Source organism: Pocillopora verrucosa, chromosome 2 (assembly GCF_036669915.1).
Source record: "Pocillopora verrucosa isolate sample1 chromosome 2, ASM3666991v2, whole genome shotgun sequence".
Taxonomy (NCBI): domain Eukaryota; kingdom Metazoa; phylum Cnidaria; class Anthozoa; order Scleractinia; family Pocilloporidae; genus Pocillopora; species Pocillopora verrucosa.
This window is the reverse complement of record NC_089313.1, coordinates 14992075-15057074: the sequence shown is the minus strand read 5'-3', so window position 1 is coordinate 15057074 and position 65000 is coordinate 14992075. Positions and strand designations below refer to the sequence as shown.

The 65000-nt window shown below is 36.8% G+C and overlaps 6 protein-coding genes and 5 non-coding genes across 18 annotated transcripts in view; 5 read left to right on the top strand and 6 right to left on the bottom strand.

Annotated features, from left to right (window-relative positions):
- LOC131798561 (laminin subunit alpha-5) overlaps window positions 1-14833 on the bottom strand; it is a 33284-nt gene extending 18451 nt beyond the window's left edge. For 2 of the 3 annotated variants that reach the window (XM_066162049.1, XM_066162050.1), the window contains exons 1-16: window positions 14443-14833; window positions 12323-12504; window positions 9497-9712; window positions 8752-8832; window positions 7979-8159; window positions 5572-7740; window positions 5332-5475; window positions 4683-4820; window positions 4367-4510; window positions 3819-3962; window positions 3265-3393; window positions 2434-2645; window positions 1805-2063; window positions 1277-1376; window positions 467-635; window positions 1-70 (exon numbers count right to left, since the gene is read on the bottom strand). The exon at window positions 1-70 is cut by the window's left edge and continues 42 nt beyond it. In XM_066162049.1, the coding sequence (XP_066018146.1) occupies window positions 1-70; window positions 467-635; window positions 1277-1376; window positions 1805-2063; window positions 2434-2645; window positions 3265-3393; window positions 3819-3962; window positions 4367-4510; window positions 4683-4820; window positions 5332-5475; window positions 5572-7740; window positions 7979-8159; window positions 8752-8832; window positions 9497-9712; window positions 12323-12504; window positions 14443-14680 (4576 nt within the window). In that variant the 5' untranslated portion in view covers window positions 14681-14833. The remainder of the gene's footprint in view (window positions 71-466; window positions 636-1276; window positions 1377-1804; window positions 2064-2433; window positions 2646-3264; window positions 3394-3818; window positions 3963-4366; window positions 4511-4682; window positions 4821-5331; window positions 5476-5571; window positions 7741-7978; window positions 8160-8751; window positions 8833-9496; window positions 9713-12322; window positions 12505-14442) is intronic. The other variant, XM_059116218.2, reaches the window with a different exon arrangement.
- On the top strand, window positions 2991-3062 carry Trnam-cau (transfer RNA methionine (anticodon CAU)). Its single transcript has one exon. It is a non-coding gene; the product is annotated as a tRNA-Met (tRNA).
- Window positions 10031-10102, bottom strand: Trnam-cau (transfer RNA methionine (anticodon CAU)). The gene has a single exon. It is a non-coding gene; the product is annotated as a tRNA-Met (tRNA).
- On the top strand, window positions 10330-10411 carry Trnas-uga (transfer RNA serine (anticodon UGA)). The gene has a single exon. It is a non-coding gene; the product is annotated as a tRNA-Ser (tRNA).
- Window positions 11089-11160, bottom strand: Trnam-cau (transfer RNA methionine (anticodon CAU)). Its single transcript has one exon. It is a non-coding gene; the product is annotated as a tRNA-Met (tRNA).
- Trnas-aga (transfer RNA serine (anticodon AGA)) lies at window positions 11923-12004 on the bottom strand. The gene has a single exon. It is a non-coding gene; the product is annotated as a tRNA-Ser (tRNA).
- Window positions 14834-17697: 2864 nt separating the features above from the next.
- Window positions 17698-26382, top strand: LOC131798636 (protein DEK). The gene is made up of 17 exons (XM_066162615.1): window positions 17698-17835; window positions 17945-18047; window positions 19031-19146; window positions 19573-19606; window positions 19916-19992; window positions 20140-20193; window positions 20299-20339; window positions 20734-20797; window positions 20903-20959; window positions 21217-21277; window positions 21414-21442; window positions 21836-21937; window positions 22224-22476; window positions 22927-23003; window positions 23123-23206; window positions 23957-24025; window positions 24567-26382. Exons 1-17 carry the CDS (start codon window positions 17698-17700, stop codon window positions 24576-24578), a joined length of 1371 nt encoding a protein of 456 aa, XP_066018712.1. The 3' UTR covers window positions 24579-26382.
- A 1130-nt stretch (window positions 26383-27512) lies between these two features.
- Window positions 27513-39376, bottom strand: LOC131798588 (probable E3 ubiquitin-protein ligase RNF144A-B). 5 transcript variants are annotated; one of them, XM_066162248.1, is made up of 10 exons: window positions 39246-39376; window positions 38569-38624; window positions 33102-33346; window positions 31460-31564; window positions 30629-30689; window positions 30193-30293; window positions 29622-29722; window positions 29097-29250; window positions 28501-28590; window positions 27513-28115 (listed from the first exon to the last, which is right to left on the bottom strand). In XM_066162248.1, the coding sequence occupies exons 1-10, from the start codon at window positions 39359-39361 to the stop codon at window positions 28005-28007; spliced, it is 1140 nt and encodes a 379-aa protein (XP_066018345.1). In that variant the 5' UTR covers window positions 39362-39376; the 3' UTR covers window positions 27513-28004. The 5 variants fall into 5 exon arrangements, with proteins under 5 accessions (XP_066018345.1, XP_058972239.1, XP_058972240.1 ...); XM_059116256.2 differs by lacking the exons at window positions 38569-38624; window positions 39246-39376 and adding an exon at window positions 35312-35419 and having other exon boundaries at window positions 27515-28115; XM_059116257.2 differs by lacking the exons at window positions 38569-38624; window positions 39246-39376 and adding an exon at window positions 36333-36622 and having other exon boundaries at window positions 27516-28115.
- Window positions 39377-39398: 22 nt separating this feature from the next.
- Window positions 39399-41228, top strand: LOC131798589 (uncharacterized). The gene has a single exon (XM_059116260.2). The coding sequence runs from the start codon at window positions 39583-39585 to the stop codon at window positions 40462-40464; it is 882 nt and encodes a 293-aa protein (XP_058972243.2). The 5' UTR covers window positions 39399-39582; the 3' UTR covers window positions 40465-41228.
- On the bottom strand, window positions 41229-46937 carry LOC131798587 (N-acetylglucosamine-6-phosphate deacetylase). Of its 2 annotated transcripts, none has more exons than XM_059116253.2 (9): window positions 46346-46937; window positions 45661-45699; window positions 45113-45282; window positions 44499-44665; window positions 43718-43846; window positions 43221-43328; window positions 42732-42850; window positions 42313-42469; window positions 41229-41745 (listed from the first exon to the last, which is right to left on the bottom strand). In XM_059116253.2, exons 1-9 carry the CDS (start codon window positions 46539-46541, stop codon window positions 41619-41621), a joined length of 1212 nt encoding a protein of 403 aa, XP_058972236.2. In that variant the 5' UTR covers window positions 46542-46937; the 3' UTR covers window positions 41229-41618. The 2 variants fall into 2 exon arrangements, with proteins under 2 accessions (XP_058972236.2, XP_066018344.1); XM_066162247.1 differs by having other exon boundaries at window positions 41611-41745; window positions 42313-42464.
- Window positions 46938-47046: 109 nt separating this feature from the next.
- On the top strand, window positions 47047-62660 carry LOC131798553 (trifunctional enzyme subunit alpha, mitochondrial; the record flags this gene model as incomplete). The annotated part of the gene is given in 35 exon segments (XM_059116207.2): window positions 47047-47207; window positions 47570-47602; window positions 48405-48475; window positions 48588-48629; window positions 48750-48841; window positions 49708-49738; window positions 50118-50165; window positions 50461-50520; window positions 51220-51339; window positions 51687-51789; window positions 52532-52601; window positions 52981-53039; window positions 54132-54202; window positions 54722-54772; window positions 55265-55321; window positions 55819-55928; window positions 56480-56528; window positions 57072-57157; window positions 57247-57282; window positions 57854-57905; window positions 58329-58412; window positions 58531-58587; window positions 58840-58869; window positions 59210-59297; window positions 59454-59506; window positions 59754-59822; window positions 59947-59992; window positions 59995-60026; window positions 60545-60603; window positions 60683-60738; window positions 60965-61017; window positions 61218-61273; window positions 61542-61632; window positions 61991-62045; window positions 62362-62660. Coding segments are annotated over 35 exon segments (2304 nt in total). The 5' UTR covers window positions 47047-47125.
- Between the last annotated feature and the right edge of the window lie 2340 nt (window positions 62661-65000).

Below are 65000 nucleotides of genomic sequence, written 5' to 3'. Positions count from 1 at the left end.
TTCTGAGCGCGTAGTGAAAGATGACGTGATATTTACTTGTCTTGGGGATGGCCACAACAACTGCGTACTCCTAATGTAAAAAGACAGTGAAAGGAAGAGAAGAATCCAGAATTTACCAAAATACGTCAAATACCTCCGGAACAGGTAAATCTGTCTCAGCATCCAGTTTCAAGTAAGAGTTAACAAACAAAAACAAAGTAACAAAAAAGAAAAAACAAACAAACAAACAAAGTTACAAAAAACACATCAAAGGAAGCAGGAAAAATCAAGGCAAGCTCGTATAGCTACATTCCAACGCATTCATAATCCTGAATCGATCTCAGTTAAAATGCGTAGCAGGTTTGCGAGAAACTCGCAAGGAATAGGAGGGAAAAGAGAAGAGAATCTCTCCTTTTTCTCCCTTCCCATCCTCCCCAGCGCCCAAACTACTACCACAAAAGCGCCCCAGAAGGAGTCACGACAATACCTTATATGGAGGGAAAATTGCGTAGCCAACTCCAGAGAAAGATGGAAAGACATTATCATCAGCCGCTATCGGAACCCGGATTTTAGTATTGGATGTCAACACCGCTCTCTCCAGCTCAACATAGGTGTGATACAAAGTTGGGTAATATGTCGCTCTTGACGCATAGAGACTGCAAGGAAAATGTTCAGGTTTCAGACAAAAGGCCATAACCGAGTTCTTAAAATCCTCAGTTTCAAAATGAGGCCACAAGCAAAACCTTATCTGTAAAAATTAATTCATCTGATAGGTTCACTGTCCTCATCACCCAGTTACGCAATTTAAGGGAGTTAAAAGGTTTACACCACGTGACTCCTTGTTGCTTTTGATGACTCAAGCCCGCTAACAGGGCTATCCACTATATTGGAGAGTTAAATAACTGAAGAGGGTTTTGAAAAGAAGGAACCATGACATCTACTGTACATTTTGGCTTCTCAAGCAAACTGCCAAAGGAAACAAAAGATACATTTTCCATGCAGAGAATCCACTGTTGTGCACAGTGCACATCAGCCTCATGGTGGACGGTTTGTTGAAAACGTTAAAAAAAATTTCAATCTAGAATGGCTTTGATGCTAGATAAATTTTTAAAGCGAATGTTGAAAGACAAAGGGTAAAAGCTTGTTTCGTGGCAGATGGAAATTCACCTACACTCCTTCGCGTTTGGTTTTAAAAACAAATTTTAACAGCATAATCTTCAAAGAAGTACCAAGGGGGAATAGGGTGTAAGGGAGGAAGTCGACAAGAAGCGTGACAATGATGGGGTGAAAGTCTCACCTGTCACATTTCTTTCCTCTAACTCCAGAAATACACTGACAGTTTCCTAGATGTTTGAAACAATTTTTTCTGACCGATCCGCCAGGATCACATTTGCACGCTATGAGAGAGGAATAGATAAACAAAACAGTCACAAAAGTGCTAAAGGATCGATCTTTTCATGAAGGAAAAAACTTTAGTCACCCTAAATCCTCTTTAAATTACCATGTTAAATTCACATCTCTCCTCCCCCCCGTCCTTAAGATAAAAAAGAAGAGGCAAAAAAAAAGGGACGCCAGGAGTCAAACAAATCAGTTCATGGAAGAGGAATGACTTCCCAGAGTAAAAAAAATAATAATTCATTTGTTAGGCATTGAATAACTATTTTGTTTCATTTGTTCCACCCTTAATTTGGTACGAAGAAAGGAAAACATCCGAATGCGATTAATTCGTTACGGGCCACGGTCTGTCTGTCAAAGTCTAAGTCAGGCCTTAAAAGCCCCCACACTTCAAAACATGATCCTGAACTTAAAAGAATCAAAGCCTCACCTTTACAACCAAATATATCATGTGACTTCATTCCATGGTACCCATCTCGACAATTCTGACACTTTTTACCTATCACATGATTCTTGCATTCGCAGCGCCCATTTTGCGCATGACAGTTGCGTGTACCCGACACAGTCCCAACATGTGAGCAGCTACAGGATGTACAACCAAGGGGGTTGCTGCCGCTAAAGTTGTAGAAACCGTGCAGGCAACGATCACATGTGCGGCCCACAACGTTGGACTTACAAAGGCACTGATACTAGAACAAGGATGGTATACATAAAAACCTGTCATTTTATAAAGTGAACTGAGTAAACAAGGGTTGAAAGTTTTTGCATGTAAAAACTGTCCAAAGAAAACGATCTTAATGGAGTGAAGACGTTACAGTTTCGCGTTTTAATTGTCACATCTAAGCAACCGGGGACTTTTTCTATGTCTATAGAACCTTATCTTAACCCTTGAAGTTTCATGATACTATTGAATGGGCGAACAAACCTGGAAAGGTAATACCACACAAAAACAAAAACACGCCTCGTTGGCTCTGCGTGCTAACAATCAGATCAACCACCTCTCCCGACCCAACTAAAAAACAAGTGATTAATTCTAGCTGTATCATTCCTCGTACTGACCTTGGCTGAACCGTAACACATTCCGTTGGCAAAACCAGGCAAGAATCTGGTACCATCTGCATTACAGTCACACTTGATACACGCGGGAAAGCCCACCATATTTTCTGCACAGCGGTCACACTGAATACCTCGGATGTCGGGCTTACAGGAACACTCCCCGGTTGTATAGTTACACTGTCTACTGTACGAGCCAAAGGTGTTACAATTACACGCTGAGTAGGTAAGAAGATTGGTCAAATATCAAAGACTCACTGAGGTAGTTCCTTCGTAAATATTAATGGAGCATGCTTCACTAGTCATAGTCTTTTTTATAACGGTCCCAGTAGAGAGTTACGGGAAAGAAAAGGGATGGCGTTGTTCTCTCCTTGAGCTCTGTATTTAGAGCAAAAGAAAATTACAACAGTCTGGGAGTATTTATTGCATTTTTGTTTCCTCTTTTCGTAACAGAGACGACAAAAGAAAATATTCTTTTCAAGAGGCGTAAGTGCGTGATTCAAAAGTAACAAAACGCATGAAAGGCAATCAAACCTCCTGTTTCCCACGCTTAACCTATCAGCAGCAGAGTGGCGCAGTGGAAGCGTGCTGGGCCCATAACCCAGAGGTCCGAGGATCAAAACCTCGCTCTGCTAAGATTTTTCCTTTCTTAAAAATGATATTGATACTTGATTGTCAGAAACTTTCTAAACTCAGTGGAGAAGAACTATTTGCGAGTGACTTAACGTTTTTCCTTTTGGAAATATTTTAAAGTAATAATGTAGCTGACTGCTAACTTATTCTGATAACGCCCACGAAAAGTCGAAGTCACATCCTTACCACCTCTCCTCCACTTACCTCTACAGTTTGGGAAACCATAGTAGCCATTTGCACAGCGGTCGCACTGTATCCCGGCATACCCATCATTACAGACGCATTTTCCAAGTTCATTACAAGAACCATATCCACGAGGCGAACACGTGCACCCTGGCGGAAAACATAGATCAGTTGGTACTGGGGAACAATTCTGAACGATATAATCATACACCACAAAACTTTTACGAACACGATATTTGCTGAATGAGATCTTATTGGATTTGAAGAACAAGATGAGAGGCAAGACTAATGGTCCTCTATCTGTTGTGTTATTGGCCCACGTGTAATACTAAATCTATTCCACACTAAAGAATATTTTTGCCTGGAGAAGGGATCTACAACCAACATGACATTGTCTCTCACCAAGTTAAGATAAGATTTTCACAGTGAACACAGAGTCAATTAATTGTAGGTTTTAGTGAAAGCCTTGATATTGTGAAAGTTGACACACAGAAAAGCGGTGCTTTGATAAGGGTGGAGTTTTCTTTAGCTCCCATACCGGCCTGGGGGAACATTACTTGTTTAGGAATACTCACTTTTGCAAACAGGGAAGCCGTAATATCCTTTTTTACACTGTCCACAGAAAAGACCTTCATAGTTGGGTTTACATAAACACCTATAGCCGTCGGCGCTGTCCTCACATATGTCAGATATTGTTGTTAACGGATTACATCCACACCCTGAAAAATTAAGCGATGTGATGGTACAATCATGGAATTGCGTGACGTGATACATTTGAGCTTCAGCAGCGATGTCACGCAAATCACCACTCAAGTTCAAGTCGGAAGCTACACGAAACTGGCTTTCGGTAATGCACTTTTAATTATTAGCTTTGAAACTGGTATCTTTCCTCATATCGGTATGGCCAAGAACTCTCGAATATAGTTTGATATCTAAGGAATTGTTGATGCAACCTATCGACTTATGAAGTGAAACATAAGTAAATAATAATAATAATAAAAACATTAACAAGACTAAGATAATGACAACGACAGTAATATTGACAGCGATATTAAACTATGAACAGAACAATTAAAAATAACAGTGATAAAAATGATAATAACGATAATAATGGTCAACTTACATTGGCAGTTAGGAAAGTTATAATAACCAGCAGGACACTTGTCACATTGCCTTCCTCTGAAGCCATATCTACAGGGACACTGCCCGGTGTACGGATCACAGTAGGCACCTCCACCGTATGAACCAGACAAGTTGCAGTCACAAGCTACGAAGAAAGAGAGTACACGTTTTTGTCTAAATATCCTCGCGTCTATCGCCGGTGCTGGAAAGTAGTAACACCATCTTCCATTGAACGATATCTTTACAGCACAGTTTCGCTGAGGGCACAATTCTTCAATTGGCAGTCTGATTCAATAAAGAGGATTCCTGAAACTCACCTAAACATGTGGGAAAGCCATAAGATTTGACAGGACATTCATCACACCTTCTTCCTCTGACACTTAGCTTGCAACTACAGCGTCCTGTATACTGGTTACAGACTAACGATGCGGAGCCCTGTTTGTTACATCTGCAGGCTGAAAGACAAATACTAGCGCATGAAAAAATAAAAGAAAACCTTACAGTTAATCGATCCGTTTGTCCCGGGGTACTCCCTATTACAAAAGACGTTAAAACGGTACTAATTTTAGAAGCTTATTCATGGAAGAGTGGAATCTGAGCACTTCCACGCATATTTACGAGAAAAAAAGGAAAATTCACAGGCTGATATAGCCTTAACCAGGTATTGTTTCTCGTCATTTGTCCCTCTGAGAGGGGAAAACACTGCTTTCCTACCAGGCCAACAAATCCAGCCGTTAAATCCACCTCTACTAATAAGTAAACCTTGTTTTCCTCTCAAATTTTTTTTTTCCCTCGAAAAACTTCGAGGAGGTTCACTCATTTCTTTTCCGGAAACATTCCGACCCTTCTTTAGGGCGAACTGCTCTAAATTTTGCTGAACTGTCACAACCTACCCTTAGTATCCTTCCATGACTGAACAAGACTTCCACGATACCCTGAAATAAATACCAGTGTTGGGCTACTTACGAGCACAAAAAGGATAGTTGAAATAACCAGGAGCACACTTCTCGCATCTTAGGCCAGCGAAGTTCGCACGACATATACACGGTTTGTTCAGTGCCGTAGGAAAGCACTGCCTCGTGACTGTTGCAAACTTGCTACAAAAGCACACTAGCAAAGGAGAAGAAAAGGAGAACCAGAACAAGTCAAGAAAAAATTTAATTTTGTCTAAGAAAAAAATGTCAGAGTAGTAATTGAAATTTTCACCTCCTAAGGGCAAATTAAAAATCTTTCGCAATTCTTCCTCTGAAAGAACTCGGGGAGTGGTCGGTACAGTCGTTTTTTTCACAGTGGTAGGCACAGTGGTGGTTTTCATGGTGGTGGGCTCAGTGGTAGCTTCCATAGTGGTGGGCACAGTCGTTGTTTCCACGGTGGTGGGCACAGTACTTGTTTCCACGGTGTTAGGCAAAGTAGTAGATTCCACGGTGGTTGATTTAATAGTTGTTTCCATAGAGGTGGGCGCAGTGGTGGTTTCCACGGTGGTGGGCACGGTGGTAGTTTCCGCAGTGGTAGGGTCAGTCGTTGTTTCCACAGTAGTGGGCACAGTAGTTTTTCCCACAGTGTTGGGCATTGTAGTAGCTTCCAAAATGGTTGACTCAGTCGTTGTTTCCACGGTTGTGGGCACAGTACTTGTTTCCACGGTGCTAAGTAAGGTAGTAGATTGCATGGTGGTTGATTTAATAGTTGTTTCCAAAGAGGTGGGCACATTAGTGGTTTCCATGGTGGTGGGCACAGCTGTAGTTTCCACAGAGGTCGGGTCAGTCGTTGTAGTAGCTTCCAAAATGGTTGGCTCAGTAGTTGTTTCCACAGTGGTGGGCATAGTAATTGGTACATTCTTTTTTTCCTCAGTGTTAGGCAGTTTGGTGGTTTCTACGGTAGTGGGCACAGTGGTATTTTCCACAGTGGTGGGGTCAGTCATTACTTCTATAGTAGAGGACACAGTAGTTGTTTTAACGGTGTTGGGCATTGTAGTAGCTTCCAAAGTGGTTGGCTCAGTAGTTTTTTCCACAGTGGTGGGCGTAGTAATTGGTACATTCTTTGTTTCCACGGTGTTCGGCAGTTTGGTGGTTTCCATGGTGGTGGGCACAGTGGTAGTTTCCACGGTGGTGGGGTCAGTCATTGTTTCCACACTAGTGGGCACAGTAGTTGTTTCCTCGATGTTGGGCATTGTAGTAGCTTCCAAAGTGGTTGACTCAGTAGTTTCCAAAGTGGTGGCTACAGAAGTGACTTCCGTCGTAGTCAAACCTGTAGTACTTTCTACAATGGTGGGCTCTGTGGTTATTTTCACTGTGGAGGACTCACTTTTGTCTGCCATAGAGGTGATCTCAGTATCAGTTTCCATGGTGGTGGTCTGAGTCGTGACTTCCATTGTAGTGGGGTACACAGTAACAGGTTCTGTTACAGTAATGGTTTTCTCAGCAGCATTTCTAACAACGGTGAACAGGGAAGTGTTTTTCACAATGGTGGCCCTTGTAGCATTTTCAACAATGATCGACATTGTAGTATTTTCCACAGTGGTGGCGACAGTTGTAAATACTCCATGAGAGGCCAGAGTATTGTTCTCTTTGTTAGACACCACTGAAGCCTCGATAGGATAGGCAAGAGAAGTACTTGCGATCGTAGCAGTCATAGAGGAAATTTCATCGGTGGTAGCCAAAGAGTTGGTTTTCACAGTGGTGGACAGTGTAGACATCTTTTTGGCATCCTTTGATGAAGGAGCCATAGTATTTCCTTTAGGCTTAGATATAATGGTGGTATTATAATGAGAGGATGCTGAATCAGGAAAAATAGTATTTTCCTTCGACGTGGATACAGTAGCATTCCTCTTGGACATTGACGCACCAACAATTTCCACCGTGGGAGGTAATAGAGACAAGACTTTTGTGGGATACACAGAGTTACTTTCCGCCACAGTTGGCACAGAACTGCGGATCTTGGAGGAAGGTACGGTATCGTTTTTCACAGCAAACAGTGCGGCAGAGGTTTTTCCAGCAATAGACACAGTTGTCTTGTCTCCAGGGGTAGTTACAGCGGTCGTTTTTGCAAGTGAAGACAATCTCTTTTCTTCGTTAGGAGTGCGTGTCATAGCAACATTCACAGTGGAAGGCGTACTTACTGTAGAACGATCGTGAGCCGTGGAAGGACCATCAGACACTGCACTCATTTCTCCTGACGGAGGAGCAGCGCTACTTTTTACAGTGCTGAAACCGGAAAAAGTTTTTGTAGGAGTGTGTAATGCAGTGCGGGTGAAGAAGTTATCAGTGGTACTGATCACTTTAGATGACCGTTCACTCTCCTCCATATGGCGAGTAACGCTTGTCGTGTGTGCCAAAGATGTTTTGTTAGAGTTCACTTTTGAAGTATTCTTTGGTCTACCTAGAGACAGTAAAAATGCAATGCAAAACAAAAACTTAACCTACCGGAAATGGGTTTGTACAGCGCTAAAGGGGGGAATGTGGTTTTTAAAGTATTTCTTATCTCTTAAACGACGTAAAACTACCATTCCAAGCAACTTTTCATGCACCAGCGCGTGACTATTTTTATCCTCTGAAAATAGCAAAATGGGAGCCCCCGAGACAACGATTGTTAGTTGAAAAGCAAAACCGAAACATACCCTCACAATCACCATTGTCGTCTCGAGAGTAACCCTCGCAACAAAATTGACACCGTTCCCCGCACGTGTTATGGCGACAATGGCAAGCCATGCGTCCATCGTCTGTTGGACTGCACTCATCTGTATGGCCATTACAGACACAGCGTCCTTCTATTGAAATGTCGCTGATTGAGTAGTAATCCTAAATGTGACAGAAAAAAAGTAGAGGACGAGTCATATGCCACAAATAAAATGCCATTTTTAAACGTGCGCGCGCTACTCACGTGTGAAAATTGTAGGTATCAACCTTGCGCTATGAATTTGCGCCACGTACTACAAGAGAATTACCTTACAGCGAAAACTTATTTCTCCAACTACACGATTGAAATATCTATGCCGTGATCCACATCACATGGGTGAAAATTTCCTCTTTTTGAAATGCTTTTCTATTTGTTTCCCACGCATGAGACTGCAAAGAAACCGGAACAGCAATTCCTAAAAATAAAACGCCGCCAATATTTACCAACTTCAGTCCAATCAAAACGTTCCCAAACAAATCAAACGCCAAATCGTATTCTTGGTATACAGACTCATTCATAATATCAAACGGATATAGAATCTTGCGGCTCCACTTTGCATAGCTCGAAAATATTGCCATTTCAAGATATTACCTTTTCTCGTTGTTATGATTTTGCTGCTTCAACAGGAACGCAAAAATTGGTCCCAAGTCGAATTAAAAAAACCGGAAAAAAAAACTCCCACAACATTTTTACGCCTTAGAGTAGGGTACTCACCGAATAGTTGTTTCTTGCTTCAACAACAGGCCACATTTTTAAAAATCTCAGCTGGACACTAGCCGCCAGATGATTTAGAAACTGTAAATAAAGAACTGCTATAAAACTCTATTTTCCACGAGGGCAAGTTTCAAAACGTTTCACATCTTGCAAGGAAAAGTTACACTAAATAAATTGTAAAGCGCAAGGCAGTGTTGTAATACAAAAATAACCCCACGGTAACCCCCCCTCCCCCCCCCCTTCCCCAGAGAAGAGTAAATGTCACAAGTAGCCATTGAGGCAAACGGCTCGATGTAGAGAGACTGGTTGAAAGTTGGCTAAAAATTTTTAAACCAAACACAAACTGAAGTACAGAACAAAGCCGAAGAAATCGTAGATAACGCTTGGAACTAACTTGGTTTACAGATATAAAGGCTTACCCTAATCGATTTAACTACTTTGTTACCTTTTCTGCTGGAACCAGTTTGAGTCTGAAGGACTTTTAATCATGAACGGTTTTCGGAAAACCTTCTCTTGCTTTCAACAAAGAGTTTTAATTTTTGTCAACTTTGACGCGCGTGGCCCATTTTTGGCGGGAAAAGTTCTAACGCGGACGATGTACAGTCGTAAAATAGCGGGAAAGTGTCAAAACTGTTAAAAAATTGATGGCTTCTCGCGATATAAATCGTTGCTTTAATTGGGCGTAGTCGTTACTTTTGTTTTGGTTCACGACCCCGCACATAGAGGAGATTACATGAGTACTTACAGTTTTGCTTTCTGTCCACGAACGTTCCGATTGTAGATGGCAAACAGGACTGTCTAACAGGCTCACTCCGAAGTGTTTCAAGCAATCCTCTTGGTTTTTAACGTAGTAACGCACCCCCTGAAAGTCGCTGTTAACATCTAGGGTCGTTTCCAGGGCCCAGACAGCGGGAAGAGGCGTTTTACCTGCCTTCACCGAAATACTCTGTATCTCGAGTACCTGAAACGAAAGTCGAGTCGAATGTAAGAAGTATAGAAAATAAATTAACAAAACTTTTCTTCCACCAAACTTATATTGAAAGACAGTCAATCAGTGTTCTCCTTTTCAGGCAGTAACTGGTAACATTTACCGTCTGTAGTACCTCTTATTACCGTTCAAAATTGTTTGGAATTCTTGAAAATTCAACAGGTAAAAGGATGTCATTTCCTAACAGTAAGATGCTTTTTTAAGCAAGCTCAGTTGGTATTGACTCATGAGAAATCTACAGTAAAATGTTATTATTTCAGCACCAGATTAAAGCACAGAAAAAAAAATAAATAGCAGAGCGAGGTTTTGATCCTCGGACCTCTGGGTTATGGGCCCAGCACGCTTCCACTGCGCCACTCTGCTGTTGGCATTCAGTGTTCAGATTTTGGTCTTTAACAAGGCGCACCAATTTTTTCCCTGTGCTTTTGGCGTGTTATATCACTAAACGGTCTTAGATTATTTTAGGATAGCTCGATATATAGTGAAACAATTATGATCTTAACAGATTTGAGGTCAAAAATCCTCTTTAATTTTCGTTAAATGAAGGTGGAAACAGTCTCAACGTACGTTGGAACGCTTCCCTGTACGAGGTAGTCGTGGCCGAGTGGTTAAGGCGATGGACTTGAAATCCATTGGGGTCTCCCCGCGCAGGTTCGAATCCTGCCGACTACGAAGTATTTTACACTTTTGCTTGCAGTTTTAAACGCAGGAATTTACCGCTAAAAGATAGGTTTTCACTGTGTTAATTGCGATCCGCAAGAGATAGCTTGACTCCACAAATTATTGGAACTCTAAATTGAAGGCTAAGTTATTTGTGCAGTTCACGTGATTGTTTTAATAATTGTTTCTTTGTTAGCCTTCAATGGACTCGGTAGGTTTTCCGACTACGATCTATCTATTTTCAAGCACATACATTTTTGAAATTCGTCCTTACTCACTACAATCTCATGCGTAAGAACAAAGAAAAAACCATTAAAACGAAAGGCAAATCACAATCATGTCATGCAGGTTACGCCACTAAAGCTTAACTTCTGCAGATAGAGTAATCCATTTTTTCTAAAAGGTAATACCTTTGTATTACATCCCGCATCATTTCTGCTAAGCAATTTCACGCGTGAGTGGCGCGCACATAAAACAAAAAATTTGACGTCTTTCTTATGGCCAAAAGCTTGCCAGTGATTTCAATCGCGATTTTCCCGTAAATGAGCTCGTTGGCACCTCTTATTTTGTGAAATCATCCTTCAATTCCCAGAATGTGAAGTCGATTATCCTCTAAACACCAGCTACTTCCTTAGAGTATAGGCACTGAATTCAGAGTCATCTAATTTTTCAAAAAAAGAAAAAGTTCGTAGCAGAGCGAGGTTTTGATCCTCGGACCTCTGGGTTATGGGCCCAGCACGCTTCCACTGCGCCACTCTGCTGAATTTAAGTAAGGATGGAAAATTTGAGTCTTTTCACAAAGCTGCTTCGAAGTTTATCAACTAATCGGAAATTCCACAAGCATGGAAACATTTCATGCACAAAATACACATTAGCAAACATCACCTTTAATCGGAAAGACCCCGAGAGGAATGACCACTTACGACGCCAAAATTGCTTCTAGTTATAACTTTGTTATAATTATCAGTTGCTAAGTTTCCATGGTAAAATTAAGGAAAATTTGGTAGAAGCAAGGTGCGAGGGATGGCAGTTTAACCCTTTAACTCCCACAAGTGATCAACATGAAACTTTCTCCCTATAATATCCTTACATTATCCAGCAAACAGCTAATGAGAATATTCAAACTTATCAGGTAGAAGTTGTTGTCTTAGTCTTACACCAAATTCTCATAACTAATTTTAAAAATATGTTTGGCAGCTAGAGGGGAGAATTACCAATCAGATCTTAGGAGTTCAAGGGTTAAGGAGTGATGGTGATGGTGAAAAGGAGGACAAATTTAGACACAAAACGCATTGAGGCGGACAATAACTGGTGCCGGTAAACATGTTTTTCTTTGAAGGGTAAGAAGGAAGCAATTATTAAAACTATCACGTGAACTGCACAAATAACTTGGAAAAAATTGGCCCTCAATTTAGCCTTTCAACAATTTGTGGAGTCAAGCTATCTAATGCGGATCGCAATTAACACAATGAACACCCGTCTATTCCTTTGTTTAAAACTATAAGCAAAAGTGTTCTCTACTTCGTAGTCGGCAGGATTCGAACCTGCGCGGGGGGACCCCAATGGATTTCTAGTCCATCGCCTTAACCACTCGGCCACGACTACTTCATTTTGGAGAATGAATGGGGTCGCAAATCTTTAATGAGTTTTATGCGGAAGCGCGTATCACGAAAGGAATCAACATGCACGGTGCGACTCTGAGAAGTGATCATGAGTGTCCTCTCCAAGCGTATTCTCCCGAAAATATTACAAATATATGGAAATAGCCTATCTCCCAAATTGTAATACACACGGTATCTGGAGGTTCGCCCCATTGCGATGTTGCCCCTACCGCCTTTGCGAATTCGCCCCGGCGAACTCCGGCGAAGGTGGAAGGAGACGAACTTGCAATCAGAGTGTGAATTCTTCCTAAACAATGCCCACCTGTGGAAAGTTGATCGTGATGTTGAGCTCCTGTAGAATACTCTCCTTATCCTTTGGGAGAGACCTCCATTCCCTCACTCCATTCCCTGTCAGTACGCTCTTTATGCTATATGAAGCATTTGTCAAGGGATCGCATGCGGAACACGTGTCACTTTGATTTCCATTCGTCTGGTTAGAATCGTCTGGTACCAAAATTAGAAAAAAGAAGACGTTTGATTCTTATTTCTACTTAAAGTCATCCCGAGTTACAGGGACATAATAGGCAGATCACGCCCAACAAAGGTGAAACATTAGAAAGGTAACAAATATATTTTTAATCGCTTTTAAGTAGCACATGATCCACCCGGTAGCGCACCACAAAAGATTTTCCAAAGACGTACGTAGTTGACCCGTCCCTTTGACCTTAAACTCTTTAACTACCAAAACTGATTGACACGTAACTTCTCCCTATAATATCCATACATCATCCGGCAAAAAGGTAATGAGAATACTCAAACTCATCAGATAGAAGTTGTTGTTTGATCTGACGCCAAATTATCGTAACTAATTTCAAGGAAAAGTCTAGCAGCCGGAGGGGCGAATTAACGATCAGATATTGGAAGTTAAGGAGTTAATAGGCGGCAAAGGAAGAGCTGCCAGAAATGTGTTTGGTGTGGAGACTTCAACGTTTCAGACTCAAGATTTAATTGGGTGGGAAGGGGAGGAGGGGAGAGATTCATACTGTAAAACTAGGGAGTCTCCAGGCTTTTTTTCGGTATTTTCTTTGACATTCCTTTTGTGCGTTTCAATGTCTGCACACAAATGTTACAGGCGTAAGTCACTAGGAAATACCATTAGAAGAGGAGCGCTAAACATAGAGAAACGCACCTAAACGGCTCATCGATGCTACAAAAGCTGATCGGCCCACTTGGGACTCACCAAGGATTTTACACGACGCGCTGCGCGTATCGTCCCCCACGCAAAACTCTCTTCCCTCGCGCGCCCTCTTCGTAGAGATTAAGAAGCGCCTAATCGATTCTGACACGAACAGCCGATGAACGTTAATTTAACATCATCAGATTCGCGTCGAGAGGCAATTAAAGTACAGTAATTGCCTCACTTGCCCGTCGAGGCCGTTCCTAAAACTTGAAATCTTCGTCACTTAATAATCGCGTCGTTTCCGAAGCCACATAACGCGTTTTGTTGGTTTTGGACCCCGATATTATTAATTGCTGTGATCCAGGATTCACACGATTCCATGTTGATGATCGCATGACTCGCTAACAACCGTCAAGATGGTATCTCTTGGTGTCCACGGATCGTATTTACTGTCGCTACAACGCAGAAGTCTCCATCGCTTGTTGATGACGTGCTGCTCACGGCGCAATATTCGCTAGGTCGCTAAAAATGACGCAATAAAGTAGCTTAAAGGATATTTCGTAAGGTAAGTCCGTCAATGAGCAATTTTATAATCTTTCCCAGATTTGTGTCACGCCATTTAATATATATAACGTGAAAATCGACATTACGACGCAATTAACTTATTTTTCATCACTGAGCGATACCCCTTCAAAATAAGAGCCCGCGGTAATTGACACTGTCATACAGACGAAGGCGAGTTCTTCCCACTGACTTGCGAAATTTCACCGATTTCGTGGCTAAAAAGCCTATCCTCTCGCGTAGATATTGCAATTGAAGTTCAGTTCAGCGGTTTATTTTAGTGTCAAGAGATGTGAAGTGTTGTCAGCTCTTCTTGATCTCGGGGGACAACAGGAAATATTTCTGACTCAGCGATATAAGATAGAGGCATGTTTAACTGAAAACGCTGCAAACAAACGTCTAAAGGAAACATGACATAGATCGGCCCAGTCATCTTCTTTCCTCTATTATTTGGATGAAACCTCCATTGTCCATTGTGTAAAAGATAAGAATCGCCCAAATAACTGAAGCTCGCTGATTGCGCTTCACGTGCAAGGCAGGAAAAATAAACCCAGTCGCTTTAGTACAAGATAAAGCTCTAAGCAATTTGATTATGAAAGTATGTAAACAATTTTAAGTCAGCTTTTAAAACAATGCTTTGTTTATCGCGAAGCTAGAGATATGCCTAAGAATCTGCCTTTAAAGAAACAGTAACTTCTCACCTTCCTTCATTGAATCACACCAAAACACTGAATCTTGTTTGTTCTGGAACGCGCCAGTACCACACGACAAAATTGTCTCCAAACGAATCTTTTCCCCGATTTTGAAGCTTGGTGGCTCTGAATAAGGGAGTCCACTTGCTATTATTTCGCTGTTCATCAAAATCATCGAAAAACACGTGAGAAAAAGCTGTGTTTTCGAACTAACACGAGGCACCTTGTTGAGCGCGAATCTTGACATCCTTCTTTTACGCGGAATATCGCAAGTTCACGTACTTTTAGCGTAAATCGTGTTCTCCCAGAATTATTTACAAGAGGATGGCCAATGCATTCAAGGTAAGCAATCACGTTCTTGTTTATATTGGAGATCTCAGCCGGTTGAATGTTAACAGCCGCGGCGTGACCTTCTGACTGCGTTGAAAGCATACTGTCTCAAATAATAACTTCCGGTCGATGTCAATTTTTTCCGGTCGTGCGCTGATCCCATCCCACGACACACATTAAGGTGCCATAAATCAAATCAAAGATCCTCATTACTCGCTTCATGAATTGAGATAATTTCAGGTATCAGTGATTTGTAAACATATTTTCATTACAAATCAGCCAGAACTGTAGTTCTGATTCTCAAGCTTCGGCAGCTTCTTTACATTCCGTTCGTTCTAGGCATACTTCCGAATTCGAACAAGAACTAACGCATTTCTTACCCGCAGTGAACTCACATTTTATCTCTGACAAATTTGCGTCTACTAAGTAAAAAATAGTTTTCTCCCATCAATTTAATCATGATGCCGTCATGACCAGTAATCGGAGTTTGTTTGTTTGTTTTTTTTTCTTATCAGAACGCGAAGTATAAAATTCAGAACTTTCTAAATAGCCGCGGGGAATATGTGGTTGAACTGGGTGCACGTTACATTCCAACCGATACTGAAAACCGAAATCAATACTGAAATTATTTGTATTCTTTTCAAAATTTCACAGGTTTAAGACGGAGCGGTGGCCCTTTGTTCACCTAAGGTCACAAGAGCCTCGAGAAGATTTTCAACTATTCTCAAATAACGGAAAGATTTCCGAATATCCTCAAAAAATGTGATCCTGTGGTTTAGGGGCGTGTAAACATGGTCGAAACTAACCCCACTTAATTCGATCGAAAAACCACAGGTAAATTGTTGTAAATGTATATCACGCATTGGCTAGGATCCGATTGAAAACGTGTTGAGTTTCGTACTGAGTCATCCGCAAGACGTCTTGCTATTCTGTTAACACTGTTTAGTTAATGAGCTCGATAACTAACATTTTGTAAACAGTTGTGAATATATGGAAGTCATATATTTGAACTGCGGTTAAAGACGTGAATGAAAGCGATCCTCGCAGTTATGAACACTACTTAAGTAGTAGTGAAAAGAAGGCCCGAAAAAAATTCAGGCCTGTACGGGATTTGAACCCATGACCTCTGCGATAACATTTTGTAAGTTGTGCTCACTAAGGAGAAAGATGCATCGCCGCCAGTTAAAGTTGAATTGCCGTCGGACATTTTAGTTGAATCTAACTTACTAAAGGGTGCGTAGTAGTCAATCTCTCCTCCTTTAACCCTTCAACCCCTGAGAGACATCAGCATCTCTTTTCTCCTTAAAGTATTACCTGTGAAACAAGCTCAAAGGTTATGAGAATAAAAGAAATGATCGCGAACTCAAGAAGCTATAGATTATTAGACAAATTCTCCTTGAAATGAAGAGAAAAAATTTGGAGAATATGCACATAGTATTGATATTAGCGTGTAAAGGGTTAGACCATGCATGCAAGAAATTCCTGAGCTTTGCGGACGTCTTCCGAAGTTTCTCTCTCTTCTGCAGCAATCCGCTTCGCGTGTCTACCGCTGAGCCTTCGCCACTCCCGCTAAAATGAAACAGGAAAGACAACCCACGGAGGCTTAAACCTACCACAGTAGCAACAATGTTTTTTTTAATTGCACACGAAACTCACGAAACCTTTTAAATTTTATGACAGACCAGTTCTCTCCACCGCATTAGATTTAAAGTTTGTAACCAAAACTTCTGTTGTTGAAAGGATTTATCAGTGGTTCATTCGAAGTGAAAAAGCTGGACATTAATTGAATTAGTATATCTATATATGATCTTAAGGCAGAATATTCTTCTTTTGCAAGAATTCGATTACTCGTAGATTTAGCTGACGAGGTGTGTATTTATAAGTGATATCATCGAGGTGGAATTTATAAGCATGCTTTAAAACAATCCATCTCTATCGAAAATCAAAAAAATTTTGGCAACCGGCCTAAGATTTTAGGTGTGGCCTGTTTCTTACGCCCCTCCTTGTAGTACTTTCATATTTTGTCTTTATCGACATGTACGATAATGCGTCTGTTATCCATCCTTACCACATTAAGTACCTGTGTGCAATCACTTATTCAAATTTAGTTTTCGCCCCATGCGCATGTCTCTTTTCACTTCAAAGACATTTAGGAAGAACTTGTTGGACAAACGCTTTTGGTAGTCGATTACTTTCCACAATCACTAGAAAATAGAGGTTAACTTGATCCCTCATTGTTGACGAAAAATAATCCTTACGGGCAATAAAAACTTTCCTCAAACTTCTTAGCCTAAGAATGACTAGAATCTAAATTCTCCTTACAATAATAATACTGTTGAATTAGCCTTAGATCATGAGAATATGAGGAAAGTTCGCCAACCCCCGAGAAGTTTAATCCTACGAATTCTCCTTGTCAGTACCAAAGGAAATGTATAGAGAAGAATTATGAGAATATGAATACTGATATTAGGGTCTAAAGGGGTAAAGCAAAATGTTTTAGGTCGGCTGTCCAAAGTAACATTACTCTGCCAACTAAAGATTATTGTTTACACGATAACTCAGGTTTTTTTTTTACTCCACTTCTGCGTCCCGCTAAATAAATTTCCACGAAAAGGTTATGTTTGAAGTAGATATCGTTTATCTAATAAATCTTGAGACTGGTTCAGCACCGGCCGCTTTGCAAACAGGCAATACCTGCACTGTTGGGCCTGTATGAGTTTAAAAATTTTAATCAGACTTCAAACGCCAGCTCATCTCTCATTTGGTGAGGTTACTCGGATTGGAAGATTTGATCAGAGACTTGTGATCCCTTTCACGTTGCCTTTTCGGAACGTCATCGTTCACTCCCATACAAAATGACCAGCGTAATATAACCAAATCTAAATGAGTCCTGACAAAGTCCTACCCAAGTTTTTGTGAGCCCGCATGCCACACATGAAATCGAGGTTGACAGTTATCGATCTTTTTTGTCAATTTCCCGCGCAAAGCACATGCCCGTTAGAAGCCTCGATCATCATGGCGGACAAACTCGAATCCTCCGAACTTAAATCTGAGGCCAAAGAAACGGCAAAGGTTGACGAAAATCTCGTCCATTCTCTTCACCAGAATTTGAAGTTTTTCACGTTAGATTGAAAGGAACCGCGCAGCTCACCTGCCTTTTGTTCGTTTGATGCTATTTTAGGATGAAAAGTCAAACAATGTGGAGGCCGAGGATTCGAAGCAAGTTTCAAAGAATGGTGAAGACGAAGACAACGAGGAGTCAAGCGAAGAAGAGGAGCATGCAGGTAGTTTTATTTCGATCATGAAGCGTCATTCAATTTTAAGCTGTCGTGTAAACGTGTTCTGTTACTCGCCAATGACTTCTGTAGTCTATAGTAAACACTGTTGAATTCGCAGACAATACACGATCATTTAAGTTACATTTTTGCGAACAGACAGACATTTGGACCTTCCTTTTGTTTCTCATCCGTATACTTGCTATGATTGCTTTTTTGCATGATACTTAAGCAGTGCATTATTCTTAGCTGTTACTATAGCAAATACGTTACAATACGTTACATATAGTTTTCCGAGAGGCCCTGTAAGATGTCGTGGCTTGGATCGCAGTGTTTATCTACAGTATCATAGATCGATGTCTAATTGGTTTAAATCAGGGGGATCAAATAGTGCAATGATAGTAATTGGTATAAATGGAAAGCAAAGTATATTTTTTTATTCCCTTAAATTACCTGTTTAATGCATGGCCAGTTTAATGCATGGCCATCAGAAATTAGTGAACTCTTTAACTCCCATAAGTGACCAAGAAAGAATTTCTCCTTACAATATCAGTACAATATCAAGCAGACAAGTGATGAGAATAAAGAAAAATCTTAATTAGGGCATTATTGGTTGACCCAATACCAAATTGTAATGTAATGTTCTTCTCCATAACTTGTGAAATCCCATGAGTGACTAAGACAGAATTTTCCTTGACAATATCAATACACAATCAAGCACATGTGTGAGGGGAATAATTAAAATATCAATAAGGGGATTATAAGTTAATAATTAAAAATACTAAATTATCCAAATTAATAATGTAAGAATTGTATGGCAGACAGTAAAGAAAATTAGTAATCAGATATTGGGAGATGAGCAGTGAAGTACTTTTCAGCATTTATCCTTTGGATTATTTAGATACTGATACATATACTGCAAAATAAAAAAGTTGAATTGAAGTATTTTTAGCTGCACATCAAACAAATACTGAGCTCAGTGATCTCTCTAGGACTTTATGACAAGCCAGTCGTTATTGAAGGGAAAAGAGCAAGGAAGTCAACAGACTTTCTGGTCAATCAAACCACACCAACTATAATCAAAGAGAGTAAGCCTCTTATCTTTGAGGTAAAGCTACTTAAATTCATTGATACTCTTTTGATTGTTATAACTGCCTGTTAAAGGGTTTCTTATCTAGAATAGGTGTTACTTGTGTGAGTTGACTTATTTGAGTTCAGAGGAACACTATTTGTTTACTTCCATAGGTGATTATCTTGCATCTTTTGCCAACAATATCAATACAATTTCTAGTAAATAGATGATGAGTAGAAAATACTACATACAATTATCAGGGAGATTTTGTGATCTTGATGTAACTTAACTTCTCTTGACTTATTGAAAGTGAAGTTTGTGGCAGTTAAAAGAAAGAATTACCTATTAGTTTTGAGAAATGAAACACATTTGGACACCATTTGCATTTATATTTACCCTGGGAGGATAGTGATTAAATTGTTCATGAGTAACAAGTTTTCATGTTGTGGCTTCTCTTCCTAGGGTAAGGGAGAGTCCCTAGGATCTATTGAAAGAAGTAAGTATACATGCTTAAGAGGCTTGTGATTATTGCTGTTTTTTGTAAGAGAGAATTGTTAAGCTTTCTAACCACTTGTCAAATCTTTATAGAAGACCTTTTATGGTAAAAAACTCATTATGAGAAAGACTGCATTTAAATCCATTGGTTGATCAGCTTAAAGTAATTTGCTAAATAACAATTCTTGTTACGTATTAATGATATTACTTAATGTTAAAGTGCAATCTGAGGCAGACTTGATGCTGTAGAACTTTGTGTTAACCATGCTGGTAACAGCATTTTTCAGAATTACTTCTTGTTTTACTTCAGCAAACTATGAACTTGGAAGAAGTTCTGCAGGAGAGCTGAAGCCTCTTCACAAGCTTCTATATGGAAGAGAAGGAAGGGTATGCTTCAATCCACTTGTTTTAAATTTCTTTTCGTTAATGGGATGGTGTTGCTCTTCACATTAAACTTTGATTGATAAAAAGTTACCAAACTAAATTAAAACCTCACTAAATTGAGATACTGAGTTTTTTTTCTTTTATTATTAGGTAATGGAAGTTAAAAAGAATATTAGGAAGTTTAATGGATTTCCATTTGAAAAGGTAAGACAAGCTTTATTTAGTATTGTGACTTAAATTCTCTGAAACAAAAAAAATGCTAGAAAATGAGTGATGAAGTGTTCTAATTCTCCCTTGTCACATGGATAGGATTCCAAAGATTATGAAGCTAAAAAGCTTGGTGTAGAGAGGTAATGCTTGATTCTCAATATTCTTCTTTTCAATCTCTTCTGTATGGTACCAATCCAATAATCTTGTTGTTATACCACGCTAAACATGATTTACAATAGTTGCATTTCACAGTATCATTTAATAAATGACTGTAAACATATATCAAAATCATTATGTGAATTGCAGGTAATAAATGAATATGGGAATGATCTTTGCAGTAAGAACACTATGTACTTAAGCATTAGTGAAAATGAGACATAAATCTTTTCAGACCTCATTTTCACTACTGTGTAAGTAGTGTCCATTACTGTGAAGATCACTTTCATATTCAGTTACTGTATTTTTTTGTGTATGCACAAGGGCTGTCAGTTACAAACTTTTAAGTGATACTTTCATCTTATTTATTTACCACAGATTTACAAATGATGGTCTAAAAAGGCTTTGTGAAATTTTTGACCTGGAAAAGAAGGGAAAGAGGGTATGCTAAGATATATCACCAATTATATGAGTCAATAATTATTTTATAGCAGGAGTCTCACAGAATCTCTGGTGTTTATTGACTTGAGTTGTGAATATCTTTCAGAATGATCTTCTTGAAAAAGTCATGGATTTTCTTATGTCGCCAAAATCTTCAGGGAAAGTGAGTTTTTATTTTATATTCTTTATATTCTGAATTTTACAGTTTTGTCATCTAGCCCAAGACACATCATTGTTACCCTGCATAATGTCACACAAGTAGAGAAAAGACTTCTGACACATAAACATCTCCAGCAAATGTTTTCTCAAGAATTGAATGTTTATCCATCTTTTTCCCACAACAACACATGTGATATCTAGTTTGTTTTTATTCAGGAATGAAGTGATGATGTTAATAAATTACTCCAATTTTTTTCACAGCCTGCACCTCAGCCTAAACCAAAAAAGGATGAAAAGAAAAAGAGAAAAAGACCAAAAAAGGGTAAGCCACTGAAAAAATTGACTAAAGGAATATCAGCATGTAGTTTTTCTCAGTTAAAAACTGATAAGAGATTTACGTTTTAATCAATAATATGTGCAAGTTTAATCAAATAACCTTGTTTTTTTTTTCATTGTAGAGGGTAGCTCAAAGAGTAAAAAAGAGAAGGTTTGTTCTTGGATTTTGTTCAATCATTACATCTGGCATGTTTTCATGTTATTACAGTAAGCCTGGCTAGGAAGTCTGGGTTGGTGTAGATTTTAAGTCTTACACAGATTTTTAACTTTTCTTTTCTAAACAGACAGCAAATTTACATTTTACTCCTCTACATTATGGAGAATATTAGACATTTCAAGAAATGTTTTCAGTAGCTTCCTTTGATCCCATTTTGATTGTTGTATATCTATCTATATAGAATGTGTTTGTTAAGAAATATTTCTCCATCATTAAATTCTTTTCTTTCCCAAAATAATTTTATTGGCTACACTGACTCTCTTTACAGTTTTAAATTTATTAGGCTTATTTTGCTGGATTCTGAAATTTGTTTTTAATCTCTTTCAGTCTAAGAAGACATCAGAGATGGTAGAGAGTGAAGATGATGAAGAAAAAGAGGAAGAGGAAGAGGAGGAGGAGGAGGAGGAGGAACAGGAACAGGAAGAAGAAGTAAACAGATACAACTTTCATATCACATAAATTTGGAAAAATTTTATTAACATGATAGAAATGCCATAGGTCCCACTTACTTGTTTCTATGGTATTTGCTTTTTGAAATTGCATGAAGGCTGTGTCCTGCTAAATTAGTCTTTATACATTGCAGTGAATGTGAACTAAATTGCCGTTTTTTATTTGCACCTGTGCAAAATTTTGGCATAGGGATCTGAAATAATAGCACATTTTGCACACCATGTCACCTAGTAATTACATTTAACAGTTTCCCTTTGTTTTACAGCCTCCAAAGAAGAAAAAGAAAGTCGAATCAACACCTAAAAAGACCGAATCTACACCTAAAAAAGCCAAAGAAACAAAACCGAAAGAAAAGGGAAAGGAGAAAGAAAAGAAGAAGGGTAAAGACAAAGACAAAGACAAGGCAAAGTCAAAGAAAAGTGTAGAAAAGACAAAAACATCTAAAAAGAGAGACCCTGTTCCTGTGAAGATAACAGCTCTACAGAAAAGTCCCTCAAAGAAGAAGACACCTAAAAAAGGTGAGTAGAAAATCTTATACCCTCCTATGTAGAAGTGGATCACAACTTTGACACAACACAGGGTCTTGTTGTAGCAGCAGAACAAGGTAGAATAACTGCAAAAATATCAAATATGCTTCTTAAAAATAGTTTTTGAAAGCCATAGAGATGTTTGCCTGAGAACTCTGTGTAATACCTGGAGAAGTCTGCTGAGGGGCCTTTTCTCTACTTCTGGGAAGGAAGGGGAGGGTTGAATAGTACCTGACTTCTAGAGTGAGATGACCCACCAGGAGTGTATGCAGGGAGTGACAGATACTTAGTTTATCCATGTATCCATCTAGAAGGCTTGTCCGAAAAAGTGGCATCTTTGATTTTGTAAATTACCCATTTGTGGTAAAGAAATGTGCCATAAATGATAGAGGTCCATTTTCGTCAATTTGAATTAACTTTTAATTTCTTCATCCTTTTCAGAAAAACCAGTACCAGTAGATGACTCATCCTCTGATGAAGAACCACTAGCAAAAAAATCAAAGAAACAGCCTCCTACTGTAAGGATTTGTTCAATGGATTGCAAATTTGACTTTTCACCGGTCACTGGCCTGCTCCTCTGTTTTGTTATAAGTCATATGTTTACAGTATTATGCGGTTCTCTTTGTTTTCACTTTAGGATAGTGAACTTGAAAAGATTGTTAAAGATCTTCTAGACGGTGCAGACCTTGAAATGGTCACAATGAAGAGTGTGTGTAAACAAGTAAGTTTATCTCCTTCAGCAAAACTCAGTCTAAAACTTCCATCTCAACCCTTTAACTCCCATGAGTGACCAAGACAGAATTTCTCCTCACGATATCAATACAATATCAACAACATAAGTGATGAGAATAAAAAAGATCAATTTGGGAATAATTAGTTGATCCAATACTAAATTCTCTGAACCAACATTATAAGAATTGTATGGTTGACAGTAAGGAGAATTACAAATTTGACCTGGAGTTCAAGGGTTAAGAGAGCAAACAGGAAATTAACATACCCAGAAAGGCAAGCTATGTTCCAAAGGAAGTGAATTTTTTTTTCAAGAACTGGCTGGGTTACACAGTTGCTGATTTTATTAACAACTTCTCTTGTAAAGGCACCTTATCTGACTCTGAAAAAATACAAATAATTTTTCTTAATTGCTCTTCTGTTAGCAAAGAAATTGGTTGGTAAATAGCTGAAGTCTAACAAATTTTATAAAAATCATGGAATCTTACAATTTCAATATCCAGCCATGAGTCAGCTGTGGAATTCAAGTGTGGTTCTTGGAAAATTATTGAAAACAAATAATTTCAATAATATTGTAGAAGAAGAGAAAAGGGAGAGACTTGGATTATCTACTCAAAATCACTTCAAGTTCAACTCTTTAAGAAAATCAAAAATTGCAAGATTATGCCATGGAAAATGGAGAAATTTTTCGAAACACAACAACAGTAGCCAAAATTCATGTATTTTCCTCTTCTTTATTTAGGTGTATGATAAGTTTCCAGAGCATGACCTCACATCTAGGAAGGACTTTATCAAGGAAACAGTTAGAAAGGTATGACCTTATTTAACTGTGAATACTACATTTAAATGTTAACTTCTCAAAACTGCAAGTTCATGAGTCTTTGCTATTCATATAAGAACATGGGCAACAATTTTTTTATTTTGTGGCTGTGGTCAAGCAGAGCATCCTTCTGACCTGAGATTACATTCTGTTTCCTTTCCCTTCTGATGTGCTGTCTCCCTCTCTTTTTTAACTTTTTTAACTCTGCACCAATTTCCTGTTACCTGTACCATTCCTAAAGAATATTAAATCTTAAGGGTCTTTTTGTTCCTTTTTGGTAGAAACTGAAAGCTAAAAGGTTTCCTTTGAGAGTTTTTTGTCTGGTTTAACCCAGTAGTTAATTCTACACCTGAAAGCTTACCTTGAAATGGGTGACATTTCATTTCAATCATAAAGTTATCATTGGTTTTTGCTTATGTTTTGTTTTGTTTTTGGCAAATTAGTCCAGAGATAATAGGTTATAATCATTTTCAAAAAAACTCAAAACATGTTTTTAAAAAAATAGAAGTTATCTTCTCTGTCTTTGTTTCAGGTCATATCATGAAATCAGCCAAATTTCCATGACAACATAAACAAGTACTAACCTTTTTAGCTTCTCACAAGTCTTATTCATGTACACTTTGTTTTTACACATCTTTTGTTTTGTTAAAATTTTCATTCCTAACATAATACTTTGCAGTAAAAAGTTTTAAGTTTTAAAAAGTTCTTATGTCCTATCCTCTAAGATGCATAAGGGTATTTTACTTAAATTTTTGAATTGTTTGCATGCAAACAGAGTTATCATAACTCAATAGGAAGAAAAAAAACAATATGGTTGTGAGTCACTTTTAATCATAAATTAATTAACAACACTTCATGTTTTGGAGAAAGATATAGAAATATTCTCTCTGATCTTGCGTCTACCATTGCTTTACATTATCAGTAAATTGTACATTTGTATCAGTATGATTCTGTTGGTAATGTAGTCTGATTATCGTGGTGAGAGAGGTCCTGAAAACAGGGGCAGGGGGGATTCTGGAATTTTTGAAGGGTGGGGAATCCAAACTTTGATTCAGAAAACAAACACACACCAAAACATTCATAAGGAAGGAAACATCTTGAGACAGGCTAGTGTTGATGTCATATTGAGTAGTGACGTGCAGTCCTGTTGTTGCTATAATGTTTCTGTCAGGCAAGTACTGAAAAAACCCACAAGTCTGATGAGGGGAGGAGGGTGTTACCTTGACCCCTCTATTCTTTCTTTTCTCCCCCCTCCCTCCCCCCCCCCCCCAGAATATGCCCCTAAAAGTGGCATTTTTGACAAGAGGTTACTAAGGCTTTATCAACTTAAGTGTTTGTCAACATCAGAGTCAATGGGATGGCATTTTCTCCATATAACTTCACCCCTGAATCACTCATTTAAGTCGTAAGAATAAAGAAAATGATGACAAACTTAAGGAGCTCTTGATTGTTACACAAATTCTCCTTGTCAGCACCTTAGGAAATATATAGAGAGCAGCATGGAGAATAGGCATGCTGATGCTAGTTAGGGTGTAAAGGGTTACCAAAGTCCTTTTCAGGGCCACTCCCACTTAGTTGATCAGGCTACACCTTTAACTGTAACCATTCTTTGTAAAAATCAAGGTTTCGTCCTCAGCTATAAGGATGGAGTCCACTAATGAATGATATCTGTAGAACTGTCCAGTTTACGTTGTTGCTGTCAGCACATGTAAATGTGAACTCTGCTGGTACCAGTAAACCTCATGTCTCTGAGTTACTGCATTCCCTCCACAAAAACACTTCATAAACATGACATACATGTCTGTGAAACTGATTCAGCTTTATGAGATTAATTTAAATCATCTCAAGAGTGACCAAAAACTTCTGATCCCAATCAGTAATAATATGGACATTTGAGTTCTTTGTCGATAAGACAAGAAATCTGAATAACTTCAATCCATCTCGTTGCACTCACAAGATCATATAAACTGTAGTTAGTCCTGGATTCAATGATTATAAACCAAAAAAATACTTTGAAAGTTACTTGATTAACTTATTTTAGTCATTGCATGCCTGGTGATATCTACCTATGCAAATATTCTAATGGGCCAACACCCACTCCCTCTAAGTATTGCAGAGGATTGCTTTAAAAGCTAATGAAATATCTGCATGGGAGGCTAGCCATGCAATACCAGCTTGTCAACATGTAGTATATATAGTAGGAGTTTTTCAGTAATTCTTGTTAGCTAATAGTATATTAATTAGTTTTGACGTGGCCTTTGTGTACAGTGTACATGTCCTTCAATAACATTACCTCTGACTTGTCCTCTACACATTGTTTGAATCACAATAAATTTCATCGAAAGAGATGTGCTGTCAGCTGAATGTTTAGAGAGACCTAATGTCTGTGGTTTCCTGCCCATCTCCCTTGAGTGTTATCAATTAAAACATAGATTCTGTTGAATAGTAGATCACAGATATCATCAAAATGTGGTAAGAAAAAAAAGTGGTAAACAAGACACAGCCCAGTATGTTACTGATGTTCTTACCACATCTTGATGTCTTCTGTGATCTATTACCGTACAAACCCACTGCATCATGAAATCCATACATTTTAGATGATAAAAAGCAAAATGCTGTTACCAGAATGACCATGTCATCTATGGGTTACCAGTCACCTCGCCACCAAGCAGACTCGCCACCAGCAAACTCGCCACCAAGGAACGTACTCGCCACCAAGCGAAGTCTTCTCGCCACCAACCACCAATAAAGAGATAAACTAGAATAAAGTAGTCGAGGAGAGTAGGATGTTCGAACGAGCACAATTCAAATCGGCCGATACGTTTGTGCGCTTGTCTGTATTTAAATTATGACCTTCAGCGACGTGTTAGATGTGTTCCATTCCTAACTCATTGACATCGAAACGTATCGTGTTTGTCTTTTGCACGTAAGCGAGGAGAAATTGCAAAACTCGATGCGAGGAATAAAAACTTACTTGAGAGAAAATGAAACTTCATGGGAAGAAATAAGTGATGAAATGAAACTCGATAGCAGTTGTATTAAAACAAAATAAAACAACATACATTTATAAAGTTTGAGTATAGACAAGCGAACAAACTTATTGGTTTCGAACGTGCTTTCGACAACATACCTACCATACCATCGAACGTGCTTTCGACAACATACCTACTGTCCTCGACTAATCTCTTTATTGGTGGTTGGTGGCGAGAAGACTTCGCTTGGTGGCGAGATCGTTCCTTGGTGGCGAGTCTGCTTGGTGGCGAGGTGACTGGATACCCATCTATGTGTCTGATTTCTAATAGAACACATATAGGAACCAAAGATGCAGGTAAAATTCAGCTTATTATTTAATGTCAGTTGGTATAGTGTTTCTCAGAGAGGGGCCTGGAAGGCAGCAAACTGTCTCAACAAATGTGTTTGGGAGTGTAGCCCTGCCTTTGAACAGTTACTGCACTGCAGATAAAGTTAAAGGACAAGGCAATATCAACAGGGACAATCAAACGGCAAAGAATGTCTTTTATTCTTATTATTATTTTCCTTACATCCTAAGAGGAAGGAACAACAGTTAAATTAAATTTATGTTAAGAACTTGAATTGTGACAAATTGAACAGGCACTTTTTTTGCTTAAATTAAGCTCTTTTAGTCTTCATAGAAATCACACTTTATTATTTCTATTATCAATTTGCTATTAAGAGTAACTGGATGAAAAGACTTTCAGTCAAACAGATGTCATCAATATGAATGTCACTACTTCATGAGTTCATCACAGTTAATTCATTTTAGAAATGGACATTAGGAGTACATCTAAGCATATTTCTGTTTTACAGAATTACTTATTCAGCAACAACAGCAACAAGTTAATTCAGATCAATATAATTTTTGGACTGGCCCTTACAATGGACCAGAATTTTAATTTGACACATTGAAACCAACTTTTCTTAGAGAAGAATTTGCTCCTTTTTTGAGATGTCAATTGTTACGAAAAAGACATTTTGAAAGCAGCAAACAGGGTGAGACTAACAGTAGAAATGGAGATGCCACCAAAACCATCAATCCAAAGAAAGCAAATCCAGCAACAACCTGAAAGAGCAGATGAAGAAGTTGATTAGAAACAATCCACCTCATTTTTTAATCCCTGCCATCTAAAAGTACCACATTTCCTCAGACAAGCACTGGTTCTGTGGTAGTCAAAGTTTATCATAATGGCTGGAGCATCCTCTGTTTGGCTGCTTTTAAGTTCATATTGCAAGCTTCTCCAACAGTGTTAACTTATAACCTTCATTAATGACAAAGGACTTTGATAAAAGTAGGTTTCTTTTGGTAGCCTTTGCCCTAAATAAATTCTCTATTGGGACATCCTTATGCATATTTCAACACAAAAAAGGAGAGAAATGTTGATGTTGGTTCCTACCCATCTACATTAAGATAACCTTAAACAAAAGAGAAACAACCTGGGTAAACTAACCTGTGTCCTGTGAAGGAATAGTGATGCCCGTGAGTGGCCTAACTTGTTTCTACATGGACCTTTGTCATAATGTCTTAACATTATGTCAGTCTGTTGAGTAAAACAGATAAAAGTTTTAGGTCTGTGATTACATTTTTTAGCATTTTAATTTTTCTTTTGGGTCAAATGGTCCCAAAACAAGTTTTGGATTCAAACCTGTCATTAAAATGTGCTGTAATAACATCAATTTTCATTAATTTCAAACTAGATTTACACATCGGTGGTACAAAAGGGGAGGTTGAAGGGTGTGAGACAGTTATGCGAACCTGAGATGGAATCAATGGTTTGTAGAACTCATGGGAATTCTCCCAACCCCAAAGTATAAAGATGAAGTAAATCCAACACAGCCAGAGTTGTCTCTTCCTTTTATAAAATACTCTATAAAAAGAAGCACAGACCCAAAATGTCAAAAAAGTATTTATCCTCTGGTCAATAAACACACCTTAATCAATGAGATTGTGGGTAGTATCAAATTTTTCTTCCAGAAAAGAATCTTACAAAGTTGAATGTTATTTGTAATACAATTTATTGTAATTAAAAACTGATGCTTGGCTTACATCCAAAGATTTTAAACAGTGCCAACAGAAGATGTGTTTACAGTGGCCACACATCATCTGGGCACATCCTGCTTCTCTCATTATTAATACTTGACAGAGAGGGCACTCCTTGATGTCTCCTGATTCACCATTTTCTCGTAATATATCCACAAATCTGCCAAATGGAAAATGGGATCTTGTAAGTAGATGTCTAACTCATGCTCTCTCTCTCTCTCTCTTAATGAGTGTGCATATGTGCCCTTTATTGTCATGACCTTAATGTTCAATTCAGCAGTTATACACAGCTAAAAAATCCAGTAAATCAAGTTCTGTGACCAACAATTTACTCTTTTTGATAGATGCTACTATTGTCAATCCTCTTGCATGCAAGCACTGGCTAAACTACAAGTTTGCTTCACTAAAATGCAAGTTTGCTTCAAAACAAACTGAAAGTTTGCTTTAATGACTGCAATGGCAAGATGCTGTTTATGAAGTATTTGGGAGAATTCAAGAACAGCTGCATTTAACTGTTAAGTTTAACATTACCTTGTTCCTGATTGTGAATCAGAGATCACCTTCTTATACTCATCACAAGTCATAGCAGCATGCCAGTGTTCTTTACAAGCAAAGCAGAAAGTATACCCACACTAAAAAATAAGGTGTAACTTAATAAGGTGTAATTTTTGGAATCATCTCAATTGAAGAGCATTTTCCAAATGATTGTCACAAGATAAAAACAAATAACCATGATCATAATGACCAATTAGAACAAAGGAATAAACCAAAAAGAGCCAACAAGAGCCCAATAGAACAACAAGTTCACCCTTTACACCCTAACATCTGTATGCGATGATTTCTCCATACTGTTCTCTATACATTTCCAAAGGATCTGACAAGGAGAATTAATTTAATCAAGAGCTTCTTCAGTTGGTGATTTTTCCTTTGTTCTTCTGACCTTAGTAAGCAATTCAGGGGTGATAATGTAAGGAGGATTTAGATGCCAGTCACTCTTAAGGTGTAAAAGGGTTAAGTACACTGTATGAAATGTTGAAAAATGCAAGCTGTCATTAAAAGCCACAACTACCTTAAGAAAAGAATAAATTAAAGCATGTTTCACCTCTTGACAGACTGTAGGTTGTGCCAGGTCTGGTAGTCCACTGCAAATTCCTTCACAACCAGCCATTGGACAAAATGTTTTTGTTTTATCAACAGCAACCTCTACAACAGAACACACAAGAATGGTGAATAAAATTAATGTTATAAAGTGAACATAGACTTTGGTGAGCAGTCTAAAATCTTACTCATATAATTGATGTCCCACATTAATTTATTATTCTCTACAACAGTCAGGACCCCCCTGAAAACCATTTCTAGTAGTGCAGAGGCCTCCTCTGAAAAGATGTATGTAGTTATATGAAATATAGTTGCAATTTTGAACAATCAGTATTGCACAGAGGTGTCAGCATTGCATGAAGCCAAGCCTTCATGTGTGATAGTGACTTGTCATTTATATAATTATATGTTTCAAATTGTATATTGTGAGTATGTTTTACCTTTCTGTTTGAGCAGTCTCTGATACTTCTCAAACATGTCACTGTCAACCAGCAAAGAAATCTAAATCAAAATTAAATCAAGTATGAATATGAGAACATATTTTTTAAACCATTCTGGTTAGGGATAAAGTTCAATTGAAATGCAAAATCTAAATTCCTCTTTGATTAATAACTTTTTACAATGAACATCAATTTTATTAGCCCTTTAACCCCTAAGAGTGACTAGCATCTAATTTCTCCTTACAATATCACCCCTGAATCTCACATTAATGTCATAAGAAAAAAGGAAATTATCACCAACTAAAGAACACTTGATTGCTAGACAGATTCTCCTTATCAGCACCTTGGTAAATGTACAGAGAACAGTATGGAGAATAAATATACTGATGTTAGGGTGTAGAGGGTTAGTTAAAGAACTAGATGTAGACTAAGTAATTTTCACTTGAGGGTCAAAAGGATTCCATTGGATTTGCTTTACTTGGCTCTGTATAATTGGCCCAGAAAAATTGCACCAATCAGAAGTAAAACTAAAACCTATCAAGACTTGATCACCTGCGTTTTCATATACTCAAGGCAGTTTGGTACTTGCTTTAGTTTTTACTTTGAGTTCTCATTCGTAATTTAAAGAAATTTTTCCTTTTCCTGATAAGCCCTTGTGATTACTTTCGTTTTGGTTTAACAATACTCAATCAAGACACGCTCTTTCACTGAGTTTTGGATTGTTTCTTTTTTTTTTTTAATTATTTCTTAGTTTTGTAAACTTCTATTTACAATCAAGGCAGAGCTAAATTTGAGAAGATTTACTCTTTTATCACTGAAAGAAATGCTTACTTCATTCTTGGTCATGTTACCACTTCTGGGACACAAGGCATCAGGGCAGGGCAGCTTTAGAACTTGCCCACTGTTAATCAAGTATGATACGTACTTTCCCAGGCACTAAAAAAGAAACAACAACTTTTTGTAACAAAACAGACAGGATTATCACAACAAAGATGACAAAACAGCCCAAAACAATAAATCAAGAGAGAATTTTCAAGCAATTAAAACTTCAGTTTGTTACATGGGTTCAGTTGCCAAAAGCAAGATCTGTGTGCCAGGCAAAAGCTAATATTAAAGGCATCTTGATTGCCAAAATCAACGAGTGACCAACTCATGAACAACCTAATAATTTTCATGAACACAACACCAAAATAACATGAATTCAAAATAATCACTGTGTCTTTTAGTCCCCTAGGTTCACGTCGTGGGTGAAGAAAGGGGGTAAGATTCTAAAGAAACTGTGGTGCTGCATTGATGGGGGAGTATCAAACAAGATAACTTTGGCTTTATAAATTTAGTTGATAATGAAAATTGGCCTCTGCAAAAAGTCTCAAAGGTGATATTTTAAGCATTAGCCCTTCATCAGAGCGAATAAGTATCAGATCACAGGTACCTATCAACAGATGGCTGTACTTAGTCTATACATCATAAACATCCCCAAAATGTATAATAAGTGTAGGTCCAAAGTTAGAATCCACATTCTCATAAGATGCAACTGAGATGTGATAGAGCGGCATGCAGGGATTGTTCCAGAATGTCTCCCGTCAACCTGTCTGGCTCTACTTGCGTCAGATTTCATTATTTTTTGTTTTTTGTTTTTTTTTAATTGTATTACATGATCCAAGCTGTGCAGGTCATATGATAAACAACCTACTTTATTACATTTGCATAACATATGACTCAACAATCAGCTGGGGGTTTATTGCAAGTCTTAAAATAACACCTAGTGTCAACCTGTCTGGCCCTACTTATATCAGCTTTCATTGTTTTTTTTTTTTTTTTGGCTATTTTTTAGTTACATGATCCAGGCTGTGCAGGTCAAATGATAAACAACTTACTTTATTACATTTGCATAACATATGACTTAACAATCAGCTGGGGGTTTATTGCAAGTTCTATTAAAAGAACACTTAGTGTCCTTAAAAGTGCACTTCACAGAAAAATAGAAGTACATGAACTACAGATCATGTACCCTTGCCAGACATGGCAGATAGAAACTCTGGGAAAATAAATTTGGTTTAAAACTGGACCTTAGGTCACTTATGGAAATGTGTAAATAGAGAGTTTTTAGTACTGGTCACATTTGGAAACAGATGAATAGATGTTACTAATTAAATATAAAAGATACAAGTTAACACTTTCACTTTTCCAATCTCAAAATAAATTCTCCTCACTGTTTGTCATAGATTCCTTATTTCTATAACCTAATGAGAAAATGTTTTTAAATTAAACAGTCCATGAAATTTTCTATCTTCTTATCATCTTTCTGCATGAGAAAGTGTTGATGCTGGCAGAGAAATTACTACGTCATCACTCTTAAGAATGGAAGAGTTAAGTTGTTCACTTAAGGAAGTGTAACAATGTGAGTAGAGAGCTGTTAGCCTTACATTCACCTATTAGTTACAAGCCTAGGATACAAGTTAGAAACACGTACCTCTTTACAAAAGATACAACTGCATTTGTCTAGTTTCTGGCCCTTCTTGTGTGGATATTCTGATAAACAAATCTTACAATAAAACATTTTTCTGGTAGCCAACTTGCAAAGCCTTGGTGTTGGCGAACTTGTCTTGCTCCTCTGCGTTTTACCAGGTCCTTCTGCCATGTGTGGTGTTGCCAGAAAAGCAGGAAACATGGTATACAGAAGAGATCCTATAGAATGAATGGCACCTCTGAGTGATTCTGGAAAATAAAAACACATAATTATTCAGATTACAAACTTGTACTTGCCAGACCTTGGACAAACTGTTGATGTTACATAATTAACAAATGCATTGAAGTCAAATGCAAGGTTGTATAACACTAACACAATCACCCTGCTAGTTTTTTTTTCTGTTCTCCATATCATCCATACAAACCAGTCAACAAAAATACTAATTTTTGAATATCTCCTCATGTGATAAGAAATTAAAATTACAACTTGTGAGGTCAAAGTACTGACATTATTATTTTAATTACTGGTGTATATGTTGATCAATATGGACAGGATTTAAGGGGAGCCCCTGGCTGCAAGCACCCTGAAATGTTTCTTCAGTATTTAAAGAGGCGATGAATTTCACAAAGCAACTTTGATAAAGAGATGACTCATCAATTTTACAAGAAACATCTGGATGCTATGATGTATTTTCACAAAAATTTGTCAAATGTAAAAACTTTTATCTGGAGGGTATATTGAAATCTATATAGACCCCCTGGTTAATGTCTGTCAATTACAGTACCTGCAACTTAGTTGTAGCTATGCTTTTAAACATCTTCAATATTTCTCTCTGCTGAGCAATTGAAAAGACTGATGGATGATAATTTCCACTGCATTAAATGTACAAGCAATTAAGCTTCTGCTGACATTTCAAGTTGTAGCATTGATGCATGACATGCTAAACAGCTTGATGTTATAAACTTAATCATGCAACAAGTTTTTGAGAACAGTCTAAGAGTTAATGATGTGTGAAATAGGACTGATATTCACGTGGACACTATTAAACTATTGACTTTGCTTTTAAGTGTGTAAACATAAAAAAGCAATGAAAAATGTTGTATTAAAAATGCCAGGTCATTATTCATAATACTTCATGGTCATGATTTCAAACACTACCAGTGACCCCAATCAAAGATCACAGACTTTCAGCACACTATTTATTAATCACAATTGAATCAGTGAACTTCGATCTGCATTTCAAAGCTTAATTTACAGAAATAACATTGCCTCTGGCTGTTGTGATGGTACAGCTAAGAGTCTCGAGAAAAATTATGAATAATAAGGAGCCTGCTAGTCTGCTGTAGTGAAAAAGTTCTAAACTTGTCCATGCATGAATGTTCTTGTGTCAGGCTCTGACAAAAGCTAAATACACAAACAAAACTTTTCAATTTTGAACATATACCTTTGATTCTAAAATTATATTCATTATAACAATTGTGAAGGGTTTAATGCCTGAATGGGTAATATCTAACCTGCACTTTCCCAAACATTCATTTCCTAACACTGTCTGAATCTTAACCTATAATTATTATAGTATATTTAGTCTGCACAGGAAGAAAATTCAGCAGCCTCAGGGTTTTTTACATCAAATATTCAATTTCTACAATTCAAATTGGCTTCAAAATATCTAGTAACCTTGGATACCTATACAAATAAATTATTCTAACAATATTTTTGGCACAAGCTCTTAAAGTAGGAGTCAAATAGTCTCACTGATGTAGACCAATTAAAGGAATAATAATTATTTTTATCTCCTCATAACAAAAATCTCAAGTCAATGGAAAACTTAACCTGTACATTGTAGACCAGAAATTCAAGAAATGAATTTTTTTTACTCAAGGTTACATTCAAATTATCCAATAAAATAATAAAATTAAATAATTGATCGAAAAAAAATTGTTTTAAATATTAAAAAGCGAACTACTACTACAATGTCAGATTTAAAGGCAATGACGAAGCATTGCCAACCTAATTTTTCAAAACAAGTTACAGGCAGTTCAAATTTTAACAGTAAATCAAACATTTAATTATTTGCCCGACAGCAGCCCAATTGTCACCACAAAATATAACGACATTTTAACCTACCAGAAATAAATCTGAACCTCGTTACACTTCGCTGTTTTGCCGAGTACTCGACAGGTTACTTATGAGAAATAAGACGCACAACTCACCATGTAGCGTTTGTACGAACAGAAAACGGTAAAAAAAATTTGCGTGTTTCATTCACAGTCGACTTCACAGCCCAAAACACTGCTTGGCACGATAACAAGAAACCGGCGCTCACGCAACGAGCTTGACCGACTAAACAGCCTTTTTTTTTTTTCATCAAGAAATATTTTTCTTTCAGATAAATGAAAAATTCAAACAAGGGGCCGGTAGTAGGGATTTTAAGGAATTCCTTGATAAGAAAACGCGAAAAGCAGATCATTTTCAAGACATTAAAAAGATGGGAAATTTTTCAATTTCAATTGTCGTATCGTATAGACCGGATATATGGGTCTCAGATCACATAAATGACACAAACGACTGTTAAAATTAAAATATGCCAATTATTTACCTCAAAAAGAAGCAAAGAAGCCATTTTCATCCAAATTTTCAATGAAACCGGAGAAACATCCAAACAACCCGACGGACGACATTTTAAAACAACAATAACAATGACGTCATAATTTCAAATGACTACTGTGCAGGGGCTGGGTGGAAGTAAAATTATCTCAGGGGCCTGAAGGGTCAAAAGTGTTTGAAACTGGTATTTCAGTACCACAAAAAGTGATAATTAAAAATGTATGGACATTAATCTGCAATAAACGAGAACCTCTCACGAAAAAGTTAATTCTCGAGGCATTTCCGTGGTCTATACGTAAAAAACTTCCCATGCTGCCATAACAACAGACCGTCACGCAACCTACCATAGTGCGCGAATGATCTAAAAAAAGTTACGATTTGTAACAGTCAGTGTATGCCTTCGTTAAGTTCCAAGGCTTAAATTCTTCCCTATTGAACGTTTTCCTATCATAGAAACCGAAATTTTGGCATGAAATACAACAAAGATGCTGCTGGACTCGAAGTTCCAGTAACGTATCATGATAGTGAAACGGAGTCAACCAATTCTTTCGAAACTGGTTTTTAATATTTCAACAAAGATATTAAGTTTAGAGTGAAGTCAGATTATTTATCCATGAACAATCCTACCTTCAACAGCTATTTTCGTCAGGTATCTGCAGATTTTCTTTATTTCCTCGCTCTTCGCCTAAAGCTGATTCTTTCTCTTTGAACAGAACTCTACAGAGAGGTTTCCATTCCTCGTTTACACCATTTCGTCTCCCAAAGTTGTTTTAACAAACATATCCTTTATGGTTTAACGCGAAATATTGGCTGTTTGTTCTAACTGCAGTTCGCTGAATGGCCTTTTACAAATATCACAAATAACCAAAACAGCCCATGTGAGCGAGGGAAAATTAAATTCGTGACTTTCTCATGGAGATCAGAACCGGAAGTAATCACTATACTTACATTCGATTGGTTGAAATCGAAGACGCGAATAGTGTCGATAGCTAAGTCTTGTGATAATCATAAGATTCTTTATAGTCAAGTTTTCAATTTTTTTTTTCGCGCCCTGGAAGGTTTTCGGGCCAATTAGTGGTGCTCCCTTTTCTCATTCACATCATCCTTATTTCTATTTTAGTTGTTGTTTGTTTTAGTTTTTCCCCCTTATGTTTTTTTTGTTTTTTTTTTTTTTGTAACGTTTTCTTTTACGCATGTGTTTCCGGTTATTTGATCATTTCTACGATGTTTTGTTTATTTCGCATGACTCATTTGCTTCGTTTGGCAGTTTTAGCGAGTTTTCTTTCCATTTACTACTTTTTTTTGTTTTGTTTTTTTTTTGTGTGTGTGATATTACGAATTTAGAGTTTCAATAACTCTTTGAAATTGTCGCATTTATTCCTGATTGGTTTATGTCCTTTTGCTGCACGTACTAGAGCGAGGCCATGCGGTATTGCGTGTATTTGATTATTCGAGCTTTTAAAGATGAGTTCCATACACGTAAAGACTCTTTAAAGTTATCAAGTGCCGTAACCGAAGTTTAATGCCTTTTGTGATGGTTATGACTCATTAAAGTTCATATCTCGTTGGAGCAAACATTAGCATTGACTCAGAAGGCCCTGATCTGTCCATAAAAACAACGTGAATTTTACAAGCATGGACCTTTTTTATTTTACCCTGTCGTGACTAACTCATCGTAGGGCATATTAGGATGAAGAAAACTGAGGCCAAGCTATCATCTCGATATGTTCAATAATCTATTAATTCGCAGAACTATCATAGAAATTACTGCCACAACAAATTTGTTCATTATAAGAACAAAATTTAGTCAGTTTCTTCGGGTGCTACTGACCTCAACTGATTTTAAAATTCTTCTTCTCCCAAATAGCCAAGATGAGAACAACCTAAACGCTAAGATTTTGGGCGAGATCATGACATACGCATGCTTGGAAGACATGAGGATCGTACGTGTTGTTTTTACAACGATGGTTTTCAATGACAGAACTAACTGACCCAAAACTCCCACAAGCATGAACACCGATGTTGGTAGTAAAAATTAAAGCTCAAAACCCCGTTAAGTACTTTTGCAGACAGTTCAGCTAAGATATAGAGGCCTAAAAATCACACGTATCTTTTTAATAACTAACGATGCCTTTCAGCAAAAACTCAACCCCTACAACCTTTTTACAAAGAAGAAGACTTTGGTAGGGAGGAACAAAACTTGGAACAAAACCTAATCAGCAGCTTTTCTGACGCTTACGGTTCACCTTGAGACTAGGATAAGTTTGATTACCTCGATAAAGACGAATAATTTAATTTTTTTGGCGGTTTCAGTCGTAGGCGAGGTGTTAACAACGTGCTAAAATCATCGATGCACCCCAAGAACAGTGTAACGATCGAGACCCGCATTTGGCCAGAATTAAAAGATCTCACGTGGCCTCGACACCTCTTATCGTTTTTAGTCCCATCAGCAGTATTAGGTTTAAGGAATAAATATTCTCTAAAAAAGTCTCTACCTTTAACAGTATGCAAAATAAATACGCAGGTGGCTTATAATCAACCTTAATATAAGCAAGGCGAAATGAGTCGATCCCTTTTATATACGTGAAAAACGAGTCCTTCTGCAAAGATCGAGTAAAATCATTTATCTTTTGATCATGCACAAAGTTTTTTGAAGTCTTCGATCCTGACACTTACGAGGATGACATTCGCTTCGGTCAATTATGCAAAAAAGAAAAATTATTTCTGTTAGCAGACGTTTGCAGAAATATTCAGTAATATTCGCGCGATTGACTCGTTATAAATGTACCTTGAGGGAATCAACCCAAGCTCAGATCAAGAGAAAGACAAGTTGATTATAAACTTGGCATCATACTGCACTTACCAAAATAATTTGAAAAAGACCACTCTCCCATTGTCGGCGGTTTGCGGGTAACTTTCCTGCAGGAATTGTCATAGAAATTAAATCCTCTTAAACGATTACTCGTAAACTAAGAAAACCTTGAACTGTCTAAAGTTAAACACTACAGGCAAGCTCTGTTTCGCTCTTCTGGTAGCCGTTACTTCAGACTCTTGCATAAGCAATTTTGGGTGGACCAATCAGTGATTTTGTTTGGGCAGAATGTTGAATGGTTCAAAGATTACCAGACAATAAAAGTCCCTTAGAGACCTGCAAAATATGCAGCCTTTGTGAAATAATTAATTCAGAACACCGATAGGATCTCTAAATATATCTTAATGAGCAATGAGCGCCTGCCATTCTTCCCAAGTACCCGAACGATGTTAACCTAATATGTTGATACATTCAAACATATCTAGTTTTCGTGCGGAGTGAGATGTGTGTGCCAGTTTTCTAATGTATTCACACCGAGCGACACTAGAATGACGTCAACAATGACGTCTTAGGGCGAAAAATCTAGAGTGCTTTGTAGAAATATAATAGAAGGGAAGGGGAGCTAAAAAGGTAATTATGTAATCCAGATTTTTTCTATTCGATAACTGGAATGAGGAAAAAAAATGATGAAATGTGCAAGAGTAAAGGAGCATTATTAAGACAGTTACCTTAGCACTGCTAGCCTCCTGCGCGTTCGCTGACTTTTCTTTTGCACGTCACGCAATAACCCTACTCTCAACAACAGACAGGGAGGATTGCGTGACGACGACAATAACCCCCGCATGGTTACCGCTGACCGCTAAGTGTCCTTACTTTCGAGATGGTGGAGAAGCAAAAAGCCGGAAATAGTAGACGTCGAAAAAGGGATCAGCCATCGCTGAAAATGTAAAGTTGATCGTTACCTCGAAGTGAAAAAGAAGAGAAAAAATCAATCTGTTTAATGTATTTCAAGGCAGCAGGACTCAAGATAACTTCTTCAAAAGAGTATCATTTTGCAACTGCAGCATGGAACTGTCAATTATCGTCTCATGTTTAGTGGGCCTCTGGCTAAACTGGTCGTTTTTAGTTCAGACTAAGCACAAGTGGGAAACTAAGTTAGATATCCTGAGACAGCTGATCGTATTTCAAGTAACTGCGAACTCTTTTAACCTCTCTGTTCATCTGATTTTGTCGATACCTTGGCCATTTTGGGGATACGCGGTTCGACCTGGAGACTATTTGTGGACAGTGGATCCCCTTACTTGCAGATTGATCACAGCAGTCCTCGAAATTTCATGCATTGTGTGCATTTTAAACGCAGCTGGTATTTTTCTGTCAAATCAGGGGAAAGACGAGCTAAGAAAGAAGAGACTAGGCAACAATGCAGCTGTAGTTGTTTCGGCAACGTGTTTTTTGAGCGGAATTCTCACTTTAGTTTACACAACAGCTATACCACTTCTGAAACATGGCACTTTGCACGGAGAAAACTGTCCTACCCACTCGTTTTCAGTGCTCTGCGCACAGACCGAGGTGAAAGCTATCTATTTATCCTACGTGGTGTGTTCTTTATTTCTGTTTATCCTCAATTTCCCGCCAACAAAGTCTAGGGTGAAATACATTTTGGACGTGTGCTTCAAATTGATAACTGGGGTGTTTCATGTCATTTCGTGTTTCATTCTCTTCTTTGGGGTTGTGTTCATTATATTGTTTATTCTTGGAGGATCTTTATATAGTGACGCTTTCAACATAGTCAAACTCTATTTTGACATAGTCGGTCTTGCCGTTAGCATCGGCTTCCCAGCAATTGTGAACACGGGGTTTACATCACACGTTTTTCAACCGCCTCCCTCAAACAGAAACCCGGACAATGAGAAAGAAGAGGTCAAAGTTAGGATAAACGTATCTTGACTTTTTCACTCTCGAGATCACACCAGTAATTCTCATTACTGACTGCCTTACAATTTTTATGATGTTGGTTTGAAGAATTTGGTATTGGATCAACTAATTAATTATCTCCTTGTTGACATTTTTCTTTTTTCTCATCACATATCTACTTGAAATTGTATTAATATTGTAAGGAGAAATTTTGTTCCAGTCACTCATGAGAATTAAAGGTTTAGAAGTTTCCTTCTCATTGAATAATTTAAATGTTTTGACTACATAGCAGCAGAACAACTGATGATGATGGCATGGCAATGAAAAATAATATATATGAAATATCATTTTTAGTTGAAGTTTAGTTAATTTATGAATCTTAAATACATCAAAAAAGGAAAATTGTGTAGAAAAATTATTGACCTTGACATATTGAATCCATTTGCAGCTAGAAGTTGAGAAACCAGTGCCTTTGCCAAAAATGTTCACTTATCATTACATGAACACATTTACACCATCCATGTCCAATTGCAAGAACTTTCAAGGGGATTTTTTTATTATTATTTTTATACTTTCAACTCACTATCTCCTTTATGGGTACACTGAATTTTCGAAATCAGGGTTTAAGACATCATCTAGCTGCAGATTGCACAATAATCATGTCATGGACACTCAAGGCCATGGGTAATCATGTCATGTATGAGCACAGTGCATGATTTCTAAGGTTTGCCCCCTCTGTGTTGCTTGCTGTTTGTATATTTTTACACATTTAGAAATAAATTATCAGTTCCGCTTACTGTTGTGACCATTTTTTTTATTCAATGTATAATAAAACAATTATTAGATTCAGTTTTTGTGATATCCAGAATAAGCAAGGTCTCTGTAAGGGTTATCACCCTCAGCCTTCAGCTGATAACCCCTACCACAAGTATAATAAAAGTATATATCACTTACTTTTTGAAAATGTCATGTAATTTAGCCTCAGGAGGCTGTGAATATGAATATTTTTATTAATTATTTATCTAACTATCCACCTCATGAAATGTCTTTTTTATAACTTTTATACATTTTAAAATGTTAATTTGTATGAATATAAAGTTACTTGAATCCAGTATAAGTTCAAGCAAATTGAGCAAATTTCTTAAGAAGTCTCCACCATCTATACACATTTTTATAGAGAGGTAGTTCTAGTTTGTTTGAAAAACTACTTTTCCAGATACAATTGTTCTTGAGAGGTTTAACTGTGTATCAAACAATAATAAATCAGCTCTTTTTCCCACTTCTATGAGTCCTGTATGGGAGATCTTTGCAATTCTGAAAGATTAATTGATAAGATAAATGTTGTCAAAATCCTTAAAATGTATTAGTTTAGGAAAACTCGCACGTCAAGAGCTTACAAGCTAATAACTGCTGAAACCTATGATTAAGTATCCCAGGTTTGTTAAAAATATATATATACATATGTATATATATATATATATATATATATATATATATATATATATATATACCGGTATGCCAGGTTTGTCAAAAAAAACAAATATATGCTTTCATCCTTACAGGCCTATTTTATGATTACTCACTCATCAGGGGATAAAATAAAATCCTCTGATTAACATATATATTTATTTATTTATTTTATTCATAGTTTGAGTCCAAAAATTTTGCCCAAATTATTTCTCACTCTGAAGTTAAACCACTTCTTTTTTAAGCTTATCTTTTAGTCAAATTTTCCTAAGTAGTTATTTTTCAAGGAATGGATAATGCTATCCCCTGAACAGACCACTATCCAGTTGGTGGTATAGTTTGTTTCACTGTTAATTTTGAATTTTGAGACATGAACTAAGCATAACACTTATCCTACAATAACCAAAATTGTACCTGGCAGGGTTTTCAGATAACATTGCTACAGCATCTCCCAAAGGAACTCTAAATATGTGAATCAGGGAGTGAAAAGCACCAAGGAGAGTGCCACAACTTCCAGCCAAGGTATTTGTTCCTGCAATTGACAGAGTACGGCCACTGGGAGAAACCTGAACTGAATGAGTGATGCAACAATGAATTAATGTAGTTGCAAAAGACAGTACTTTTTTTTGGTTTACCAGTGTAATTAACCCATGCAGGATGTTGGGAGAACAAAACAAAAAGTTTGCAAATCACCAGCCAGAGGTGAGTGACTTACAAAATTTTATGAAACAATCACAATTACAGGCAAAAGCACCCAACCAAATGGAGAGTAAGTTAAAGAGATTCTTTGTAACATTAGCAGGAAATGGAAATCTCTTGTTTATTGGGCTTACTTTGTTTGCTTCCATACTTGACAGTTTTTCGGGGGATGCCTTCTAGAACACAGTCTGTAATAAAGGCAATGTTTTTGAAGTGGCGGGCTTTTAACAACAATGAAACAGCTATAGGATCTCTGGGGAATCAAACAAATATTATCATGGAGATGAAAGGCTCAAAGAAATTGAGTTATAATTTACAGTAGTCTACTGCAAAAAGCAAACACAAAAAAGAATTATTAACTTGCTGACAGAACCATGAACATAATACACAGTTTATCAGAACATGGAATTACTGTACTTTGACATAACTCTGTTATAGTTTATTTAACAGAGTCTGTGTCATATAATTAATTCTAAATTGTGATCTTTTGATTGCCTGATAGCCATAGAAAATCAAATGAATGGCAGGCCTACACCATATGGACATTTTAATAGAGGTCTTGCTCATGATGATAAAAAGATATATTTTAAATTTACTTACTAGCTGAGTTCATCAGTACTTACACATGTGCTAGATCTCCTATGATTTCTACTGTTGGGGTTTTTATTCCTCTATACTTTGAAAGGTTTGGCAATTCATCCAGGAGTCCAAAGTTAACAAGACCTGGAGATCTAGAAAGCATTAATTTTCCCTTTTAACTCTTTAACTCCCATGAGTGACCAAGAAAGAATTTCTCCTTACAATATCAATACAATATCAAGCAGACTAGTAATGAGAATAAAGAAACATGTCAGTTAGGGGATAATAAGTTGATCCAATACCAAATTCTCTATACTAACATCACAAGAACTGTATGGCAGCCACTGAAGGGGAATTGCTAATGAGATCTTTGGAGTTAAAGGGTTAAAGACCCATCTCTCTCGGGAAAGGAAAAAAAGGGAAAGGCATTGTCAATTAATAATCAATTCCTCTCTAAATCCACAACCACCTAGTTGTTTATTGAAACTTTACTTGGGGCATAAAAATTTAAAAAATTGTTGTGATTTTCTGCTCCTTATACCTGTGATGGAAGGAACAGACATTAAAAAGATGTGTCAAATGAAGCTGTTGACTTTTGCTGAGTGACAAAGCAGTGAGAATTTCCTCCTCAGTGGCCTGTTTATCATGGCCAAGGGCTGGGACCACTTCCCTAGAGACAGAAAAAAATTATTATTGTATTAGTCTAGTAACTTCTTTTTTCAAGTTGCAATGGGAAAAGAGGAGATTATGACTAGATTTCCTCTAAATGTTCACTTGAATTCCAGCTTCTTAACTTCTTTTTTCAAGTTGCAATGGGAAAAGAGGAGATTATGACTAGATTTCCTCTAAATGTTCACTTGAATTCCAGTTAAGCTCTTGATCTAAAAATGTGGCCTAAAAAGCCTCATTGGGTCTGCCTCTTAAAAGCAAAGGGGCTTCAAATTTCTTTAATTGGTGATCATTTCCTTAATTCTCCTGACTTTAATGTGTGATTTGGGGAATTGATATGGTTGTAAAACAAGGAGACAGAAGAAGGCAAATTTATTCAACACCCTCCCAATCATGCCATTGCAATCTATGACAAATACATGACCTAACATCCCTCTTTTTGCTGGAAAAAAAATCATATGATATAAATATTGTAAGGAGAAGTTAGCTGCTGATTACTCCTAAGGGCCAATGGGTTGCCATAATTGACTAATTAATAAATGACAATCTACAAATATTATTAAAATTATACTTGTAATGTACTACAACCTGTTATTGATAATATTATATTTCAATTGTTATTTTTCTTTAAAAGATGAATTAATCAATGACACCTTCTCAGCAGGCATTTAATTCTGTTGTAATTGTGAGATGCTTCTGCATGAGGGCTGATCGTCATGACTTTCAAATGAGGCATCTTATCAAGGAGCTGCTCAAACTCGTCAGAGGTCATGTTGTTGTAACTTTGTGGCATAGCACCAAGATCTGTGATAATGGGTCCCTGTAATTCAAAACAGAAGAATGATTTCTGTTTCAGGGAAGATTTCCCTTTGGGAGAATTCAATAAGGGCCATTCAAAGCTAATTAAAACAAAAGAAAAAATAGAAACAAATGAAAACAAAGATGGAAATAAAATGAAAGTTCAAGAATGTTTTGTCTTTGCATCCTCCTTTGAAAACCGGTGGATCAGGGTCCTGTGGAAGCTGCTAATTTCAATGACCAATTTCTTCTCTTTACAATGGACAGGAGAGGAGACTGGACTTAGGGTATTGGCAAGAGTTGTCTCCAATCTATTACCAACATTAGAAATACATGTTGGCAGATTTTGACATGGAGTCTCTGGTTCTGTAATATTTGCCAATTTTATCAAAATCTTGTAAAGTGGCTTCAAGTTAATCTGGCTGAAGACACAATTTTAATAATCATGCCTGGCATTTCAATTATGTACCTCAGAATGGATTCCTTCTAAAACTGCTCCATTTCCATCAATAAGTCCCACATGGCTTTCAAGTATTTTCAGGATTTTGTCCTCCTTCTCACCAAGAGGATGATCAGGAAAGACCACTGATGCCAAAAATGATGTTGTTCCATATTGAATAAGTCTAGATCTTGTAAAGTCTTTAAGAAGGAAAATGTATTAATCTCCTTTACATGACTGTGATCATTTTCACTTTTCCTCTTTTTAGTTGTGTGTTTAACAAAAACCTGGCTGGAACCATGAAATATCATGGTCTATATAGTTCAAACTAATAAGCACACTTGGTAATGGTATTTACAGCAAGTGCATTTCAGCCTTGGACCCCTGAGAGTGACATACCACCTCTGAATCACAGGTTAAGGTTGAAAGAATAAAGGAAATGGTCATCAAATGAAGAAGCTTTTAATTTTCAAAAAAATTCTCCTCGTCAGCTCCTTGGGAAATGCATAGAGAACAGTATAGTGAATATGCACACTGATGTTAGTTAATGCATAAAGGGTTAAAAAAATGAGATGTACCTGGATTACACCAAAATTCTGTTACATCATCTGCCCCACCTAACAATAATATCAGCCAAGAACCAACTTTAGTAGCTTTATTATTACCATACGAAAGAAAAAAATCTATCAACCACTCAGTCTCTTTATTTATCATAGCAATGAGCAATATAACTTTTAGAGGTTACAGCCTAAAAGTTGAGTGGGCACTGTGGGCAAAGGTTTTTTTGGTGTGGTGATGCATCATGAATCAGTCTTCTTAAATTCCTTAAAAAGAATCAAGCCAGAGTGCCCTTACTTGTCTTGTGTAGGGTTAGAAAGAGGGCCCCTTCTCCTCTGTGCAAGAGCTCCTGCCTTTTCCCCATCTTATCACGCGTATCCCTAAGATTACTGCACTTAACCCTTTAACTCCCAGAAGTGATGAACATGTAACTTTTCCCTACAGTTTCCATGCATCATCCAGAAAATTGGTGAAGAGAATACTCAAGCTCATCAAATAGAAGTTTTTATCTTGATCTAACACTAAATGTTGACACATTTTAGAGGAGAGAATTAACAATCAGATCACAGGGTTAACATAAAGTTTTCATTATGACCAGACAAAAAAGACATAAATATGGCATGCATAATCTAATCACTTTATATTACATGTATTACAAGCCGTTTAGGAAAATTGTCGAAACAATGTTCAAAATTGGAATCCTACCCATGCCATGATTGTGAATGTCAATAAAGCCCGGGGTTAAGTAATGACAAGTTAGTTTATCGTTTCCACATTCTCCTTTGCATCTATCAATAGCTGAAATCAAACCTCTCTCTATAACCACATCAAAAGGACCTTCCTCACATTTTCCCTGAGGAAAAACGATGATCTTTGCACAAACAATTAGAGACTCAAACATCTTCGGTCATTTGTTGCGTGACGAAGAAAACATACGTTTGTGACTTGTTCTTGAATTTAGCTTTTTACCCTTCAATCCTCTATTATCTCCGATTCTTCATGGGTTCTCGCTGTTTGATATGAAAATTCTTCGGCTTTTGATTTCCTCATCGATCCAAGCCAGCAGCTATAAGAGCAAACTCAGAAATGCCAAGCTATGTTTGCGTGACGTTTAACTGTTTGTGGATCAAAGATCGACCACAATCAATCAATACACCAAATCAGGGCAGGAAATCTGACGAAATTTAACGAATACTTCACTATTTCGCGGATTTTGATCGTTTTTCTAGCTTCTATCGCCAAGTTATGCAAGACGGAGCCTCCAAAATCATTACCAATTTTGCTGAAAGGAGCTCAATTGAGGTTATCACTGAAGGTCATCGAAGGACACGGAGGTCTGGGAACAAGACTGAACTTTGATACTAGTCGCGAAGAGCAGCTTGGGAGAAATGTTACGTTGACAAAGGCGCCTGCGTACATTGGCGAAAGCCCCGGAAAAGAGATAGATTTTTAGTAAACTTCTCTATAGTTTACTAAGGAAGAAAAATGCTCTCTTCAGCTCTAAGAGTTGGATTTAGGCGGGTTTTAAATGCTACTAGGAGGCATGTTTTACCGACAGTAAATTCAGGTATGTTTTCTGTTTATTTGATTACGAGACGTTTACGTGGAGAGGGATGTAGATATTGTGGCTTTCACGGTTGCACGTGAAATCCAATGAATCGAGTTTTACATCTTTCGCGTAAACGAATCTGGTGGTTTCATTGTTTATTAAGTGAATTGTAATTTGGAAAGTATTTCTAGTCATAGGTAGCTTCGGAGTACTCTTTTCGTATAGTTTTCCTGTACTTTCTTGTGACAGTACGAAGGTCACGCAAATTCGTCAACCACACCACCAGACCCACCCCCTGAGTTACTTCATCATAAAGTTTAGAATTTTATTGAATTCCTAGTTTTAGCTCGCAACATTTTCACTTCTGTTTTCTATTTCAGGAATTCTCACCCGGTCCAACCAGACTTCAGCAGGTATTGAAGGCATTTTTTCTAAGTTAGAGACTTTTTTGATCTGGTAGACAACCATCTGTCAAGTGGAGGTGCATATTGAAAAACCCAATTAAAACTCCTCATAAAGGCTGTATGCAATGGTGTGAGCAGGTCTAGTACAAGCCACAAGGTCTATTGTAAAGTCTTGCAAGATGCAAAGTGCTTAACAAATAAATTTGAGGTTGATGTAAATGAAGATGGCAAAATTTAAGCCTTGTGTTTTAGTGAAAGATTCCACTTTGTTGAGAGTCTGTTTGGTAATAGATCACAGATCATGTCAAAATGTAATGAGAACAAAAAGGTGTCACACAAAGTGCAGCCATGTATGTCACTGATTTTCCTACCACATTTTGATGTTTTCTGTTATCTATTGATGTACAAACCCACAGCATCACAGAATTTGTGTGTTTTATATGATAAAAACACAAAGCACTGTCAAAGGTGATGTCATCTATGCATCTGTCCTCCAACTGATTATAAGTAAGAACCAATTGAAATGATTGTTTACTTCAGCATGTCATTTCAAGAAGATAGAAAGAAACAAGGAAGAAGAGAAAGAAGCGTTTGTATGATAAAGTGCTAGTTTCTTGAGTGAGGTTGGGCAGACAGAAAGATATTTGGGTCTCTGTGATAATGTTCAGACCCAGCTACCCTCGGTCCCTATTTCATGACCATGACCAAAGCAATTTTCTGTTCTGCCCTCCTAATCAGTCAACAATTGCATTTCTCATCCACTTTTTTATTTGTTTATTTCTCATCCACTTTTTTATTTGTTTATGTATAGCAGACAACTGTGTAAAATGTCACATCCAGGATGGTGTAGCTGTTGTTAGGTTTGATACTCCAGACTCTAAGGTGAGTCTTAAATGTGGAAAAAAAAAAGTATTATAAGAAAAGCTCGGAAATTTCACTGTACGGTATAGAAGATGTAACTTCTTTGATTTGAATCTCTTACTTCCTCTGTCAGGTTAATGTGCTGTCTGAGAAGCTCACAACAGAGTTAGTGGAGGTAAGTATAACAAGAGCAGATTCTGCCTATTCATGTAATCATTATAGATTATGCTCATTGAGTCACTTCATTGCATTTATGTTTACTTGCTTATTGCCACTTATGTGAATAACTGATCAGGTAATGCAAGGTGTGGAAAAAAACCCAGATGTGAAAAGTGTTGTTCTTGCATCAGCCAAACCAGGATGTTGGATTGCTGGTGCTGATATCAAGTATGTAGGACAGTACGGTTTACAAATTATTATAATTGTAAAATGCACGCACCAATGATACCTAATATTAAATACTATTAGGGTTAGATATCATGATTTACTTGTGAGGAAAATAACAATGTTTCAACTTCATGCTTCACCTGTGCAGTGCTATTCTTTATAACGTGATAAGTGAAATGGTTTTAACCAAACAAAGAACATTGATGTAAGAGCAATTCATTAGCTCTCAATAGCTATGATGGATTTTTTTTTAACCCTTAAACTCCCATGAGTGACTAAGACAAAATTTCTCCTTACAATATCAACACAATATCAAGCATACTTGTTAGTGATTAAAATAAAGAAAGATGTAAATTAGGGGCTTATTAGTTGATCCAGTACCAACTTCTCCAAACTAATATCACAAGAATTGTATGGTAGAATGAATGGAGAATTATTCTTGAGATCTTGGAGGTGAAATGTTAAAGTTTTGTTGTCCTAATGAAGTTTTACCTCAAGTGATCTGCTATCATACCACTTTCCTGAGCAGCTAAAGTGTTTCTTGATCCTGGGTCCACCATGTTTTGGAAATTTCTTTAATTTCCACTGTCCCTGTTGATGTTGTTTGGTTGATGTCTTCAATTAATTTCTCCTTTTTTAATTTCTCTTTGACCCTGCACATGTGGCAATCAGGTTCCTGAACAATAAATTTCTTTCAAACAAGCTATGGGCACATCTTTAATTGGGTCACTCCCAGGAATGATCAACCTGGGTAGTGGTCATTATCTGAGAATATATTATTTACTATATATGTTAGCAGTTGAAAGCTAAAATCTTGAGCATGAAGAAGAGTGAAATAAGTGTAACACATGTCATTTTTTTCATAGCATGTTGAGTGCTGGTGACACTGCACAGAAGGTAAGTTTACATTCATGTATTTTTGTGTGCGTTTACACATTTATTGTTAGTTAGTCTATCACACACTGTTGTTAGTTATGCCAGGCTGACTGCCATAACCTGACCTTAACTACAAACTCAGCCAACAATACAATTCATATACATCATGAAAAAATGTGAAATAATTGACTGAAATAATTGGTAAGATCAGTAGAAAAAAAACAATTGCCACAAAATACAACTTGAAATCATGAGTAGATTGGTAGCTAGATTAGGAATTGTGGATGCAATGAAAATTCATTTCCTAACTTGCCTGGCTTAAATTTGAAATCTAAAGTGTTTTGTTTTAATCCCACATTTATTCTTGTAAGATTTTTAATATTACCTTTTATCTTCTAAGGTGGAAGAAATATCAGCAAATGGCCAGAAAGTCATGCAACATATTGCAGTAAGTGCCTAAGTCCTTTAGCTCTCAGATGTGATTAACATTAATTTCTCTCTGTAAGGTACATATGTTATCCAGCAGACAGGCAATGAGAATACACAAGCTTATTAGGTAGAAGTTGTTATCTTAATCTTATATCAATTTTTCATAACTTTTATTTGTAAGGAAATGTGTAGCAGCTAGAGGGGAGAATAAAAATCAGATCTTGAGAGATGGAATGTTCACAGTCACTACGTGACAATTATGTTTTTGATTTTTAAGATGGCATTGTAGTAATTACTTTGGGTCTTTGTTACAGGACAGTCCTAAACCTTATGTTGCTGCAATCATGGGATCATGCCTTGGAGGTGGTCTAGAGGTAGTTGCATTATTATATATGACCTGTACAGCCCTGTGCATGCTTTTGTTTAAAAAGTTTTGACTAACATCTTAAATGAGGGCCATATGCAGTGGCTTGAGCAGGGCTGGAAGAGAAATGGTGATATGATACAATGGTTATTGACTGTGTCAGGTCAGGTGGGATGTGGAAATATATGGCTCTGAGTCACGATGTTCCTTAAGCTAAGTATTTTCCCGTCTTGTCCTCCCACACAGCACATAGAAACTTACTATTCTTGGCTGCAGTTTGGAGAAATGACTTAAGATTGCAATATAAACTGTTCTTTGTTGTAGCCCATTGTCTCAAAAGCATCAAATTGGGAATCACAGCAAAGTACATATGGCAAAGGACCAATCTTAACAGGGATAGCTCTACTTGCCAAACATAGATTATCACTGAGAGAAAAATGCATCTGCAGATTATCTTGAAAGGATTAATGTTTTAAAATTTCCAATCAACATATAAGCCTGTGGTAACTGGGCAATAAACCATGGCATAAATGGTTTCCAGACAATCTTGATATATGTTTGTATGGATAAAATTTAAATTGATAATGCTACTAGCTGGAGTAGATATGCATGTTGGTTTCATGTTTAAAGCTAGTGGACCCTGTTGCTTATGTACCTGTAAGATATTGAGTGACCCTTTGAACAACCTGTCTTCTGTTTTGATCCTCAGGTGGCCTTGAGCTGCCATTACAGAGTGGCTGTTGATAATCAATCCACTGTCCTCTCTGCCCCTGAAGTCATGTTAGGTCTGCTTCCTGGTGCTGGAGGAACTCAGAGATTGCCTCCACTTGTAAGTTAAAATGGCATTAAAGAAAATCATGTATTTTCTAGAATTAAGATTTTTGATAATTAAATAGCAGGTCCATATCTAAGGCTTTTCATTAACCCCTCAATGGTGAGATGTGATTAACATAAAAGTTCTCCCTACATTTTCCATACATTATCCTGCAAATAGGTAATGAGAATACTCTAATTTATCAGGTACATTGTAGAGGGCATTATCTGATCTTATACCAAATTCTCCTAACTAATTTGTTAGGAAGTATGTAGCGGCAAGAAAGGAGAATCAATGATGAAATATTGAGAGTTAAACATTAACAATTTCCTCAATTTTTTTTATATATATGATTTATTTAGGTTGGCCTTCCTGATGCTTTGGACATGATGCTAACAGGAAAAAACATTAAATCAAATAAAGCTAAGAGAATGGGTCTCGTTGATCAACTGGTCAAGCCCCTAGGTATGCTGATTTGTTTATTGTATTGTAAACAATACCTTTTCCCTTACCCACTAGCCTTTAAAACTGTGATATTGAAATACTACCCAGTCCCATTTAATTTTATAGTTTCCTTTTGTTATGCAAATATGCAGAGAAAAGTAACCAAAAGAGACTTGAACCAAGTAAATTCCAGGTTTTTTTTTTTTTAACCAACCTAAGTGTGGTTTCTATGTTACCATCTTTATTAGCCCACCTGCTGTTGCTAATTTTCAAGCATATTATCTATCTGTAATATGATTATTCTGAAGTCCATGTTTGTGACAACTGCCAATTGGTAACAACAATTACTGAGTTTGTGTGACCACCCGTAAGATTTTGATTTTCTTTAAAAGTGGGTGGATGAGGATGAAATGGGCAGTCCATTTTGGAATGAAGCCTAAGTACTTTTTCTTGGGGGGGGGGGCATGTTTTACAGAAACTGTGGATAATTTGGTATTATCAACTGAGTTGATAATATAAATTTGGCTGCTGTAAAGAGTTCCTAAAGTGAAAGTTTCAAGCATAAGCCTATCATCAGAGGGAATGACAAAGGCCTAAAGCCCAGAATGTCAACCAATTTACATTATCACCTCACTTGATAATACCAAATCATCCTGAAAATGTTTTAACTGTTTTTTTTTTCTAAAACTAACCTGTGGCTCATTCCTAAAGTGATCTGAGATAATTTGCATGAATTTAAACTGTAAAATTGAATTGTTTACAGGTCCTGGGCTAAAGCCACCAGCAGAAAACACCTTACAATACTTGGAAGACATTGCAATCCAGAGTGCAAAGTAAGGTTAAAAGGATGCAATTGTGGAAAGCAGTTACTACAATTTTCAGTGGAGTGAGGCCAGACAGAAGTTTGGCAACCATTTTTTTTTTATCTCGCTGTTTTCATGGGCAACTGGCTTGGTTTCCATTGGCAGCTTATTGTTTGCCCTCTTTTAGCATGCTTTAATATTTGACAGTAAATTATAGACAGCTATTCAGATTTGGTTATCATTGGAAAGGAGGAAAGTTGCCCATGACAACACAGGTATTTTAAAGTCAAAAACCTGTCACAAACCTTTTGCATACTCCACTCGACTGATAATTGTAGTATTGTTCTAAAGCCTAATGGCACTTGTTTTAGCTAACTCATTATGAATCATTTTTATTATGATTGCATAGGGCTCTAGCTTCAGGAAGTATAAAACCAGATAGATCACATTCCTGGACGAACTTAAAAGGTAACTGACATGGCTGATAGTTTCAGACTGATACCGTAATTTCTGGTCATTTACCTGCTCGGCCGATTACCCGCACCGGCCGATTATTGCATACGGTGAAAAAAAAAGTCAACAGATTACCTGCACTGGTGGATAACCCGCACGTTATGTTATTCAACTTTTTGGTGGCGAAAACGTGACATTAAGGTGATACATTTCAGTCTTTTAAAAGTTGTCCGATCCAACTTTTGAAAACTTGAAAGCATCTTTGTTGAGTTTAAAGGTCAAAGAAATTCAGATGCATGCACAATTCTGTTTCAATATTAGCATGTACTTTATTGATAAGATAATACAGTAAAAACACTAGCAGCCCATGCCCAAATCTCAACGTTTCATACTTGACAGAATGTGAATTTGTGGCTACATTTTGTGCGAGCGATCTTTCAGCGCTATGTTGATTTGCTGAAAAAAAGCTGGGTAAATATTAAAACTTGAATTATAAAGTACTGTCGGCGATTTCTGAAAAAAATCAATATCTCCGGTTCTATTGGGCCTAACAAGTCCCTTAAAACGGGAAAATTCTCTTTAGCTCAAGCTAATGTTAAATGGAATTTGTTACTGATGCACCGGATATCTTTGGATTATTTTTGTCACCATCAAGGTTTTGTTTTCACGCGTGTGGATAGCAATTTGTTCGTCGCGCAATTAATTATGCGTGAAATAAACTTGAGTCGGCATCATGTTTTCGTGCCGCTTTGTGGCACTCTTAATACAATAAAATTCACTTGAGAGGTGGAAACGCATGTTGGTAATAATTTTTTTCAATTCAACCACCACTAGATTTTAAAATTGTCACATAACCCGCACCTCCCTATTACCCACAGTGGCGTGCGTTTAATGCAAAATCAACAGATTACCCGTGGGTAAATGACCGGAAATTACGGTACTTGTACTATATGGTAAGAGAGTATGTGAATACCAATAAGCCTTTTGTTGCAATTTTGTTATGGTTGTAATATGCTACATAATAGATATATGTTTAACTCAGTAAAGAATCTGATGGATAGGTGTGAAAACTTAAAGAAATAAATTATTTTGAACTTGTTATCCCAGATTTACAATATAAGATAACAACAGAAACAGAGTTTGGAAGAAACTTTGTAGTCAAGAAAGCCAGAGAAACAGTAAGTGTTCTAATGATTATAACTCCCCTTGTAATAAAATATGTTTATTTTTCATCCTGGTGTAAGATTAAAGATGAACTTTGTTCATTTGTCTCACAATAGAGTCGCTTTTGTTGATCACAATGTTTCAACTGCAATGCTGCTAGTCTTTGTCAGACAATGAAGACTAGCAGTATTGCAGCATCGCGGTTGAAACGTGGAAATCAACATCAAAAGTGACTCTATTGTGAGACAAATAAAGAAAGTTCATCTCCTAACTCCCCTTGTGTCCTTTTTTTTTTTTTTAAATCAAGTTTTCAAATTAAAGTTAGTGACTGGCTATAATGTGGCTTTTTATTGTTAGGAGAGGTGGTCCTTAAATGTTTTCTTTGGTTTATGATATAACATAATGCACAAAGATTTGCAATCGATACTGGCTCCCTGTAAAATTATTTTGTTGAATTTGAAAGCTAACAAGGTCTTTCAATAGAATTGTCACAGTTTTCAGCTTTAATTTTACATTTTCTTCTATTTTTCCAGGTTATGAAGAAGACAGGTGGTCTGTATCCTGCTCCACTTAGGATTATTGATGTAAGACAGTGCTTCATGATTTCTTTTGACAGACCCCAGAAGGCTTTATCTTGATATCATTTGTCAAAGGCAGTTCATGGAGCTCTATAATCTGCTCTTTTCTAATTTATATCTTCTTATCTAAAATAATTAATTGACAATATCTGGATTGGTGTCTTAAATGGCCATTTGCTTTTGACATGTCACTTCAAATGTTCTCTGAATATCCTTTACCACACCCTTTCTGCTTACAAGTCAGAGATCTAAATTTATTACTTTTAACCTTCAAACATGTTAATTATGACAAGTAATGAGCTTGTGAACTATATTGTAGAATAGTTATGTTCCTCATTTTAGCTTAGCCATTCATGTAGCACCTGATTGGTCAATATCAAAATAACTTGCTAGTGACTCCCCTAAATGTTACTACTCAATATTCTCAAAAGGATTCTTATCACCTGCCATGATAGTAACAGTAAATCTTACACTGTATTTTTGGCTTTTTCTTGGTAGGTTGTAAAAGAAAGTCTAGAAAAAGGCCCAGCACATGGTTTCAAGAAAGAGGCTGAGGTTAGTGTGGTTGACTGGAGGGCATTGCTTTAGACATTGTTGATAATGATATTTAAAAATTTTTATAGGGCGGTTGCTACAAAATATCCTACTGCACCATATGTACATGTAGCCTAATTAATATTATGGAAAAAGTGGCTGAAATTTGCAATTTTGATTTTCCTCATTATGTACTTGAAAAAAAATGAAAGAAAGTTTCAAGTCCACTTTTAAGAAAATATTTTTTGTTGGAAATAGAGCAAAGTAAATTGTAGATGGAAGCAGATTGCAAAGACTAGGGATGGCACTGCTAGACAATTATAGATCCATGAAGGTCTAAGAGTTTACCCTTTTACAATACTTTCATCAATCATTGTTCTTACCATTTTAGTTATACTAAACATCAACACAATAATGTACATGCAATAATTCACTGTGCTGCTGAAGGAGTGAAAACAAGAGTACTGTCGTTATTATCCCTGTGTGCTTGAAGAATTGAAAGGTTTTTTTGTTTCCAGGGATTTGGCGAATTAAGTCAAACTACAGAAGCCAAAGCCTTAATGGGATTGTTCTTTGGTCAGACAGAATGCAAAAAGAACCATTATGGTAAACCTAAAAGGCCAGTTAAGTAAGTAATTATAATTCAAAGAGTGCTTGAAAGAAAGCTTTGAGTGAATGTTAAATGCAACTTCAACACCTTCCAGTATAGCTTTCCCACCTTAATTGTTTAAAACTGTGCTTTCTATGAATTAGATGAAACACCCATGGGATATTTGTTTTTACAGTTTCATATGAATTTTCAAGAGATTGCATACATTTTTACCTCTTTTTTTTCTGGTAACATATTGAGGAATTTTTGATGAAACAACCTGTAATAATCTACACCAACAACAAACTTTGTTTTCTAAAAACAAAAAAAGTGGAAATTAAAGTGCGTGTGTGTGTGTGTGTGTGTGTGTGTGTGTGTGGGTGGTTTTTATTTTAAGGGAGACCCTAATAAGACCTGTTTCTGTTACAACGTTTGTTAGATTGAACATGGCAATGTACTGTTTACATGTCTATAACTCATTGACTGTTATTATAGTATTTAGGTTGTTGTATTGCAAGTCTAATGACAATGATGCTCTCTTCAAAAATAGTACTAACAATATTTTGACAATCACTTTGTCTCTTCATTAGCACTGTTGCTGTCCTAGGTGCTGGTCTCATGGGTGCTGGAATCGCACAGGTAAGTAAGGAAAGCTTTTATGAAATCAAAACTCTGGCTCAAAGGTTTGCTACAGTCACTAGCTCTTGTGAGTATGTGGTGAGCTTTCTTGATTAATTTTTTTGTCTCTATTAAGTGTGGTCTACTGAAAATTTTTAGGTGAAAATATTAGTGTAAATATTCTGATGGGCCGGGGACCATAATTATTACACATGTATCTTGCTAAAATCACTCTGCAGTGACTGTGTTGCGTTTTAATGGGAAAATACTTAAATACAAATCTTCCAAATGGCTGCAGCACTTTTTATTTTCTATCTCTGAAGAAGAAGGAAAGGGTTTAAGTGTTCAGAATAAGGACCAGACTTTTGGCATCATCTTCCTTGTATCACTAAAACTCCATCAAATGCAGCAGCAACTTCCATGAACCATTTCTGTTGGTTAGCTAGTATTCTAGTAACAAATTGTTGGGATGGTATTAAGTCAAATCAGAATGTGCATACCATTCACCTTTAAGGATTCTTAATTTGCAGTAGATATAATTATTATTATGTTTATTTATTGTAGGTCAGCCTTCAAAAGGGGCATCAAGTGATCATGAAGGACAATATTCTAGAAGGACTTACACGAGGACAGGAGCAAATCTTTAAGGGGTATGTTGATGAAAGCACTGAAATTTAGAAGTAAAAGTTATCAAACATTAGAATGGCTTTGCATCTAAGTCTTTTTGTCTTGGCTTTAGATTTAATGGTCGTGTGAAGAAGAAGGCCATGACATCGTAAGTATTCAGCTTCTGTCTAATGGTACTTTACAAAAATAAAAGGAAAAGATTTCTCTTTCACTGATTCTTTACCCCAATTTTTTCATCTAATAACAATCATCTTGATGAAAGTTGTTTCATATGTCAAGGGAGAACTTTTGAAGTCCAATCTGCCCCAGTCCACCCCAATCTTTTCTAATTCACTCCAACCCACTTGTATCCACTCTGTTAACCCTTTAGCTCCCATGAGTGACCAAGACAGAATTCACCTTATATCAATACAACATCAAGCAGACAAGTGATGAGAATAAAGAAAAATATCAATGAGGGCATGATTAGCTGATCCACTACCAAATTCTCGAAACAAACACAGTGAGAGTGATATGGCAGACAGTAAGAAGAATAAATAATGATATCGTGGAGTGAAAGGGTTAAAATCCATCCAACCCGGCCTATCCATTCCAATTCCATTCCTTGTAGTCCTCTCTAGTCAACTATCTAAAGAGAGATTTTGCTGTCAATCGTAGATTATTTTAATATTATTGATATTAATAACGATAATGATGATATTGTTATTAAATTTTTGCAGATTTGAAAGAGATCAAGTGATGTCTAACTTGTCAGCTCAATTAGACTTTACGGTAAATATTCTTATTCTTTCTTAGATTTTTCTGGAACAGGGATTTTTCCCTTTGCCCTAGCAACAATCCACTGTGCATTAACAATTATTTTTTATTAATCTAATTTAATCGAATGAAGAGGTAGACCCTTAATGTGAACTGATTTTTTTTTGCAGTTTCACTCTTGCAAACAGGTTATAAAATTAAAGAAGTGGAAGCTTGATAGAACAGTATATTATCGTAACTACTTGACAGGGAATAAAGCTATAAGAGAGAATTACAAATTATGATTTCTTTGATCTTGCATGGTTTTGGGCTAGGAAATATTAATATCATACTGTGACAACAGACTCTCTCTCCATTCCTTTGAATGCTTGCTGTAAGATCAACTGGATTTCTACCAACACCGTATGCACACTTATATGTATTTTCCATTTATTGTAGAATTTTCAAAAGGCAGACATGGTGATTGAGGCTGTCTTTGAGGATATTAACATCAAACACAAGGTCATCAAGGAAATTGAACAGGTCAGGCCAATTCTTTGTTGTGTATCCCATTTTATGCTCTCATATTCTCATTGTCTATGATTGTAATCAGTTAGTTTTTTCAGAAATATGATGAGGGATTTTTTTTTCATGTCTGTAGGTCATCCCTGAACATTGTGTGTTTGCATCAAATACATCAGCTCTACCTATACATCAGGTCAGTCCTGTTCCCAATACATAAAGCTTACTTTTTGGTGTTGAAATTCAACTTTTCAGCGCCATGGTCTGTGTGTTTTACCTGTGGTAAACCCTTACTGAGGTTACATTTAAAAAATAAATGCACAGAAAAAATTAAAGTTTGGACTGAAATAAGTTGATATTTGTATACTTTTTATTATGTTTAACTGTGAAAATATGTCTGTCTGTCCCTTGCATTGGACTTATTTGTTGTAAAATAAATATTTTCCAGATTGCAGAAGCTAGTAAAAGACCTGAGAAGGTGAGGGAAAGGCTATAGTTTATAACATTTCAATGTGATTTCAGCCCAATTTTGTAGAGGAAGTATAAAGTTCTCCAAGGATCTGTAATCAACACATCACCACTAAGACAAAAACACCATTTATCTACAGTATTGCCATGTATAGGGCATTTGTCAACCTCTAGTGGATTGCACAACTGTTGATAATAATTGTTACCATGGGCAAATAATTGTAACATTTAATTCCCTATGGTAAATAATGTGGCTGAGTTTCTTAATCTTTAAAATCAACTTTATTGAAAATTACATATCAATATTATTTATATCAGTTAGTTATTTCATATATCCCCACAATGTACAGGTTATAGGAATGCACTACTTTTCGCCTGTGGATAAAATGCCACTTTTGGAAATCATTACCACAGACAAAACTTCAAATGACACAGCTGGTGAGAGGATTTGTAAAATATTATTATCATTTTTTAAAATCAATATTTACTTGTTGTCATGTGCATTTATTTGAAAAAAGGATGCCAAGACTGCTTTCATTTTTTCACCAAAAAAATAAGTTAAGCATTGCATGTTTGTTCTGTTGTTTTTGTCAGCTGCTGCTGTCGATGTTGGTTTGAAGCAAGGGAAGACAGTCATTGTTGTAAAGGTGATTTATTTTATTCTGTGTTTTTTTTTTTTTAATTGACTCTCTCCGCCTATCTCCATCCATCTGTCTAACAAGAAACAAGTCAGGTAGCATTTAGATTTCTGTATCAGAGGTACTGCTCAAATATGAAAGTACATACTTATCATATAGTTATTTACTAGTAAGTAGTTTACTTATACAAGTCATATACTTTGCCAGCAAGAATCAACATCCTTCTCTAACTTGTAAGTGATTTGATTAATTAAAGGATGGCCCAGGTTTTTACACCACACGAATCCTGGCCCCCACATTAGCAGAGGCAGTGGCTCTTCTTCAGGTGAGATTGATAGGTAGCTGGTCATATGTATGAGCATTTTTTATTATCTGTGGAGTCACTTCTTTTGCCATAAACAAAAGTAACTCCATAACATCTCCCTATTCTTGTTTACTTTTTGTTGTAGGAAGGAGTCAGTCCAAAGGATCTTGATAAACTTACCAAGCAGTTTGGATTCCAGTTGGATCAGCTACTTTGGCTGATGAGGTGGAAATATAATATTTTTATTTTCCAAATTGAGAGTTGTTGTTGTTGTTTGGGTGGATAATAGCTGTGTATCTGAAGATGAAAAATGTAGTTTAATGTCAGTGCTGGGGTGATTCATACAATGTAATTGATATGACTGATTTGGTGTTTGACTGCATCTGCATTTTGGATTTTAGTGGTTTACGCTGTACACAGTAGCAATAATTATATAGCTTATTAGTAGTAAGTTAATACCTCTACAGCTTATTAGTATAGTAATGGTCTTCAATTAAACCTATAGGAATATAATTTCATTGGAAGAGAATTACTATGAAATCAAGCCAAAAGCATACACTACAGTTTCAGTCATACCACAGTTATGGCAACATATTATTGAAAGAAGGTTAACAATAATAAATAAATTAGAGAACAGTTATGTTCAGTAAGGCTTTTATTTTAACCTAACCTGTCCCTTGAGTAGGCATGTTACTTAAGTTCTGTGCCACAGTGCTAAACAGTTTGACTCTTTCTTTGTTCAGGTGGGTATTGATGTAGCTGCTCACGTTGCAGAGGATCTTGGGAAAGCTTTTGGTGAAAGGTGAGAGTTGCTTTGGTAACAAGGTTGGTAATGATATCAGTTTGTGACAATGAGTGCTTTTTTCCCCTCTGGTTTCTAGATTTGGTGGAGGTGATCCTGGAGTCTTAAAAGCAATGGTTGATGGAGGACATTTAGGTTTGTTACTTGTTTTCTTGAAAAATTCTTCCATTTTTTCAAGGAAGACACAATGTCTATCAAGGTGTTGTTGTATTTTCTTCTTTTCCTTTAAATTTATTTCTGGTCATTTCACCAGCTGACAGGTTAGAACTTGCTGTCAATATTTGAATTTATGATAAATATATTTTGTACATATTAAGTTAATCTTTGAAGTACTAATATTTAGTATTCTTTATGTTAATAGGAAGGAAGTCTGGAAAAGGCTTTTTCATTTATGCTGGAAAAGGCAAGAGAGAAGTAAGTAATCACTTCAACTACTTTAATAATAAATTATATTATTTTAGTTGAAAGCAGTTGGTTACCAAGGTGAATTTCTAATCATTCAGTTTATTGCTCTTGTATTGTTTTTGGCCACATTTTGGCCACACAAGGTTGGTTTATTCAAAATTTGTGTTAATGAGAGGTTTAGCTCACTCCTTAATCTTTTTTTCTTATAGACCAATGGTGCAGCAGAGAAGATTCTTAAAGAGTTTTCCACCCCCAAGAAGGGAAGGTCAGTATGATTTCGCTTATTCCATGTGTTGCCCTTTTAGTCATTATTATTTCAGAGAAAAAATTGATCAGGAATGTTTTGAATTCTCCCACTTCTCCAGAACTGTAAGCACTGTACAAATTTTAAGTCCTCATTGAAAGTGATGGCCAGGTTTTTTTTTGTCTGTCATTGTTTTTCGTTCAACAGTTAACAAATTTTCATTACAATCACAAAAACCAATGCTATTTGAAACTTATTTTCCTTTCATTATCTCATTCTTTTTCCTTAGTCATGATGCTGAGGAAATTCAGATGAGACTGGCAGCCCGTTTTGTCAATGAATCTATACTTTGTCTACAAGAAGGAATTTTGAGAAATCCAGTAAGTGTGACTTTTTGCAAGCCAGTATCAATTTGTCATTCTTCCAACATTTAGAATAGAGGCTGAGCTCTGTGTGGTAACCAACGACATGACCAAAGAATCCTGTCATTTAAGCAATTTTGTTGAAGTATACCAAACATTTCTTTTATCACTATATCCTGTAATGCTGATGTCTTATTACATACTATTGCATAGAAGTACATGAAATAAGCATGTATGACTGTTCTCAAAGTGAGATCATTAATAATCTGAGATTGCAATCACTACTTAGTGATGTTATGTTGTCACTGAATACTGCTGGTCTTCATCTTGAGACAAAGTAATATCTTATAAGCAAAATATTCATTTTTCATTTTAGGTTGATGGGGACATTGGTGCTGTATTTGGTCTTGGATTCCCACCTTTTCATGGAGGTTAGTTTAAAGAATTTTTCTTAATTTGCTGAGAGCTCTTACTAATTCCATGGTTGAATGTTAATGAAGCTATCACAAAAGCCTCCACTCCCAACCTGACTCTGTAGACAGTACTTTCTAAGCCATGTCCTGTATATACCTGTATGCTGTATTCTCATCATTTGACCATACAACAGCTTGAGATGCACAAGGTTGGCACCCTGTTCAGTTGTTGTCTCAGCCATGTGAAACCTTTGTCCTCTAATTCACAATTTGGAGTCTCTTTTAGTTAGGTAATCACCTTCAGATCACAGATAATAACTGTAATCTTTTCCAGGTCCTTTCCGCTATCTTGACACCTATGGAGCTGACAAATTTGTTGAGAGAATGGAAAAGCTACATGAAACAATTGGGGGAGAACGCTTTGTTCCCTGTCAGATGTTGTTAGATTATGCCAAAGATCCAAGCAAGAAGTTCCACAAGAGATAATGCTCTGATAGTCTTTGTACTGTTGGGCATTTGCCTGATCACAGAGTCTGTTAGTTGATTTTGCTTTCTTTCCACAAATGGGAGGCTGCATCTATTTTTTTACAGCAGGAGTAGATGTGAATTTGCAAAGATTGTGTCATTTCTTTTATAGGGTTATCTTTACAAAGATTCTTTAAGTTTTCCCAGTTCAAATCTCACACCAGGAGTTTCTCTGTATACTGATAACCTAGTGGCAGCTATGCTAATGAGTGTCAACATGTTGGGTGTGAGGAAAAACTAAATAAAGGCCACACAAACTTCTGCTTTGTCTTGTAATGACAATTTTACAACCTGGTCTATTTGACACTGGTAACATAAATTGGACATTCCCTGAAATGACAGCATAACTTTTGGCCAGGCTCTAAATTGCAAGCTTACTTAATAACCTTCATTGCAAACTCAAAATGAATAAGTCAGTAAAGGAAAGATATCTTGACTGACTACAGCCCCAATGGGGCTTTCCAGAGCCAATGGTTGTACAGTAATTGATGAAACAAGTACTTAAATAGACAAAATAAGATAGTTAAATATCTCAATGGGGAGGAAAAGGAACAGTTAAATGTCTATTAAGTGCAGCCAAGAAATTAAACCTGGCCAGACACTGCCTTCAAATCAAATGTTAAGTTAGAGCTTTTGCACTTTGAGTAGAAAAGAGATTAGCAATTGGCTATGTCAATTTTTTTAAGGTTGCATTGTATCAAAAACTCTGAGAATTCTCTCTCAGATGGGCCAAATAGCTGGCCATAAATACATGTGCTTCCACAGGTTTGGGAAGATGTAATGATACTTAGCTCAAAATATAATCCCAGCATCTGTTTACGGAACTATTTACTGTAAAGATTTTGTTTGTTTCCACTAAACTTATTAGTCATGAATCATTCACTCAACTTCTTCATTTGCAATTCATCACATGGGAACTCAACATGTTAAATAATCTTACTTTTCTGTGCATACTAAATAGAAAAGTACTAAACATTGGGAAAATACTGGTAACTATGAAATAAGTTCACTTATTTTGTCTGCATTCTCAGAGCAGACTTTAGTAAACTGACTTAAAAAGCAGAAGACATCAACCTAAGTCTATGTTATATGCTTCTGTTTAAAATCAGAGAATAATCTATATATTCTGAAAAATAGGAAATGTATTCTCAAACAAAATATATCAAAATTGATCAGCAAAACTTTAAAACAGTCCCCTCTAACTCAAGGGGACTTAAAAGTTATTTACCTAATTTTTGCTATAAACTCACTGAAAATATTTGTATAATGAGATTTAAGTTAGTTGAACTAACTCATGACTACTGCAAGTTCACACAGGGTCATATTCTTGAACAAAATGGTCAAACTCCTTCAGCTAGACCCATCCTAAAAAATTTAAAAGACCCATGATTACATAACTGTCTAAAAATATGCATAATATGAATGAGTATCCACTGTTAGCCTTGTTGCTCAATAGACAAAGTTGAAAAAAAACGTGTATGCATGCACACGACTGCAAGGGGAATGATTATTTTACATGCAAGAGGTGGTTACCCTTATGGAAAATGTAATGCAATGGCACACTGTCGAAATGTGGAGTCTTCTGGCAGTTCAAACCACTTCATACCTTGGGTTGGGCTGATCCCACACAACTACGCTAACCTTAGGTGAGAATAATTTTTTTCACTTTATTTATATGGTTTTTATGGCACTTAAAACCCTTATTAATATATGTCATTACGTTCAGTTCTGTTTGCATGTTGCACCTTAGATGAAACCCTGTAAAGTTCTACACACACAAGAGAGATGAAACCAAAGTTTAAGTTAAAGCATAGACTTTCCACCCTAACATCACAAAGAATAGTTTTGATAAAATTCTCAATAAATTTCCTATGGTGTTTGACAAAGAGAATTGTTTAACAATCAAGAGCTTGAGACAGTGGTGATTTTCCTTATTCTGGGAACTTAACTTATGAATTAAGAGGTGATATTACTAAGAGAAATAGATGCTCGTCAATCTTTCATAGGGTTGAAAGGGTTCATAATGGGGCGTACTTCTTAAACAATAGCACCCTGGATTTTGAATTCTCTTGAGGTAAACCTTACCATACAATTTGGTTTACCTATGCCTCCAAATCTACTTAGTGTTTCAAATGAACAAAGTTTGTGGTCACCTACCCATTCTTCGTCTGCAATATCACCATAAAGCATTGTTTGGTTCAAGAAGTTCTTTCTGCTTTTCTTCTGAGTCACTTTACTTCACAACGTGCTATTTTTCATTTTCCTTTAAAAGAAATAAGAAAAGCCACAAGTATTTCCATACAAACTATCCCAACTCAAAGGTTTAACTGTAATAAGTTTTATCTGGAAACAATGTCATGAGTAATTCTATGGTCATATTAGAAGTTGCTTGGCACTTGTTGAATTTCTTTTTGATGAAGTTCAAAGTTTTCCAAGGACACTGGTAAC

Coding starts and splice junctions, on each gene's coding strand:
- LOC131798587 (XM_059116253.2), bottom strand. CDS start 46,541: ATGTTTGAGTCTCTAATTGTTTGTGCAAAGATCATCGTTTTTCCTCAG. Junction 45,283..45,660: donor AGAATTTTGGTGTAATCCAG/GTACATCTCATT, acceptor TCCTTCTTAAAG/ACTTTACAAGATCTAGACTT. Junction 42,851..43,220: donor ATAGGAGATCTAGCACATGT/GTAAGTACTGAT, acceptor TTGATTCCCCAG/AGATCCTATAGCTGTTTCAT.
- LOC131798636 (XM_066162615.1), top strand. CDS start 17,698: ATGAAATCGAGGTTGACAGTTATCGATCTTTTTTGTCAATTTCCCGCG. Junction 19,607..19,915: donor CCTAGGATCTATTGAAAGAA/GTAAGTATACAT, acceptor GTTTTACTTCAG/CAAACTATGAACTTGGAAGA. Junction 20,194..20,298: donor ATGGATTTCCATTTGAAAAG/GTAAGACAAGCT, acceptor TCACATGGATAG/GATTCCAAAGATTATGAAGC.
- LOC131798589 (XM_059116260.2), top strand. CDS start 39,583: ATGGAACTGTCAATTATCGTCTCATGTTTAGTGGGCCTCTGGCTAAAC.
- LOC131798588 (XM_066162248.1), bottom strand. CDS start 39,361: ATGCGGGGGTTATTGTCGTCGTCACGCAATCCTCCCTGTCTGTTGTTG. Junction 31,565..33,101: donor GTTGTATCTTTTGTAAAGAG/GTACGTGTTTCT, acceptor TTTCTTTTTTAG/TGCCTGGGAAAGTACGTATC. Junction 28,591..29,096: donor ACTGTTTAAAATCTTTGGAT/GTAAGCCAAGCA, acceptor TTTACTCAACAG/ACTGACATAATGTTAAGACA.